The sequence below is a fragment of the Phocoena phocoena genome, chromosome 20, assembly GCF_963924675.1.
Source record: "Phocoena phocoena chromosome 20, mPhoPho1.1, whole genome shotgun sequence".
Classification (NCBI taxonomy): Eukaryota; Metazoa; Chordata; class Mammalia; order Artiodactyla; family Phocoenidae; genus Phocoena; species Phocoena phocoena.
In genome coordinates, this window is record NC_089238.1 from 16,264,305 (window position 1) to 16,333,211 (window position 68,907).

Consider the following 68,907-nt stretch of genomic DNA (forward strand, 5'->3'; position numbering starts at 1 on the left):
ATGGGAAACAGGCACCTGGTGGGTGTTTTCCTGCAGAGCATCTGGTGTCCAGCAACACCTGGACAAGACTACCAAAGAAACCCCTTAACTTCCCGTAGTTTAGGGGGCAGTAGTGCCCCCTGGTGGCCATTGGTGTGCCAGCAAGGTCTGCAGACGTTCTAGGGAACAGAGTGGGTCCCAGGGGAAACTGAGAACAACCTCCAGCCCAGATGACAAGATAAGGGTCTCAGGTTGTGCTCACAGGGCCTGGTGCTTCTGCCTCCTCCCTACAGGGCCTTGATTCCCATGTTGATCCACAGTGGATGTCTTTTTTTCACTGGGCATCTACAACCATTTTTTCTGGAAAGAGCAACCCACTTTCCTTTGGAGAACCCCTCACACTCAAGTCATGTATTTCCTGAGGGTCAAACCTCCTCCCCACCCCATGCACAGGTGCACAGTGATTTGATAAGGGATGAGCATGTGACCCAAATCCGTCCAGGGAGAGCCAGGCCTGGGACTATTTTGCTGTAGCTGATGGGAAAGAAGGATTCTTTTTCCACTGTGGCTGTTAAGTCATCCATGGCATATAAGAGTTTCGGTGGGTTGGGGGGACATCTCTGTCTCTGACTGTAGGGGAGCCTGCTTGGAAATGAAGCTGACACAGAAAAGCAGATGTGAGAGAGGAAGTGAGAGACAATCCTGATGAAAAATATTCAGCAGCTGGATCCAGCAGTACCTGAAGCCAGACGCTGCAGAGCATTTCCAGTTAGGTGAACCAATTAAGGTATTTTCTCTTAAGCCAGCGGGAACTGGAGCGTCACACTCCCTGTCTGATGTTTGCCTGGCCCAACCGCTCTCTTCCAACCCCCCAAAATGTCCTCATTTGCTGCTTACATTTGCAAACTCAGAGACCACGTTAATCAAAACCATCTTTATTATTTAAAGAGCATCCTGTCATCAGGGGCACTAGATGGGACTCCCCAGACGGCAGAACAATATTTACATGGGGGTCAGAAGGGTGAGGCTCGGGTGGTCCCAGGGCTGAGTGGGCCCGCCACTGTGGAGGACCTTGGAGGGAGGGTATCCTTGGACCTGTGGGCTGGGCCCAAGAAGAAAAATGTTCCATCCCAGGGTGAACCCCATCATGTGGGGCTGGAGCCACCTAGATCAGCTTGGGCCCTGCAGGCGTGCACAGCGAGGAGAAGCCACAGGTCAGAGCTGGGTCACCATGCCGCTGGCTTCGGAGTGAGTCTGGGGAAAGACAACTAGGGGCTTCCAAGGTCTGAGAGGCTTCCCCCAAAGTCCCACAGCTGAACTCCCCTCCCCAGGAGCCCTTTGAAGGCTATCCGTTCCCTAGGGCACCCTCTTCTAAGCCTGAGCGCTGGTTTCTGGAAAACCCTGGCTCCCTCCCTTTCCCCCTCAGAGTCCCAAACCCTCCCACCCTCTGGCTCCCATCTGGGCCCAAATTTCACCTTTATGGCCTGGAAGATCCACTCCCGGAAGTCACTGACTTTGGTGTAGACGCCTGGCTTCTGGGCCAGGGCACAGCCGGTGCCCCAGCTCACAATGCCACACAGCCGCCAACGTGGCGTCCGAGAGATGCTGTCCTCACACACGAAGGGGCCACCGCTGTCGCCCTGGTAGGGGACGGAAGGCCTGGCTGGAAGCCAAGATGGCTAGCCGAGAGGCCCTCCTCGGATGATTGTGGGCTGTGGTCACAGAGCCCTCTGGCCCTGAGGTAGCGAGCCTGACCACCCACTGCCATGTGTCTCCACCCCCGGAGAGGAGGGGGCCCGGGCTGCCCCTCATCGTCCCTCACCTGGCAGGCATCAATGCCACCCTCAGGATAGCCGGCACAGAACATCTTGGGTTTGATCTGGTTCCCGTAAAAGTCGGGGCCGTTGCAGACATCACTGCTGATTATGGGGACTCGGGCCTCCTGGAGTACCCCCGCCTGTTGGCCTGGGGGTGTGCAAGCAGGGCTGGACGAAGCTGGGGGGCATGCACACCCCCCTTCCTTCCTGGTGCCCACCCAGGCTCCTTAGTGTCCCTACACCCCTGGGCCACGAGGCCTTCAAGCAGGCCAACGGCCCTTCCCCAGCCCGGATCGGAGTCTCCCTTAACAGTGACTTCACGGGCAGAGGACGGAACTCACCGTAGTACTGTGTGTTGCCCCAGCCAGTCACGGTGCAGATCTTGCCGTCCACTAGGGCCTGCCCGGCAGCCGGGAGGCACACGGGCTGGATGTACTCTGTGAGACAGACCACGCTGGTCCCACCCCTGCCGGCCTGCCCCGCCTGGTACAGACCTCAGCCCAGCTGCCCCTGGTGCCCCCGGCCCACCCTTCCCTCTGTTCTTTTACAACGACAACAGCAGAAGTTGCCTTCTACTGAGAGCTCACTAGGTACTAGGCACCTTCCTGGGTGAGTTCCTTTAATATCCCATCAGCCCAGGGAGGTAGGAGCTATTAGTACCCCATTTAAAGAGGGGAAAATAAGGCCATGTCATTTGTCCAAAGCCTCAGAATGAGTCCATGAGTCGATGGCAGAGCCAGAATTTGAACCCAGCTTGGCCCAATTTCCAAGCCTGTATTCTTAACCATGGCCCATGGGGCTGCCCCTGCCTAGAGGGTGCCTCTGTGAGAAATTTTACAAGGTACTATCTTGAGATGCTGGACTTCCACCTGTCGAAAAAATCATCATAATAAACACACCAGTCCACCCTGTCCACAGTAAGAATGGCATCCCTGACACATGACTTCCTTGTGCAGTGCACAACCCACACCAGTGGTCCTGGCAGCCCTACCTGCTGCCTGCTGGTGACTTCACCTCCCTGAGCTCAGAGCTCTCAGGTGCTAAGTGGAAAGAATAATCATTTCCCCCCAGAGGTGTATAGTGAGACATCGGTGACGCGCTGAATAGCATGCCTGGCTAATAGGAAATGCTCACGTAACTAGCAATAGTAAAAAACAGCAACCGTGGCAATGATTGTTAATATTAACTGAGTGCTGGCATTGCTGTAGGCTCTTGACTCAGATTAACCCTCTTCATCATTTCAATAACCCTCAGAAGTCATTTAACAGATGAGGGAAACTGAGGCATGGAGAGGTGAAGCCACGCGCTCAAGATCGCAGAGCTGGCAAGTACCTGACCCCAAAGCCCGTGCCGTTACCCCTCAGCCACGTGTCTCAAACCCAGGCCCCTCCCACCCCATCCACCTGTGCCCCATGGATACCTCCCCACTTCAGTCTTTTTAACCCTCTCACTCCATTCACTAAAGAGAAGGGTTTATTTTGTTTTAAAGAGAAACATGCACACCACTGTAAAGCAATTATACTCCAGTAAAGATGTAAAAAATTTTTAAAAAGAGAAACATGTATTATTCAATACTCTGTAATGACCTATACGGGAATAGAATCTAAAACAGAGCGGCTATATGTGTAGGTATAACTGACGCACTTTGCTAACACAACATTGTAAAGCAACTATACTCCAATAAAAAAATTAATTTAGAAACAAGAAAAGAAAAACATGTATCGCTCCCTTAAATGGAAAACCAGCATCACGGACCATTCAGAAGAAAAATAACCGTAAAGATAAGAAAAATGCAAACCAAATAGTACTGACTTCCCTGGCAACACAGCCAGGGGCTCACAGGCACTGATTCCAGCGCCAGGCAGCCTGTCTAGCACGTTTGGTTTATCCATGTGTCAGATGGTAGACGTCTGGGTTGTTTCCATCTTTTGGAATAAGGCTGGTCTGAACACTCGTGCACCAGTTTTGGTGTAGCTATGTGTTTTCATTTCTTTTGGGTACGTATCTAGGAGTGGAATTGCCGGGCCAAATCGTAACTCTGTGTTGAACTGCTTGAGGAATCGCCACATGGCTTTCCAAAGTGGCTGTACCAATTGTCCCCATCTAATGAATGCCCAGTGCGTGCCCCTCAAGATCATTTCCCTCATCACCATGGATTCCTATGCCCTAGCCCCCTCCTCTGTCCTCCTGGCCCCTGGTGTCCCCAGGCCAAGGAACAGCCCCAGACTTACCTGTGAGGGGCAGGGAGCTGGACAGGTGGACCAGGGCAATGTCATTGCTGTTCTCCTCGCTGTTGGGGTCTCGAAAGGGGAGATAGCCCCCGTGGTAGATTACTGCCTGCACCCCCAGCTGCACGCCATGGGGTGAGGTCTGGGCCACGGCACCGGCAAACACTCGCCATCGGGACAGGACCCGGTTCCGCCTACCAGGGATAGGAGGGGAGGGTGGCAGCCTGCTTGGGCACAGCCTCCCCGACCCTGCCGCTCCCCAGCCTCTCCCCTCAGCGCCATGGGAGACACTCACTCAGGGAAGCAGTGGGCGGCTGTCAGCACCCAGTCTCTGGAGAGCAGGGATCCCCCACAGAGGTGTGCTCCATCGTAGCGAAGACTGACTTGCCATGGCCACCTGCCCAAGCTGGTGTCTTGGCCACCCACGATGCGATCGACGGGCAGCTTCCTATGGCCACAGTCTGTGGGAGAGGGGGCAGTCAGGGGCAGTGGGAGGCCTGGAACCCCTGCCTTAGGGGGTCTGAGAGGTCATACGCCACTCTGCGAAGAGTGAGTGGACACGATCCTAACCTGAGGGGTCTGAGGGACATGGCTCCACCCTGGGGGAGGGTGTCTGAGGAGACACAGCCCCATCCTTGGGGACCCAGGGGGACATGGCTCCACCCGGGGGGGAGGGAGATATGAGGAGACACAGACCCCTCCTTGGGGACCTAGAGGGACATGGCTCTACCAGGAGGGGAGGGAGATCTGAGAAGACACAGCCCCATCCTTGCAGGATCTAAGAGGATAAGGCCTGCCTGGGGGTGTCTAATGGGACGTGGTCCTGCCCTCAGGGGGGGGTCTCAGAAGAAGACTCTGAGTTTCAGGGTCTCACCTTGGCAGATGGTAGCTAGGAAACGACCCCTGGGACAGTCGCTGTGGGAGAGACAGGGATGGGGACACAAGGGGAGACAAAAAGAGAGGCCAATTAAGAGGCAAGAAAGGCACATTGGGGGAGCAGGGGTGTGCGTGCCGGGGGCGGTGCGCGCCCTGCCTGCCCGCCGCCCTCCTCACCACACGGAAAGGACCTCGAGCAGCCTCCGGGCATGCGGCAGCCTCCCCTCGTCCACGCAGAAGAAGCCCGACGTGCCGTTGGCGCCCGCCGTCCGCACGTCCAGCTCCGAGTGGGCCAGCGCCCTGGGCGGGGCAGGGGTCAGGCCTGCGGCCCCGCCCCCCCGCCCCCCACCCCCAGGGGCACCCCGGTACCTGAGGAAGCCCATCTCCTCGCAGCTGAGCCCCGCCACCCTGGCGTTGGAGCGCGAGGAGCACAGCAGACGCCACGTGCCCTCCGTCTGGTCAAACACCGTGAGCCGGGCGTCGGCCGGGCCGACCTGCACTGCAGGGCGACAGGACCGCCGCCTGGGTCGCCTTCCTGCCCGAGCCCTCCCGGCCTCTTCTCCGACCCCGTGGATCTAGTCCTGAGTCCTGGCAGGCCCGACGGCAGCACCCCGGGCCCCCCCACATTTGTGACTGCGTCTGGAAGGGCCCATGACTCAAGTTGAACCAAAGATCGGGGTCTCTGGGACTCTGGCTGCCCCGCCAGGGGGAACCAGGGGGCTTTCTCCTACCACTGGGGTTCCTAAGCTGGTTGCCCATGAGCTGGAAATCTGGAATTCTGCCAGGAGATTTGGGACGAGGGAAACTGTTTTAACCAAGCTCCCAGGAGAATGGCATGTGAGGCTGGGTCTGCCTGGGCCCATCTTTGCTCCAAGGAGGGGGAAAATGAGCCAATGTGGAGGAAAGTCAACAGATTTCTGATAACATTTTTAAAGCCCCTGATGGAGTCAGGCTTGAAGAACCCCCAGAACTGTTGCTTAAGTGAGTCAATAATTTCCCTTTTTGTTTAGCCAGTTTCTTAGATTTTCCTTTTGTCTTTTACAGCCTGAAGACCCTTGACTAATACATCACAGTGCCAAAATATTTAAATAGATTTCCTATAATCTTAAAAAAAAAGAGAGAGAATAGCTATCTTTTTCTGCAGGACTTGTCAGAGCCTTGAATACACACTAAATTGCATGATAATTCTCCAAGCAGAGGATGCAGTATTCATTCATTCATTCAACAAGTGTTAACTAGACACATACTCCATGCCCAGTCCTGTGTGGGGTGATGCCGGGGGACATAAAGATGACCAAGACAGCCCTGGGCTGTGCCCTCACCAACCAAAGTCCACCAATGGGGGAGACAGACAGCAGTAAAAAAAAATCACCCAACCAAACACAGCATCACAAACTTTGAGAAGAGGTAGGGCAGAGATACACAGGAAGACTGGAGAGAGCTTATGGGGGATTCCTCCTGCCTGGGGCTTTACTGTGTTGAGAAGTGATGCTCCCCTCAGCCCCTCATAGGCTGCTCCTCACATGGTCAGAGGACCCTTGTGCACACCTAAGCCAGGTCACAGCCCTTAGCCGTATTTATTTACATTTAACAAACACTCAGTATGTGCCAGGCTCTATTCTGGGCAATGAACAGATCAGACAAAACCCCCAGCTCTGAGGAGCTCAAAGGCCAATAGGTGAGATGCATAACAAACAGGACAGAGAGGTTAAATAGATGGTGTGTCACAAAAGAAGGCGCCAGGGAGATAAATCAAGCTTGACAGAGGCAGGGGAGTGCTGGCATTGAGGGGAGGGGAGGTTGCACTTTCCAACAGGTGGGCAGGGAAAGCTGCACAAAGATCTGAAGGAGGTAAGAAGACAGGTGAGGGAACAGAGAACCAGGCCAAAGGAACCGCCAAGTGCAAAGATCCCAAGGTGGTGGGGTGGGGGGCGGGGAGACACGGGGGATGTTTAAGGAACAGCAAGGAGGCTGGAGCAGAGTGAGCTAGGGGAGGGGAGATGTGAGACAAGACTGGATTGACACGAGGACTTTGGCTTTTACCAGGAGTGAGATGCGGCCAGAGGAGGGCTCTGAGCCAGGAGGGCCCTGACCTGACACCAGTTCACAGGCTCCCTCTGGCAGTGTGTGGGGAGCAGACTGTAGGGGCGGGATGGGAGCAGGGAGACCAGGAAGGAGGCTGTGTGATGGTCCAGGAGGGAGAGGATGGAGGCTGGGCCAGGGTCGGGGCAGCAGGGGGGGAACAGAGTTTAGATTTAGGGTAGATTCTGTGGGTGGAGCCCACAGGGTCTGCTGAGATTGGAGGTCGGTGTGAGAGAAAGAGGGTCTGAGGGCAATTCCAGGGTGTTTGGCCTGAGCCACCAGAAGGATGGAGCTGCCACTGACCGAGATGGGGAAGGTGGGAAGGAGTAAGCCTGGGGAAAGATCGGCTGTGAACCCCTTTTCTCCTGAGCTTCCTGCATGGCTGGTGTTCTGAGAGCACATTCTGGGAACGTGAATCTGGTGCAAACTCAATTTTGCATCCTCGTAGGAGGAACTTGGTGAGGCCACACCCAAGCTGAGCAGTCTTCCCACAGCCCCACAGATCCGGACGAGGGGAGGCAGGACTTCCAGGGAAAACCCTATCCTACTGAGGACAGAGAAAGGCAAACAGAGGATGTGCATTCAGGCCTGAGGGACTCCAAACCCCAAGCTTTTAACGTTGCCCTAGACAGCCTCTCAAGTGGCTTCCGTCCTGAGGGTTAAACAATAATGGCACAGTAATAATAACACTTGGCTATGTTTCCTGGGGATGTCAGTGGGCTGACCCCATGCTATGTGTCATATCTGGGGGGTTCTTTGAATCCCACCACCATCCTGGAAGGTAGAGACCATTTCTATGCCCATCTTGCAGATGGGGAAACTGAACCTTGGAGAGGCTATACTTGCCCAGGGGAATATAGCTAAGAACCTGCAAAGCCAGGATTTGAACCCAGGCCTGCCTACCTGCATACTCCCTGCTCCTTCTGTGGCTCTCACCTGGACCCTTACCTGTCCCCACCCTAAATATACTCACCCACAGCCTGGACTAGGAGCTTCCTGGCTGGCTCGCCTTAGTCATGGCCTCCAGGTGGGGGCCCAGGGATGCCTGGTACCTCTGCTGGGTGGTGCCCGCCACCCGCTGAGTCCCCAGACCAAGACTTGGGGTCTGAAACACCAACTGTGGGTGGGAGTGAATTCTTATTTTTAAATGACTTCTCAGTGCTCTAGGAATGTGATTTCCAGAAAGTGTGAGGTTTTAGGAAAAAATTATCACTTTATGGATGGATTTGGAGGGAGGGAGGGGGAGGGAGGGAGGAGGGAATGTCAAATACCCCCTCCAAGTATTTTTAAAACTATATTCTGTGCCACTGTTTCTCACTTCTGAACTCTTTATTCTTGTTTGTATTATTTTAAGCAATGCAAAAAATATGTTCTGGGTCACCTGGCTTGCTCAACAAATTGTCTGATATATTTAGAGGTGTGAAAATCCCAGAAAAGTGAGGTGGGGATATCATTTCTGGGTTGTTTTTGTTTGTTCATTTTGTAATTTCCCAGCGTTTTTGAAAAACCCGAGTATAATGGAAGGGCACGGTGCTGGCGTTGGCCAGAGCCAAGTCTGAATCGTGGCCTAATTACTTTCCAGCTGGAGGCCCAGGACAAGTTGGTTCATGTCGGTGATCTGTCCTCATGCTTATTCATTAAGCAAAGGTTTCCTGAGCACCTACTATGTGCTGGACACTGTCTGGGGCAGTAAACAAAATGCCCCTGCCCTCCTGAAATTCACCAGGAGTAAATCATGAACTTCAAGTGTGAGGAGGGTTTTACCAGGGGCAGCAGGATGGCTGTGGGGAGCGGGGTGGGGGGTGGGGGGGCAGTGTGGAGCCTGGGGGCAGAAAGGCCCTGCTCAGGAATGTTATAGCCTGAAGCATGAGACACAAAAGCCCATGTTAACCAAGTTGGCTGAGAGTCAAGTGTTGCACGGATCATTACCTCCTCTAATTCTCACTCCCAGTTTCCAAATGAGGACTCTGAGAACCAGAGAGGGCAGGACAGGTGTGAGCCTCAGCTCAGCAGTGATGGCGCAAGACCCTGAAACCTGCCTCGGGATGCGAGCGGGAAAGAAGGTGGTGCAGGGAGGGTCCTTCGAGGGCGTGAGAGCTGCCAGTGCGTTGGAGCCTGAAGGGCACCGGAAGAAAGCATGAGGTGAGGATGGAGAGGGGCCCACACCCTAGGAGCCTTGGAGCCTGGCTCCTTTTAGCCCAGTGGCAGTAGCGAGCTTCCGGCAAGTGCATGACCCTTCTGCCCTGCCATTTATTCAATGTGCGGACTTGGACAAGTCAGTTCACTTCACTGGGCCTCAGTTTCCCCATCTGCAAAATGGGGATGATGATAATGGCCCCGACTTCACAGGGCTCTTGTGCAAAGGCTGCAGCCAAGGCCTGGCATGTGTTAGCCGTCACTATGGCAACTTGGCTGTTTCTTGAGAAACAATAGAGTATAGTAGTTCTACACAAGAGCTGGATCCAGGCTGCCTGGTTCCGATCCCAGTGACCTGAGGCAAGTCACTTGGTCTTTCCAAGCCTCATTTCCCCATATTAAAATGGGCTGTGGGGAGGATTTAATGAATCAATACCCGCAAAGCCCTGAGGCCTGTGCCTGGCACGTGTAAATGCTCTCTTAAGTGTCAACTGTGGTGGTTGACCTGGACGGTGGCTTTCCTTGTCTAGATGCTCATTTCTGCTCTTAATGTGAGCTGAGTCCTTTATGGAACTACATGAGGCTTGTGGGAGTGAAAAATGCATCCCATCACCCAACTTCCCCATTCTTCCTGCTGCCCTGAGCTATAGAACGGCAGCTTGGAGTTGGCATTTGGGAAGATTCATTCATTCCACAGTGAGTTTCTGCATCTATTTGTGTGGCCGCTCCTTCCCACCTGCATGCAGATACATCTCTACCAGTCCAGTCAAAGAGCTATTCGTGGCCCCATCATTTACCAGCTGCATGTCCTCTCTGGTCTTCACTTTCCACATCTGTAAATGGGGATACTAACAGCAGCTACCTCCAAGGAGAGCTAGAAAAAGGTTGGCTGAATTCATATAGTACCTCTCAAACATGTTTGACCACGTTCCGCAATAAGAAACACATTTTTACATTATGATGTAGCCTTGAACGTCTGTTTTCTGGGGTGAACTATGGCATTGCTCTAAGCCTCAGTTTCCCCATCTGTAATATGGAGAGAATAACGGTCCCACCCTCATAAAACCAAAAGAAAAGCTTAACAGAACTTCTTCTTACTGAGAGAGATGCACTCATTTTTTTTATCTATTTCATGATTTTAAAGTGTGGTTTTCAGCTCACTAATTTCATGATGCACTAACGGGTAACACATTTAGAGTCTGAAAAACACTGGGTTGGACAAGTGAAGTGTTTAGAGCAACAATACGAGTTCATTCAAAAAAATCCTTTCATTGAGTTCCCACCAGGTACGGGCTTCCTCCAGGGCTCCCCAGAGGGTCTCAGCACGCTCTACTCACCTGGATACAGCGGCTCTTGATCACTCCTGAGTAGAACGGTCACTGCGGAGAAGGCAGAGGTGAGGGCAGGTAGGCTGGGAACTGCAGGGGGCAGGGGAGGGTAGAGGCGCAGGGGTCCGTCCACTCTCACCAATGGCCCAGGATGCTGCCCCGATGCCTGTCAGGAGCAGCACGGTCCCCACAGTGAGAGCTGCCACCTTGGGTCCAGAGCAGCATGGCACAATCCGGCCACCTGCAATAGACACCATGCTGGGGCCACAGCCAGGTCTGTCCTCATTGTGGCAGGATCTGAGCACGGGGCCAGCTCTGCCCTGCCCCCAGGCCAACTTAGCACGCCTGAGCCTGCCCTGCCCTGGGCCCAGTTTCCTGGGGTGAACAGTTGGCAGGGCCGTCCCTCCCCTGCGGCGAGGACAACCAGGTGTCCAGCCCCCCAAGGGCTCCAGCCGGGAAGAGCCGTGGCTGGGACAGCTTCCGCCCTCCCTGCCTATATTCCTGGCACTTAAGGGATTTCTCCTCCCCTATGACGCTGTGCTTCTGTATTTCCTCCATCACGTCGTGCCGTCTTTTCTTGAATGTCTCACTTCTGCTAACTTTCCCAGAGGTTCTTGGAGCCTCTTGGGGGCTGTGACCCCTGACCTTTGCCCTCTTGGCAACTCTCTTCCCTGCTGTTTGGCATTTCCTCACTGCCTCACTTCTCTCTGCTATACCAGACCCTCTGCCCCTGGGAACCCCCCAAAACCAGAACTCTCCCAGAGGACCCAGCTCCAAGGTCAAATTTGCCCCTGGAGGTTGAGAACCTACATTTGGAAATTTACCAGCCTCACTTAAAAATATTGGCCTTGGACTTCCCTGGCGGTCCAGTGGTTAAGACTCCGCACTTCCACTGCAGGGGGCAACAGGTTCGATCCCTGGTCTGGGAACTAAGATCCTGCATGCCGCGTGGCGTGGCCAAAAAAATACATATATATATTGACCTTACCCATTCCTATATGGGACCTTGGGCAGGTGGTGTCACCTCTTTGAGCCTCAGCTTCCTCATCTATTTAATGGGCATCCACCTAGCACACACCTCTAAGTATAATGTTTTAAAGTTCTTTTAAATAATAATAAAAAACCATACTCTTATCACATGTTTTATGTGCCAAGCACTGCTCTGAACACATTAACTTATTCAGTCCTTATCTAAGTCATGATTCCCATTGTTCAGACAGGGAAAACTGAGGCTCAGAGAAGTGGAGTCACCTGCCCAAGGTGACTCAGCCAGGAAGAGGCAGTGCTGAGTCCTGAACCCTGGGCAGATTTGGCACTGGGGTCCAAGTGTATAACCACTAAGCCATGCTACCCCTCCCTGTGCTATAGTGGCTGGCATATAGCAAGTTCTCAATAAATGCTTTTATTTATTTATTTATTTTTCATTTTTTTATTGGTCAATAAATGCCTTTAAATCATTAGAGCTGTGTGGTCCTGGGCAACTCCCTTCACCTCTCTGGGCCTCAGTTTTCTCATCAGTAAAATGAGACTTTATTCATTCATTGTCCTATTGAACATCCACTATGTACCTGGCACCATTCTAGGCTCTGGAGACACATCCCAAAACAAGACAGATGAGATGTTGGTTCTCATGGAGCTCACATTCCCATGTGTGTAAAGTGAGGGGAAAACCCAAACAAGTAAACAAGTAAATGAACTTGATTATCTCCAGATCGTGGCAAAGTCTATGAAGAAAATGATGTGGGTTGGGGGTGGCAGTGTTCTGTGGGGTGTTCAGGAAGGGCCTCCCCAAGAAGTGACTTTTGAGCGGAGACCTGAGGGGTGAGACCAGCCAAGCAAAGACCTCTCGTGGAAGGGGACAGTGGGCAGAGGGAACAGCACAGGCAAAGTCCTTGAGGCAAGAATAAGCATGGTGGGTTAGAGGGCAAGAGAGGCCACTGATGTGGCCAGAATGGCATGAGCTTGGGGAAGACAGTGGGACCAAGGCTGGGGCCAGCTGGGGAGGGCTGGCAGCCCCCGGACAAGAGGAATTTTATTCCCAGTACAACAGGGGCCCTGGAGCTGAAAAGCCAACCCTTTTGCTAGAGATCAGGAGAACCAAAGGGAAAAGGCAGCTGAAAGCTTTTGCTGGGCCTGGCACGCACCCGACTGCCCTTGGCATCTGCAAGGCCCTCCCAGGGCTGCAGGACCTCCCAGCTTTGCCATCTGTGTCGTGGCAGTACGGCTGATGGGCACAGGGCCAGGCCAGCACCGGGAATGGAGCAGCGAGCAGTCCAGCACCTTCCTGGGATGCCTATTGTCTGAGTGTCTTAAGAATTTGAGAGCCCAGCCATTCCCGTCAACGTGCTCCTCCCTCCAAAGAGGCCCCAGTGGACCAGGCCAGCCCAGCCCTGGCTGGCTGACCCCTTCCTGTCTCCCTGAGGAGAGAGGTCCCCACCTCTACCCCCAACCAACTTCCTGGTTCCAGTGGGAGGTCTTGGCTCCGCTAGCCGTCAGGCTCGTCCTGGTTCCTTTCTGTTCAGATGTGCCTGCAGAGCTTCGGGCCACTCAGAGCCCAGCCCAGGGGCTTTGGCACGTCTGCTGGGACAGGAAGCATTGCCACCCTGTGTCTCTTAAGGTGAGAGGCAAAACTTGCTTTCATGACTTCTGGTTCAGGGGACTTCGGGCAACCCCCAAACAGGTGCCTCTGGTGGGACAGGAAGCATCCTCACTCTGGTTCCCTGGTGCGAGAGGCATTCTCACTGCGTATCTTTGCTGAGGCAGGAAAGCATCCTCACTGTGTGAGAGGCAGCGGCATCCTTGCGTGATTCCTCAGGGGCGAAAGGGCTGGGTAAGCCAGGACCCCCGAGCTTCCCCCTGAGGCTCTGCTCTCTGTTCCTCCAAGGGCGCTAGGCTGCCCTTGTCCTCTCACAGGACAATGCTTCTGTCCCCACCATTTGGCTGCAAAACCCTCCCAAGTGACATCTTTGGCTCCTGGTCTCTGAAACTCCATTCAATCTACAGCTCCGTGTCTGTTTTCATTGTACACAACTCCAACTTCCTGAACAGAAGTCTCTCCCCGTCTGATTTCTGGGACACCGCCCGTGCCCGATTCTGATTCTCCCCCTACTTCTCCATCTCCTCCACACACTCCCTGAAATCTGGGGTCCCCAGGGCGGCCATGGCCTCCTCCCCCTCATGCCTCCCCACTCCCATCTGTCTTACACACCTCCACAGCCTGTGTCCCTTTTCTGTCCCCAGCCCTGGACTCTCCTTTGTCCTAGATCGGGGGTCCTGCAGTCTCTTAGATGCCTCCCACTTGAATCCCCAAGGTCCTTCACACCTCCCAGGTCCCATACTGGCCTCAATGTCTCCCCAAATCCCCAGGTCCCGTCTCAGAGGCCCTCATCCTCAGGAATGTCCCTCATCTGCAGGATGCCTCCCTCCCACCTCAGCTACAGGCCTCCTAAGTGTCTCCCGCCCTTCCCTGCTCCCACCTCATCCAACCCCTGGGCTCAGTCTCTCCTTCTGGCCCAGCCTCCACATAGAACCCCAGAGAATCTTCCTAAACACCAAATCCAACCTGTCCCTACCCTCCATGACTCCCCAGTGCTCCCCAGGACAGAGTCTAAAGCCCTCAGCCCGTGGTGCCAGCCCCTCTAGGATGTAAGCATGGCTATTAGAGATTTGGGGGTTGAACATGCTTTCCTAAATTCCCACACAGCCATATGGGTCCTTATCAGACAACTGATAAGCCGTTCCAAAAAGCAACCAAAACGACAGGGCTTATAAAACAAAGAATACCCACCAGCGCCACCTTGTGGAGAGACCCGGCACTGCCCAGTCATGGGCCAGCTTCTCACCAAAAAGAGTCCTAATGGATCTCAATCACCCTCCCAGCTACATTTCCAACTTTACCGACAGAAATACGAAATTAGCTACGTGCCACTGCACACCGGGCAGATTGTCACCCCGGCTGTTAGCCTTGCTCTTCCCTCTGCCTGGCACACCTACCTACTCCCTCCTCATCCTGAGTGTCAACTCAGATATCACCTCCTCTGATTCTAAGTCTCCAGGAAGCACCAAACCTCGCCTTAGGTGTACTTCAACAGCAGAATGGGGCTTCCCTGGTGGTGCAGTGGTTAAGAATCCGCCTGCCAATGCAGGGGACACAGGTTCCATCCCTGGTCCGGGAAGATCCCATGTGCCGCGGAGTAACTAAGCCCGTGCGCCACAACTACTGAGCCTGAGCTCAAGAACCCACGAGCCAAAACTACTGAGCCCGTGTGCCACAACTACTGAAGCCCGCACGCTTACAGACCACGCTCCGCAACAAGAGAAGCCACCGCAATGAGAAGCCCGAGCACCGCAACAAAGAGTAGCCCCCGCTCGCTGCAACTAGAGAAAGCCCGCGCGTAGCAACAAAGACCCAACGCAGCCCAAAATAAATAAATAAATAGATTTGTTAAAAACCCAGCAGAATGGTAACACTGGTAAACATCAGCACAACTGCAGCCACAATGGTTCTCAGAAGCTACACCGACCTTAGCCCTGTCCTAACCCCATCCTGCAGTTTCCTAAAATCCTTGCAACTGTTAATGAGGAAGGTGTCATTATCACCATCCCCAATTTACAGATGAGGAAAGGAGGCCCAGAGAGGTGCAGCCACCCACCTGGGGTCACCGAGCAAGTAACCACAATGCCAGAACTTTTCAGCATTCGTGTCTAGGTTTGAAACGACAGCAGGACTCCCATCCAGGGCCAGGCCCGAGCTGCCTGGAGATGCACTGAAGCCCACTGTGCCTCGGTTCTCTCTGTCCCCAGGCCAGTCTCTGGCCATCCTTCAGCACATGCTCTGCTTTTCATACCTGGTTCATTCACCCATAGGCCCCAGGCCCGGTGAGATCCCTTCAGTGGGCTCCAGGAAGGAATGGTTCCAAAGGTGCAGGGCTCTGCTGCCCACCTGCTCACAAGGGCACAAGCACCTTCCCCCGAGCCACTGGGAGCCTGGATTTACTCTGGGCCACAGCTGAATGATTTGGGCTCTGATTTGCTAGCTGTGCTGAGACCCAAAGAGGCCAGTAATCTACACGCATCATTTCAGCCAACACGTTCAGGGCTTCCTGCCTATCACAGCATGTAAATCCTCACACCATCCTCTGAGGTGGGCACTAGTACTGTCTCCATTTTACAGAGGAAGAAACGAGGCCCAGAGAGGGTAAGTCTCCTGCCCAGGGCCTCACAGCTAGAAAGTGATACTGCCTGGGACCAAACCCAGCTAGCCTGGTTCCAGGAAGAAGAGAGGGAGTCGGCCCCAGCTGGGGAGCGTGGAAAGGAAAGACCACCCCTAACTGGGCCCTTCCAGCTGGCTCCCAAGTGTGGACCAGGGTAAGAAGGAGCCACGGTGTCTAGAGACCCTGCCAGGGGCTTCCACGAGCCCTCGAGTGCCCGCCTCTCTGAGGATATGGTTTCTCCCCACCATCCCTGGAGCAGTTTCTCTGTTGTCTCTCCCCTTTCCATCCATCCGGACCGAGTCCAAAGTCCTCCCTCTGCTGTTTTGCCCACAGTGTGAGGAGGTGGGAGGAATGTCTGGAATCGGTGGGGGTCTTGGGTCCCAGGACTCCAAGTCGGCCGACCTCTTCCACGACAGCTCTGGTGCACTGCATCTGTCTTACACGGCGAGCCCCATGCCGGTGCCTTGTGTGTGTTACGTGCTCCCAACAACCTCACGTAGGTAGGTAGGTAGGTGGGTAGGTAGGTAGGGAGGTAGGGAGGCAGGTAGCATTAGAATCCATGCTTGACCCAGGGGGGAAATGAAGCCCAGAGAAACGATGACACTTTCACAAGATGGCACAGCAAAAAAGTGGCAGAAGCCAATTCGAATGCAAACCTGTGTATTTGACTCCGGAGTCTGCGTCCTTAACTGTGATAGCTAGTCTCCCCGCCTTGGCCCCAAGTAGAGGACAGGTCCAGGGATAGCTGAGAGATCACTGGGAGATGAGGGGAAACTGAGGCAAGGAGCCAGGAAGGTCATATGGGGTGGCAGGGAGGCAGGTGGTGGCACAGTCCCACAGAAAATTTGGTTAATAGTTAATCAGGTAGAGGAGGCTTCAGAAGCGGGTGGGGATGGGCCCCAGGAGGGGTGCCAGAGACAGGGGGCTCCAAGGGGGTGGAGGGCTGGGAAGAAAGCACAGAAGGAAGGGCGCTAGGCAGAGCCAAAGTTGGGGCTCAGGGAAAGAGGGACTCACCCTCCTTCTCCGCCATGTCACGGCCTCTAGTTAATGATTCCCCGGCTGACCTCCTGGGCCGGGGCGGGACCTGTGGGGAGATGAACGGGGGGAGGCAGGGCCTGGGGGAGCCCAGGCCAGCCCCTGTGCCCCCAGTCCCAGGCGCCCATCCAGGGAGGCTGAGGGACTGGGCCCCGGCCAGAGCACGCCATGATCACGGACACAGACTGGGCTGGGTTCAAGGATGGGGTCAGTGTGCGACCAGCAGCCAGGGGGATGTCTGGATTTGTAGGCCTGGGGGACCCCATACGCCTGGGCCTGGGTGAGGAGGAGACTAGGGCTCTGAACTCCTGGGTCTGAAGGAGGAGAGCTGGAGCCTCAACTCCTGGGTCCTGGGGAAAGAGAGGTTTGGGGGCCAGCCCTCCTTCGGAGGAGGGGCACAGGGGCCTGGACTCCGGGGTCTGAGGGAGGAGGAGACCGGGGCCGATCTTGGAGTCTGAAGAACAGGGGGCTGGGACTCTGAGGTCCTTGGGGAGAAGCCTGACAGCCCACCCTCCGGGTCCCTGGGAGCCCTTCTACTGGGAGCTGAGCATTAGGGCGGGTTTGGGTGAGCGGGCCCACGTCCTGGGGACTGGAACTGAGGACCCTGGTCCTTACCCTGGGGTCCGGCAGGTGGGGGCGGAGCTGAGAGATGGTGCCGGTTTAGGGTCAGTCTCCAGGCCTGGGCAGGAGCATGGTGGCCCCTCAGCAGCGGCGGCCCCAGAGGCAGCGGCGGTGGCGCGGGGCCTGCTAGGCCTGGCTGCCTCACCTGAGGAGGAGGGGGCTGGGCAAGAGGCGGGGGAAGGGGCGGGGAGGGGCCGGGCAATGGGATTGGCAGCGCGGGAGGCCACCTGGCTGGTGGGACAGGGTTTGCAGGGGCTGGACCAGGCCGGCCCAGCAACCTGCCTCCGGCCTGGAGGGGGCTCAGGTGTGCCGGTCTGAGGGGACGAGGAGCTGGGACTGGCTTGGCCTGAGGGCCGGGGGTCTGGGGAGACAGGGCAGGCTAGGGGTGCTTACAAGGACCAACGGAAGGAGCTACGAACTGGAGGGACACAGAGGGAGGGCACCAGCTGCCCCAAGCCCACCCTGCCCCGGCCTCTTCGCCTGCCTCCTGCCCAGCCCCCGCCCTACCCCAGCTCAGGCTGAACCCCGTCCCTGTCCACCGCTGCCCCTTCCAGCACCCTCTGCCCATCCCCAGGCCCACCACTGCCCCTGCCATTTCCTGCACCTGTTGTCCAACTCCTGAACAAGGCGGTCCCAGCTCCAGGCCGGCCTCAGCCCAGCCCGTGCCCCAGACCCCTCCCGCACCCCAACTCCTGTCCCCAGCCCAGCCCCAGTCCCGACGCCTGCCCCCGCCCTTGCTCTCCCTCCCCCCCACCCCCTCCCCCCAGCTGCTTTCCTACAAGTCACGGGGGCTGGTTTGCTTTGGCAGCCTCTCTGCCGCCAGCAGCAATGACCTCTGGAGCTGGGAAGTCCTAGACGGGGGCGGGGGGTGGGGACCTGGCCCGGAAAAAGCAGCACTGAGTGCTGAGGCCCAGGCCAAGTGGCCGGAAGTGTCCAGAGGCAGATACACACTGTTCCGCATCAGACGCTCTTGGCCAGCAGCCAAGAGTCATCCACGTCACACCCCAGGGCCAGATAAACACCCAGACACACAAGGATCACCAGCAGACACCTGCCTGTGGACAGCCATGCCCTCAAACACAGTCAGACCACAGCTGCTCACGCCAGATGGGCCGTCCCTGTACAATCGGACCCACCCGCTCACCCCTCGCACCCCCTGTACTCACAGCCACAGCCTCCCACAGGGGGCCACAATGGGGCAGCCTTGGCACTGCCCAGCCCCTAGCCTCTCCTCCTCTCTCTCCATTCATGGCCCTCTCTCTCCTTCCCTCATCACCCGCGCTGACACCGGCTACCAGTCTGCTTCCCTGGCTCCTGCTGGCTCCCTCGAAACTCTTGGTCCCCGCTGAGCTAATGACTCCCCAGACCCCAACACATTCATCAAGTACCAAGTGGCCGCACCCGCTGAGCCTTCAGGCAGGCGCTGAGCCTGAGACACTGCCACCATCGTATCCCCGAATGTGTGTGGAAAGGCCCTGCTGCCTGCCCTGGAGGGCCGGGCCCCAGGAAAACTGAGGCTCCTGGATCTGGAGGGGGTGTAGAAGGTGACTGGGCTCACGAGAGAGACTATGAAGCAAGTCCAAGAATCTTTATTTCATGAACAAAACTACTTGTGTAAAGAGAGACGAGGCTGAATGGGCCCCTTTCGATGTGGCCACAATCCAAGGCTGGTGAGAGACGGCGGGTTGGGCTGGGGCGAGAGTGCATCACAGGGAGAGGAGACCCCAGGTCCAGCCAGAGGAAGCAGGAGGGGAAATGTCGCTGGGGGTCGGAGTGGGTCCCAGAACCCCCCGTCCCAAGCTGTTCCAGCCCATCATAACCCTCACCGGGCGGGGAGGGGGCAGAGAGGGGCTGGGCCCCAGGAGTGCGTGTCCAAAGCGGCCAATGTGTGCAAATCAGCAAGAAAGAGGGGTGCAGAGCCGCTGCCCCCACCTCACCGCCCCCTCCCAAACAGGCAGCAGAAGCAGGCATGGGGGCAGCGGCAGTATTGCTTTACCCATCATGCACGGCGCGGGCGGGTGATGGGGCAGGAGGAAGAGGCTGGATTCCGGGTGTGAGCCAAGCCCCCTGCCCTCTCCCACCCTGGAGGCTCCGTTGGCAGAACTTTGAGGCTTGTGGAGGCCCAGGAATGGCCAACCCCCATTGGGGGTAGGCTGTGCCCGGATGTTCCCCGTTAGGGCTGGCTCTTCCTTGAGGCGGAGCCCAGGGCCTAAAGGTGAGGGAGACACAAGGCATCAGGCACCTAATGGCTGACACCTCCCAGGCCCTCCAGCCCCTGCCTGCCCAGCCCACCTTACCGGGGCTATTCGGCCACCTGGACGCCCGTACAGTTCTCTTTGCTTTCTGAGGTGATGGCCAGGTATTCCGAGCTGTGGGGGCAAAGGTCAGAGGTACAGCAACCCCACCGTCAGTCTGGCCCACCCCCCGGAGGCCAAGGAGGGCTGAGGTCTCTGTCCCAGGTGCACAGGGCTCCAGTCAGAGAGAAGAGGGGGCTGGCTGCCTGGATCCCAGGGATCCTAAAGAAGCCCAGGCTGGGGCTTGGAGTCCTGAATGTGAGGGAGGAGGTATCTGGGGGGTTAGACTCCTGGGTTCTAGCTGGGAAAGGGGTTGAGGGCCTGGAGTCTGAGTCTGAGGGAGCAGGGACTGGGAGGTTCAAGGGCTAGGGCCTGGAGTCCTGTATCTTTGGGGCAGAGGATGCTGGCCCCAAACCCTGGGTCCTGACAGAAGTGGGGGCTGAGAGTCTGAGGGGGGAGGGGCTGGGACCTCATCCCATCTCTGACACCAAATGGTCCCCTCTGGGGAGGACCGGCAGATGGCGCCCTGGGCTGCTCCCCTGCCCACCTCCCCACTCAGCTCATGCTCCCCTCTGGGAAGCGCTGGCTGTCCTGGGCCGCCTCTCCCCCTCCTCAGCGACCCCACTCACGCGTTCTCCTGTGCAGCAGCCTCCGTGGCAGCGGCAATCTTCTTGTAGCAGTAAACCATCTCTGCCACGAACCATATGGTCAACACCACGATGAGCAAGTACATCATGATCTCAGACACGATGGACGCCATGTCTCTGTTGGCTGCAGGGGCCAGGCAGGGTCAGGTGGCAGCCTGAGTGTGCCTTGAGCCTGCTGTGCAAGCTTGGGCAAGTGGCTTGACCTCCCTGGTCCTGGTCTGCAAATGAGGCCAGGCTGCTTCCCTAGAGCCATCGTTGTCACTGTGATTCTCAATAACCAGCCTTGGACGGGCTTCGGGATCACCCTCAATCTGCCTCCCTGTATAACTCGAGGGTCCTCTGTGTCATTCAGGTGGTTGTAGGTGCCCGAGAGCTGTAGCTCTACAAGGAGAACACTCAGGTTCAAATCCTGGCTCTACCACTTGCCAGCTGTGTGACCTTGGGCAAGTGACTCAACCTCTCTGAGTCTCAGTTTCCCCATCTATAAAAAGCGGAGGGCTTCCCTGGTGGAGCAGTCGTTAAGAATCCACCTACCAATACAGGGGACACGGGTTCGATCCCTGGTGCAGGAAGATCCCACATGACGTGGAGCAACTAAGCCCACGTGCCACAACTACTGAGTCTGCAATCTAGAGCCCGAGAGCCACAACTACTGAAGCCCGCGCGCCTAGAGCCTGTGCTCCACAATGAGAGAAGCCACTGCAATGAGAAGCCCACGCACCGCAACGAAGAGTAGCCCCCACTTGCCGCAACTAGAGAGAGCCTGAGCGCAGCAACGAAGACCCCACGCGGCCAAAAATAAATAAATAAAATAAAATCCCCAAATAAAAATAACAACAACAAAAAATGATTTTAAAAAGTTGATAATCACAATATCTCTTTCATGGGAGTGTTGTGAGAATTAAACAAGCTCTAAAAATCCTTAGAATAGTACTTGACATATACATAGCACTTGATACATGTTTACTATTATTAATATTATTACTGTTATTATTGGGGCAGTACAGCACAGTAGTTAAGAGCAGGGGCTCTGAGACCAGACTGTCAGGGTTCAAATCTTATCTCTGCCTCTTACTAGCTGTGTGACCTCAGGCAAATGACTCCACCTCTCTGGGCCTCTATTCTCCTTCTGTAAAATAAGGATGATAATACTCATGCCTTCTCACAGGGTTGCTGGGAAGAGAAAACGAGTTAACATCTGTAACATGCACGGATGTGCCCACAGTCAGCATCGCGTAAGTGTTGGCTATTCGCTGACGTTTTCTGGAAACCCTCTATCCTTTCCGCAGCCCTGGCTCTTGGCAACACCAGCTTCCTTTCATTGAGCCTAAATCTAAACTGTAAAGGGAGCGCGTTCAGCCAGGGGACCGGAGCGGAAGGCCACTGTGGCGTCCTCGGCCGGATTTCGCAGGTGTCCACTCCTCATCCCTGGTCCCCTCCTTCTGGATGGTCAGGATCTCATTTTCCCCGCTGTTCCCATGTGGTCTCCCTCCCCTGGGAGTGTTGTCTTTCTGCTGCTACACCCGGTGCAGATGGCACCAATGTTTTCTGGACCACAGGGAAGGGGGGGTGCAGGGCTGGATGCTTCTCCCCTGCTTCCCTGCAAGAGGAGCTGGGGACAGGGTTCCACACCTCAACTGTTTGTTCGTTCTTTCACTCCAAAGATACCATGAGTGTGTCCCATGCGGTGAATGCATGCTCTCAGCCAGGCTCTGTGCTAAATTCTTTACCTGAGCATCTCTCTGACTCTTTGAAACAACCCCAAGGATAGAGACAGTCCAGGCTTCCCACGTCAGCTGACCTCCGGAAGCACACTGAGTTGAATACATGCTGGATAAAGCTCAATCATTGGAATTCTCGCCCCTGCTCCTGGAACTCAATGCCCAGACGGATTTAGGCAATCTGGTATCTCCTGCCCTCCCAATCGGGTTAGGACAGTGACAGGTATGGCTCTGTAGCCCATTTGCAGGACAAGCTCACTGAGGCCCAGAGAGGGCAAAGTGCTGGGCAAGGATGCACAGCCAGGACTGCACTCAGAGTTAGGATTCAACCCTAAGTGTAACCGACTGTAGGGTCCAAGCTCTTATCTGCTCTGGAAAGCTTCCCCAGCCAAAGAGAAACTTGGAAATGGCTGGGATATGTCCAGTGCAGTCTCCATGGACCCACACAGACATCTCAGGAGGTGGGACTCCTCCACTTTACAGATGAGGAACCGAGGCAGAGGGGTCACAGTGAGGGGCAGAGGCACCTTCTCTAGGGAGACCTCTGATTTCTTCAGAAACCCCAAATCTTCTGAGAGCTTCACCTGCCTTCCCACACAGGCAGCCACCAGATCTGAAGCCCAGCCTGCACCTTTGCAGGCCGGATGTCTCGCCAGCCTCAGCGACTGCTTCACCTCAACACCTGCTCCCTTCATACTGGGTGTGTCCAAATAGAATTAGCCGGTTTGTCCCCAGCTGCCAGCCCCATCCCTGGTGGGGGGCCCCCAAGTGCTTCCTACCATCTTCTGCACCCCTGCCAGGTCAGTGAAGGTCTCACCACCAGCGCCCACTGCCCCTCATTTGGAAATGACTCAGTTCATTGCTGAGGGGTCATTACCAGGAGGCAATACAGACTGATGGGTAATGTTGAAACTGCAGTAAGACAGTGGATTACAATAAAAAAAGAATATAGCATGGCCAGTGATGCTAACAATACAATAATATCACGGGGAATAAAAAAAATACTGTAGAGTGATATGTAATGTTAAAAGTAGCAATGCTGGGACTTTCTTGGTGGCGCAGTGGTTGAGAGTCCGCCTGCAATGCAGGGGACACGGGTTCGTGCCCCGGTCCGGGAAGATCCAACACGCCGTGGAGCAGCTGGGCCCATGAGCCATGGCCGCTGAGCCTGTGCGTCCGGAGCCTGTGCTCCGCAACGGGAGAGGCCATAACAGTGAGAGGCCCGCGTATCGCCAAAAAAAAAAAAAAAAAAAAGCAATGCTGGGACTTTCCTGGTGGCGCAGTGGTTAAGAATCCACCTGCCAATGCAGGGGACACGGGTTCAAGCCCTGGTCCAAGAAGATCCCGCATGCTGCGAAGCAGCTAAGCCCATGCACCACAACTACCGAGCCTGCACTCTAGAGCCTGCCAGCCACAACTACTGAGCCCACGTGCCACAACTAGTGAGACCTGCGCGCCTAGAGCCCGTGCTCTGCAGCAGGAGAAGCCACCACGATGAGAAGTCCACACACCACAACAAGGAGTAGCCCCTGCCCACCACAACTAGAGGAAGCCCGTGCATGGCACTGAAGACCCAACGCAGCCAAAAATAAATAAATTTATAAAATAAAATAAACTTAAAAAAATATATCAATGCTACAGTATGTTGTCACTTTGGCAGCACATATACTAAAACTGGAATGACACAGAGAAGATTAGCATGGCCCCTGTGCAAGGATGACACGCAAATTCATGAAGTGTTCCATATTTTTTGGCAGCCGTAATAACTAATGACAAATTCATGGCTAGTGATATATAAAATAAAATTTTCTTTAAAAAAATACTACAGTATGATTGGTGATGATATATGCCAAGGAAAAATTTTCAATACTACAATATGATTGATAATATTTTAGAATACTATAGCATGGTGGCTAACGATAAAAATGTGATAATATGGTTGATAAAAATACTCTGGTATGATGGATTATGATAAAAAGTTATACGTCTGCTAGTGTGAAACAGTATAGCATATAGTAGAATATAAAATACTACACTACAGTGAGTAATGTTAAAAAAGCAGTACCGTAATGTGGTGGATAAAAAATACTGGGGTATGGTGGAGGATGCAGAAAATACAGGCTCTGGGAAGATAACAGAAGGAGTTCTACGTTACTTAAATATAAGAACACAGGCTCTGGGGGACTTCCCTGGTGGTCCAGTAGTTAAGACTCTGTGCTCCCAATGCAGGGGCCCCGGGTTCCATCCCTGGTCAGGGATCTAGATCCCTCATGCCAGAACAAAGAACCCGCATGCCACAACTAAAAAAAAAAAAGAACCCACATGCCGCAACAAAGATCCTGCACGCAGCAATGAAGATCCCACGTGCCACAACTAAGACCCAGCGCAGCCAAATAAATAAATAAATATTTTTCAAAAGAACACAGGCTCTGGGAGGCAGTGTAATGTGGTAGATAACGTTAAAAAACTGAGACTCTACTAGGTCACGGGTGTGCGTGAGCCCAGCCTCCACCATGCAGGTGAGGACGGCATTGTGAGCAAGGGCTGAGCCACAGGGTGGAAAGAACCTGGATGCCTGAAGGGCATCGTGGAGCCTCCCCACCGCCTGACCCTTCACCTCAACACAGATTTGAGAGACAGGACTGACAGAGATTTTGTTAAGCCACAGTATTTGGGGTGTCTTTGTTACAGCTGTCTCCCCAACTCATGAGGGCAGGGCTCCATCATCTACATCCACGGGTGACTGCCCACCAGCATACTGACCTATGCCAAAGAGTTGCTCAGACGTGTCTCCTGAATTGAATTCTGCTGGATCACTTTGACAATACACTTAAAAACGCTAATTATCGGGGCTTCCCTGGTGGCGCAGTGGTTGAGGGTCCGCCTGCCGATGCAGGGGACGCGGGTTCGTGACCCGGTCTGGGAGGATCCCGCGTGCCGCGGAGCGGCTGGGCCCGTGAGCCATGGCCGCTGAGCCTGCGCGTCCGGAGCCTGTGCTCCGCAATGGGAGAGGCCACAACAGTGAGAGGCCCGCGTGCCGCAAAAAAAAAAAAAAAAAAAATGCTAACTAACAAAAGAAACCCACAGGCTCTGGCTGACAGAGTATAGTGAATCATGCCAAGAACAGAAACAACAGTCACGCGGGCTTGGCTGGGTTCAAATCCAGGTCCCAGCTCTGTGACCTTGGCCATGTAATCTTGTCTCCCTGAGCCTCTATTTCCCCATCTGTAAAATGGGGATAGGAAGAGCCTCTACCCCACAGGGTGGGTGGGAGGATTCAATGATGGACTCCATGTAAGGCGCTAAAGCCAGCACCCCTCTCAAGGAAGGGTGGGCCAATGCACATTGCCCGTGATAATGTGTATGCACTGCAGGCCCCTCGGGACTCACGTGCCCTGCTCTTTGGTGGCCCAAAGTCTGGGATACCTCCCTGACTCTCTAAGCCAATGGGCCATAGGGCCCTGGAAAATTCCAATTTACACCCAATCAGAAGATAGTTCAGGAAAGGGGTTCAAGGCAGCTGAAGCCAAAATGATGAAATGGTTCAACAACACCTTTTATCTCTGCTGCTCGGTGTGGGCCCAGACCTGCAGCCTTGGCCTCGCCTGAGAGCTTACTGGAGATGAAATCCTGGGCCCAACCAGATCTGCTAAGTCAGGATTGGCACATCAGCAAGACTGCCAAGTGGTTCGTGCACACAGTCAAAGACGACGAGCACTGCTCTAGGAGACGCTCTCCTATCTCCTGCGCCACGTGACAGAGGGAGGCAGGACTGAGGCTACTTGACATCAGACTCACCACCACCATTGCCCCCGTGCGCTGAGGCCCTGCTGTGACAGACACGCCAGCAACCGACACCCAGCAACTCGCTCAGTCCTCACCAGCTCCCTGGGACGTAAGAATGGCTCCAACAACACCAGGAGAGGCAGATACTGTTATCATCCTGTTCGCTACAGGACGATCCTTCGGCTCAGAGACAGGGAGGCACCCGCCTGGAGGTCACACAGCGCAGGTGGCAGAGCTGAGTTATGCGCCCAGCACTTCCACGGGACAGGCCCGCTGTGACCTCCCCGTGGCTGAAGGGAAATCGAGGCCAGAGCTGGACTCCAGGAAGGACGTGTTACTCCCCGCCCCCGCTGCCCAGGCGTGGAGCCAACCCGTCCCCTACTCGCCATCTGTCCCTCCATCTGGCTGCCCATGGGCCTGACTCACCTTTGTTCACCACCTCAAGGTGGATCTTCTTGACGACGCTGGTGTTGTGCTCGTAGTTGTCGAAGAAGAGCAGACGGTACACGTGGCACTCGTAGTCGCCCGAGTGGTTGTAGGTGACGTTGGTGATGAAGATGGACAGGTCCTGCAGGTCCTTGGTACCCCGGCTGCCATTCCACACCACACGGCCCTCAAAGCGCTCATCCTCCTCCAGCTGCAGCACCTCGTTCTCATAGCGCAGGATCTGGGGGCAGTGGGGGCGGGGTCACCGCTGGGCCACATCCCCCACCAAGACCTCTATTCTGTCCCGAGCCCTGACACACACGCATGCTGACACATGCGTTCCTCAGTTATCCGCCCAAGCCCCCACACGGCATTCCTGGCCTTCATTCTCTACCATTCTTCCCCGGCCCCCCCAGACACGCTCCCCAGGCGGGGAGAGAGGCAGCCTGACGCCGGCTGCTGTAGACCCCAATTCTCCAGCAGGCCCTCAAAGTTTATGGCGCCCCCTCATATGTAATTCAAACTACACGGAGCGAAAAGGAGGTCAAAAAAGTTCTGTTTCCTTCTATGACGACCATCTGAGACATTTTTGCTCGTACTAAATAATGGCAATGACACTGATTCGGTGCCAGGTGCAGGAACTCAATCAATTCTCATGCAAACCTCAGAGCTAGAGACCACCTGCCCCCCATCTTTACAGAGGCAGAAACGGAGGTTCAGAGAGGCTCAATGACTTGCCCAAGGTCACCAGCCGGTCACGGTGGAGCTGGAATTTGGATCCAGGTCATCAGTAATAGCACATTATTGCAAACAACCAACCAACCCCTACCGGAACCCTGCCCCCGCCAACTCCCACACAGACGCCCACCCTCCACCACCCTGCCAGGCTCCCACACACCTTGACAAACTCCTCTGTGCCCTTCTGGCGGAAGGTCCACTCCGTGAAGGTCTCGGCAGTGGTCTCGCTGCGGCGCTTGCAGGAGATGCACAGAATTTTGAAGGTCATCCCATACACGGCCTCGGTCTCTGAGTCCACCTCCACACAGCCTCCCCAGGCTGAGGACACTGCGGGGACAGCAGGCTCAGGTCGAGCCAGGGCACCCATCACCCTTGGCAATGCCAGGCTCGCTGGCTGTTAGCTCTCGGGCCCCTCGGAAACCATCTGTTTCCCCTCAATAATGATCAGGAATGGCCAGAAGCAGGTGCTGAGCCTGGCCCTGCCACCTGCTACGTGCCCTTGGCAAGTCCCTCATCCTCTCTGAGCTTCAGTTTCCCTCTGTGAATGGTGAGGGAATCGATCGTCTTTGCTTCTGGAGGTTGCTGGGCAGGTTCTTTAGGGTAGGTAAGGTCGCAAGGGGTCTGGCACACAGGACACCCCCAATTAACAGGGCTGTTACTGTGGTCAGTAGCTCAGAGTCTTTGCTACCCAAGTACCCCCTCTTCAGAAGGCCACTTGCCCAAAATACTGCAGCGTGTAGGCGGTGGGAACAGATTTCCAGCTGTGCTAGAAGTTCAAGGTGGCGGTGTCAGTTCTACCATTATTGCTCTGTAAGACCAGCCAGCCCCAGAGAAATGGGTTGGGAGAAGGCAAGGCCTGAGAAGGAGGTGGGCACGGGAACCAGGGTAAACCCACACTCCAGCCCTGCTCCCCAGTCCCATAAGTTCCTGTCGTCCACCCCCACCCCAAGCTTCTGCCTCAGCCCCCTCTGCTCCCAGGCTCCTCACTTCCTGAAGCCAATCCCACCTCCTATTAGCTTCTCAAAACTCTCAGAGCGCTTTCCTGCGCCAGGGCCTTTGCACCCTCACCGGATTCCAGTCCGTTTGAGTCCCTCCACATTCTTACCTGCCACCTCCTTCCTGCTCACTAGCTAATGCTCTGTCTCTCCAGCTCTGAGGCTTTTCCTTTGTCCCTGATTCTTTCTGCTGTTAATCTTGGGGTTTTCTGCCCTCCTGCTCTGCTGTCTCTTTCCATCTCCCTGAACGCCTCTGTCTTTGTCTCCCCCTCTTTCTCTCTCTTAGGGGTCTCTCTAAAGGTCCCACCACTTTGTGTCCTTTTCCCAGGCTCAGACACGCTCTCCTGGCCTCTCGCTCTCTGACTCCACCTCTCTCTGTCCTTTTTAAACTCCATCTCTTCCTGTGTCTACCTGTGTCTCCATCTCCTTCTGCCTCGCTCAAGTTTTTCCTCTCTCGACCTCTCCGATTCTTAACTCTCTCTCCTCAGTCTCTCTCAGGCACCCTCTGCACCCCTCTCTCTTGGCTCCCCCCTTACTTCCATCTCTCCAGTCTCCCAGCGGAGCGCTCAGGAGTTCTTCTGTGTCTCTCGCCCCTTCCTTCCGTCTCCATCTCTCCCAGTCTCTCCTCTCCGTCCCAATCTCCGGGCGCCGCCTCCACCCCCGTCCCAACCCCCACCTCCCGCGGCTGTGGGTGTCACATTGCAGCCTGCGGGGCTCCGGGAGCAGCTGACTCCGCGTTTCCTCGCCCCCGGCTGGGCGCCCGCAGCCACCAACCTGTGCCAGCCCGGCCCCCGCCAGCTCGCGCCCACCCGCACCTCCGCGCCCTCCGGAACCCCGCTGCCCGCGCGCACAACTTCTGAAGAGGACTTAGCCGGGCCGGGGGATGGGGTGAGGGCGGCCCCCGCCAGCGGCCGGGAGCCCAACGCGCGAATCCCGCCGCCCGGCCAGTGCTCCAGCTGTGCCCCCCGCCGCGCGCGCCCCCAGCGCACTCACCCAGTGCCGCGCCGACCACGAAGGCCAGCAGTGTCCCCATGGCTGCGCTGCGCACGCTGCGCCGCCCTCCCGGGCCGCCGGTATTAACAGCGGGGCGAGAGGCGGCGGGACCCGGCGGCGGTCAGAATGTCCCCGAGAGCGCGCGGGCGCAGCAGCTGCGGCTCTGGGACCGGCGAGGGGGGGAGGAGGGGGGGCGCGGCCCCCCCGCTCCGGTTACCGCCGGGGGCCCAGCCCCGGAGCCCGGTGTCCGGGCATCCCCGCCGCCGCGCGGGCGGCGGCCGCTGCTCGGGCTGTTACGCTGGCGCGCGCAGCCGAACACATTCGCCAGGTGCGCGGACCCCGGCCCCGCTCCTGCTCCGGCGCGCCTGGGCGCGGGCAGCGGTCTCCTGCGCACTGCAGCGGCGGCGGCGGCGGCGGCGGCCACGGGAGGGAGGAGGGAGAGGGAGAGGGAGGAGGGAAAGGGAGGAGGGAGAGGGAGAGGGAGAGGGAGGGGGCGGGATGAATCACCGCTGGGGGAGGGCGCGGCTGCCCAGCCTTTGCCGCAGCGGCCCGGGAGTCGCCCGCTGCACCGGCCTCTCCCGGTGGCGCAGGGACCGCGGCTTCGGGCGTGGGGCGCGTGGTCTGGTTGTCCGACCCCTCCAGACTCCGGGGAGCCCCAGTGTTGGAGTCTGGGAGAGGTCACCCTCAGAGTTAGAAGAGGGTTTGGAGAGCGGTTTGAGGGCAGAGCTTCGGACTTCAAATTATGGAGGTCATCCCCATGGGATCTCGAGGGGAACTTGGCTGGGACCTCCAAGTGACCTTCCCCTCAGACCCCTGGCACTCCGGCCTGGAGGTCACTGTGTGGGAACCCAAGTGGGCATGGGGTGGGGGTGTCAGGCTAGGGCTACCCATAATACTCCAGACCCCTCTCAAGCAGGATGGGCACCCTGGATCCAAACCAGAAAGTCGGCTCTGGGGATTTGAGGTGCCATGTTTCAAGAGGAAGGCCCTTCAAGATCCCGCTACCCTCTTTTGTCTCTGACGTCATCTTCTACTCCCCTCTCCAGGCCACTCCCCGCTGCTGTCCAGGTCCCTGCTGTCCCCAATACACCAAGCTCATTCCCACCTCAGAGCCTTCACCCTTGCTCACCTCTGCTTGGGCCACTCTCCCCTTAGGTGACCAAGGGGCTCACTTCCTCTCCTCCGGCAGCTCTCGGCTCTAATGTCACCTTCATCAGGCCCTCTGTCCACTCAGGACAAACTACCTCCGCAGTCCCTTACTTGACCTCATTTACTAGTTTTGTTTTGTTTCTTTTCTACAGCAGTTGTCACTACCTGACATTATACTCTTCTTTATATAGTTTTTCTCCATTCACTGCTTGTCCCTCCAACCCTGGAAAACAAGCTCCCGCAGGGTGAGGACACTGTCCTGTGCACCACTGCGTCTCCAGCACCTTCCACTGTGCCTGTCACACTGTAAGTACTCAATAAATATTCGTCAAATGAATAAATAACCGCCAAGCACAGAGCCCTTCTGGTACGCTGGATTCACTTCTACCTCCTCAAACATTTACTGCACTTCTATTATTAATCTGCATTTTACAGACAGGGAAACTGAGGCTGAGAGAGGGCCACTCCCTTGCCTAGGGTCATGCAGCTGGTTTCAGGTGGATCTGGAATCCTGCCAGGCGATGGCAGGGGGCTTGTCTGCTAAATGGAGAGGATGAGGGGGGAGGCTCCGTCAAGACCAGGGTGGGAGACTTTTGGCTGAGGGTTGCTCCTCAGGTCCTAACCTCCAGTTCTGGGTGGGGTGAAGTTCCAGAATCTCCCCCCTGCAGCCTTGCCAGGTGAGAGGAACCAAGGGTGGGGCTGGCCTGGGGCAGAGGGACACCAAGCCAGGGACACCAGATACCTTTGTGATCTGGGCCTTTGTGCCAGCACCTCCTAGGCTGTGAAATTCCCCTGCAAAAAATAACTCTCTTGCTGTTCTGATCCCTCCCCTCTGATCGGGGGGTGGCAGGCAGAAGCACAGTGAGGACAGGTCATAGGCACCAGGCAGGGGCACCTAGCGACAGCCCTACAAACTAATGTTGGCTGAGCACCTACTACGGGCTTGGGGCTGTTCTAAGATGTACAAGATGGGTGTTACCATTATGCCCATTTTACAGGTGTGGGAAACTGAGGCTCAGGATGGGTAACTTGCCATGATCACATAGCTAGAGGTTAGAGGAGACTGGCTCTGCCCTTTGTCACCTGTGGTCCATCCTGCCCCATGCAGCCCCTCCTCCAGTCCTCTGCCCCAAGCCATCAATTAAGATTCTTACAGCCTGACTGTGACTTGTCAAAGGTCTCTCTTTACACCCCTCCTCACTCACTCTGGAACCAGAACAGGGTTTGAGTGAGACAAACCTAGGTTCTACCTGGACCGAGACCTTGCCTCTAGGCCCATTTCCACATCGGTAAGATGGGGTCCAGATGGCCACAACCTGGACAGGCTGGTGTGGGGTCCTGAAGGGGGGCCCTTGTATCTAAATGTGGAGACACCAGGGGCTAGGCCTTGCCTCCCTGCTGAGTGGCCCCAGGCGTGTAACCGTTTGTTTGTCTCCGTCTCATGGAGTAACTGTGAGAATTAAATGAACATCAGACCGTGGCACAGAGCCTGGTACACACTTGGTCCCCACTCCATGACTCACTTTTTTCTCCCCTCAATCTTTCTGCCATAATAGTAACGTTTATTGAATACTTACTCTGTGCAGATCCTGTTATAAGTAGCCACCTTTATTAACTCCTTGAAACCTTAATAAAGCGGTTCTCAAAGTGGGGTCCCTGGAGCATCAGCGTCACCTGGGAACTTGTTGGAAGTGCAGGAGCTCAGCAGACTCGCCCCGGACTTGCTGAGTCGGAAACTGAGGGTGGGGTCCGGCCTTCTGCTTTTTAAAGAGCCCTCCGGGAGAACGACTCACTTCTGACAACCCTGGGAGACGGGTGCTATTCTTTTTTTTTTTGCAGCACGGCATGCAGGATCTCAGTTCCCTGACCGGGGATCAAACCCACACCCCCTGCAGTGGAAGCGCAGAGTCCTAACCACTGGGCCGCCAGGGAAGTCCCCAACAGGGACTATTCTTATGCTCACTGTAAAGAAGAAGAAGCCGAAGCTCAGAGAGGTTGACCTGCTCCAGGTGACATGCCCACTAAGTATCAGAGGTAGGACTGAACCAAGCCACCAGCCACCAATCTGTCCTCACAGACTCCACACTGGACCCTGATGGTGCAAAGCTTGTGAAAGATGCTCAGGGATTCCAGGTCGCGTCAGTGACTGTGGCCCCAGAAAAGGGGTGGTACGCCCCTCCTACCACAGCGGGATCTGAGTGTGACAGGAGGCTCCCACCCACTCCCAGGGCCCCGCAGGCACAACCACAGCCATTTCCAACCCTTTATTGGGGCTCTGTCAGCCCCAAATAAATATAATACATTAAACCCAGAGCTGAGGGAATCGTGCACCCCGGGAGGTGCCCCCCATAACCCCAGCCGAGCACAATAAGTTAGTGGGGGGCCTGCCGAAGGCCGGGCCAGTGCCCTGGCGGGGCAGGCGATGGCAGCTGGACTCACACGCTGGTCTAAAGTGCATCTCGGTTCTGTGGTCCCCATGTCTGCGTGGCCCCTGGCCGGGCCACTGGGAGGGGTGGGCGGGAGGTTCCCGGCGCTCACACCGAGCCAGCAGTGGCCACCGAGCCTCTGTGTCCATCTGTCCATTTGGGGAGACGGCCGAGTGGCCAGATATCCTCAGGAGAAGCTGTCGTCGGACCGTGGCTGGGAGTCGAAGGGAGGGTCTGAGATGGTGATGCCTTGATGCAGCTTCTCCAGCGAGAACTTCATCTGGGGGAAGAGGTGGGCAGGGTGGGGGATGAGTGCTGGGAAGGGTGACGCACCCCCCAACATGCCGCAGCTGAGGAACCGGGGAAGGTCCAGAGAGGCCAAGGTCAGCCTGTGCCTCTGCACCCCAGCCATTCTGCACCCAGTTTCACTTCTCATAGGCAGCAGGTGGAAGGGGCCCAGGTGGCCTGGGTTCAAGTCCTGGCTCTGCTACTTACTGGGTAACCTTGGGCAAGTCCCTTAACTGTCCCAGGTCCCTCAGCTGAAACGTGGGTCAGTAACATACGTGCTTCACAGGATTAATTCAGGGATCTGACGGGTGGACACCTAGGACCTGGCACACAGGAGGTGCTGGGTACACATTAGCTATTCTTACTGCCTGCCGTGCGACCCTGGGAATGCCTCTACCTCGACGTTCCTGTCTATTAGATGGGGGGTGACAAGAGCACCCCCCCTTGGAGCCTGGCCATGAGAAACAAAATCAGTTGGTCATCTTAGCTCTTAGAACAGCACGGCTCAATTGGTGTCTGCCGTTAGTAGTCATTTGTGCAGTCAATCCCATGCCCTTGGCAGTTTGAGAGGAAAATCATCAGAATTGAACTGAGGATGGGAAGGCCCTGACCTCCCTCTCTCTGAGCGACGGGAGCCCAGCCTCAATGATCCCTCTCCCCTGTCCTGCACAGCCCTTTCCTGCATGAGCATCTCCCTCTGAGCGTGATTTCAGGGTGCAGCGAGGCCCCTAAAGGTGAGCCTCAGCATTCCAGCCCATAGTGACCAGGAACGATTTTCACCATCACCCAGCAACGTGGGCTCTGATGCCCTCCGGCACCCAGCCGATGCCAGATGCTCCCCAGCGCCCGGCGTCTGTGCTGACGCCTCCCCCCACCACATTTACTGAGCACCTGCTTTGCGGGATCTCACTAACAACAGTGAATGCAGGTGAGGTGTTTGCATGAGCTGGGCACTACTCAGATGCTAACTCCTTTAATCCTCACAGCAGCCCTTGAGGTAACATCGATTATCATCCCGTTTACAGAGGAGGAAGCCAAGGCCCCAGTGGTGAAGTCACCTGCACGAGGTCACAGGTCAGAATTTGAACCTGGCCATCTGAGTCGATGCCGCCAGCGAATTGCAGTGGTTGTCTGGGGCAACCCCTTCTGGAGATGAGATCCCAATAACCTCTGGAGAACCTCTTTCCCACCCTCACGTGACCCCTTAGTCACCTCATAGGCGGGGAGGGGTTCAGTGACCAAGCCTTATCCCTGGCCACTATGACTGGTTCAGGGATGGGAATGTGACCTTTGGATGTTACCCTGGAACTGTAGGTACCGTACTGGTCATCCTAGGATGCCCCAAACAAAGGCAACCCTGGGGGTGGGCAGAGTCAAGACCAGGTGAGAGAGACTGATTCTTACTACTGAGTGGCTGGATCGAGCCGTGCCTGAAGTCAGACATCCCTGGACTTTTTTCCCATCCCACTGATTTTTCCAGCAACCCTGGGAGGCAGGGACTATGAACGGCTTTTCTCATTTAACAAAGAAGGGAAGTGAGGCCCGGGTGCCCATGCCGCATCTTGGGGTTTGCATGCAGGATCCCGCAGCCCAGAGCCGCACCTCGTCCAGGAGCTCCACAGAAGCCCGCAGGATCTGCCTCCACTTGTGCACCTCGACGCTGTGGAACTGCTTCTGCAGGGCCAGGATCTCCGCCCACTCCGTGGCCGTCTGGGGGAACTTGCTGTGGAGGATACGGGGCCTGAGTGGGATCTGGGCCTCCCCTGACCTCCCCAAGCTCCCAGCTCCCTGGGGCTACCCACTCACCCCTTGGCCAGGGCCAGACTGTGCCAGGACTCGAAAGTGTGGGCTGTCCTCTCCAGGGACCAGAGGCGGTAAAAGAGGAGGACGTTGAGGGCAATGAGGACGATGAGGCTGGGGGGAGGGGTCAGAGGTCAGAGGTCAGGATACCAACGCTCCCACAAGTGGGGGGTCACCCACGTGACCACACCTTGAAGGGGTGCCACGATTAGCTCTCTTTTCAGAGGAGGAAACTAAGACTCAGACAGGGTGAATGACATGCCTAGGGTCACACAGTCCATACTCGGCAAAGTCAGGGTTCAAACCCAGGCCTGTGTGATGCCCGAGCCCTCAACTGCTACTCCAGGCCACCTCGCTGGGGGAGCTGGGGGCACGGAGCGAAGACAAGGGGCTGAAGCTGAGGGTGAGACACAGATGAGGGGAGGGCAGGACGCAGGACCCTACCTCACACAGATCCTGAGGAGGCACAGAGGGGGAGACAAAGAGATGAGAGCTGCCCAGCCGGTCCCGGCCACCCCCCAACCCCGGCAGCCCTGAGCTGGGTGCACCGCACAGCACCTCACTGGACTGCTGTTATTGGCAAACTGAGGCCCAGAGAGGCTGAACGTGTGGCCGATCCCTCACTGCCCAGGGTCTGCGGGGAGCATGGATCTCATCTCCATTTCCTCAGAGCACCGTGCCCCTAGCCCTGGCCTCTGTGCATGTCGGTCTCCCCGCCTAATCCCCGTGGGGTCTCAGCTCAGAGTCCTCTGCTTTCCTGGGAAGCCTTCCCTGACGGCCTACCTGTCCAGCCTGGAGGAAGCCTTCACTGGCCTCCGAAGGCTTCCCTGTCCCCTCCGCCCATGTTTCCTCCATCACCACCCCATCCCTCTGGTCTGGTGCCAGGTCTGTCTCCCCCCAGGGCTGCTGGTCGCTACTGTGTCCCTCGCATCACACAGCTCAGGGCTGGGCACATAAAACCTGAATGAAGTGTAAGTGCCATTGCTCCTTTTGCACACCTCTCCTGGTTCACCCAATTCCGGCTCCCTCGGGGGCCTGCTCCTCCAGCCCTGGGGGCGCGGTCTGGCCCCTCTGACCCCTGCCAGAGCCCCGAGGCTTCCCTCTCCCTGCAGGGATGACCTCGCCATGGCAGACTGAGCAGTACACCATGTGAGGAGCCCTGCTGGGCGCATCTCAAACGTCACCTCCTTTAATCCTTGCTATGGGGTGGGGAGCCCGTGCTCTCACGTAAGCAGAGACCCAGAGAGGCCAAGCACTTGCCCAAGCTCACACAGCCAGGGTGCAGATCCAGGCCTGTCTGACCCCCAAGCCCGGCCCCCTTACTCACACAATGCTGATGAGAAACAGGGCGCTGGGGATGCCTGCCCCGGGGCCCTGGTCCACGGATGGTTCTGAGAAGCGGGAGCTGAGGGAGCCTGCGGGGGAGCAACTCGGAGTCAGACAGACTCATCCCCACCCAGATGGACGGGCTCACCCCACCCAGATCCCCAGCTCCTCCCCCGCCCCCCCCACCCCAGCCCTGACGGAACTCACCTGAGGGGTGCATGCCAACCCGGGTGCAGGGGTCAGGGTCCGGGTGCTGCGGCCCGTCACCGTGGCCCCTCCAGCTCAGGGGCCGCTTCCGCCTGCGCAGGCCGGACAGCAGCCCGCGTGCATCCTTCCCGCCTTCCTCCAGAGACAGCTTCTCGGCCTTGGCGAGCTCTCGCTCTGCAGACACGAGAGAGGACCCTGTATGTCTGCACCCGGCCAGGCCCCGACCCTGTCTGTGGCCCTGGCCGGACCCCTGTCCCCTACCCAGGTGGTGGAAGTAATCTTCGATGCCGCTCCACGAGTTCTTCTCAATGAGAGACTTCACAAGGCTCCAGGGCTGCTTCCGATAGCGGATCTCGGAGGACACTCTGGGGTCGGGAAAGGGGTGAGGGGGTCAGGGTCTGACTCCAGCCTTGCTGTCCCATTCCCGGGGGCAGCCTTTCCTCCCCTGATTCAGAGAGGGCCCCTTGTCACCCACAGACAAAACAGACACCCCCCAAGGGTTCCCTGTGATCCCCACTCACCACCCCACTCAGCCCGCAGCCCCTTCTCTGTCCACACCCGCTACCTTGGCAGGTCTCCCGCCTTCGGCGCTGCCCCAGCACTGCCCACCCAGACTGCCATCCTAGCCTACACCTCACCCTCAAACCCCTTCCATCTTGCTGCCGCGTCCAACTCCACACGGGCTTCTGAGAGACATCTCAGCAAGTCCCAAGCTGGGCTCCAATCTTCCCCCAAACCTGCCCCTCCCCACCCTCCCCTCCCAGTCAATGGCGGCTCCATCCTTCTGGTGGCTCAGGCCAAACACCTCGGGGTGTTCCTGACTTCTGCTCGCCTGCCACGATGGCAACGAGCATTCTGCAGCTGACTCGGGGTGGGGAGACTGGGGCAGGGGCCCTGGGACCACCAGGGGTCAGGTGGAGGGGCTGGGCCACTGCTCACCGGAGGCGGGCCTTGTTCCGGGCAAGGCCCAGGATGCAGTAGCGGTGGGCAGTGTAGAAGTAGTCTTGGTAAGGGATGCCCTGCGTCAGCACCTCTGAGTCCACCACACACCCGCCTGCCTGCGGGCCGTGCCGGAACAGCGTCTGCGGGGCCAGGGGAGGAACAGGGAGTCAGCGCCATGCCCCCCACCCTGGCCCCCGGCCGCCCCACCCGCTGGCCACCCTGCCTGGCACACCTGTGTCTCCACCACAGAGGCGCTCTTGGGCCCCAGCGGGTTGCTGATGGGAATGGTGTAGGTCAGCACTCGGCGCTGATGGCACTTGCTGTCCCCGCTCCAGGGGCTCAAGGTCACGTCTGGAGGATGGAGGGGCAGAGTGAAGACACCACTCTCCGGTCCTTTGCCCACAGGCTGTAGGAGACTCAGCCTTTCTGGAAGGTTCCAGTTCTCTGGAGACTTGCCTCCAAACCTGCGCCTCCTCCCTGCCCCCACCCCGGTGTCTGCCCCATCTTCCCTCTGGACGCCCAAAACTTCACACGTTGATGATCCTCAGAGCTGGGACCTCTCTCCTGCCTACACTTCTCAGCCCTCCTGGGCCACCTCCTCTACTCCTGCAGCCCCAGTCTCCTCTCCTTACCAGTCCTGGCTTCTCCCCTGAGCCTCAGACCTAGGGTCCTGCCACCTCTTGAACACCTTCCCCTGGAAGTCCCCAGGGCCCCTCACACCCACTGGCCTCCGCATCTCCTCAAACACATCCCTCCTCGCCCCACTGTCCTCCAGGCTTCCTGCAGAGCCCTGAGCCTCGTCCTGGACACTCCCTCCCCGTCTATTCACTGACCGCCTGAGCACTGTCCTAGTGCAGCCCATCCTTGTCTGTCCAGGGCCGCTCTTCAGCCTCCCCCTGAGCTCCTGGCCTCCGTCTCTACCCCTGGTCCAGCGGTAGCTTCTTAAAGCCAAGCCTGACCCTGCCCCTTACCTGTCTACAACACTCCATGGCTCCCCAGTACTGCCAGACAGAGTCTGAGCTCCTCAGTCTCATGTACCAGTCTCTCCAGGACATAAGCATAGTTTTGCGGGACTCGAGTGCCCCCAACACAAAGCATAGTCTTACTCATTCTGCAGGGGATTCTACGTGGTTCGTTTGTATCAGTACAGAAGAAAAAAACAGAGAAAACTACCATCTGAGTAGGCCCTCCCCAACTTGAATCTCTTTTGCAGCCTCCCGAGCTCCCTGCTAGTCCCCTGCTCAGCCCTTCTGCCTCTGCTGGTGCTGCGGCTTCCCCTCTCCACACCTGGCCACAGGGGCCCAGCCGCAGGCGGCTTCTCCCAGTGCCAGCCTCCAGCCTCAGGATCTTTGCAGGTACCCTGCTGGGCTCCTGGACTCCTCTCTCCCACCTCCTCCACTTTCCCTACGAAAGTTCCTCCTTCAGGCCTTAGTTTCAACGTCACATCCTTCCAGCAGCCTTTCCTAACACCCCCCAGACCACAGCCACCTCTCTGACATACACCCTTATCTGCCTGAGTATCTGTTTACTGCTGTTCTCACTAGATTCCAGAATTCATCTGTCCCGGTCTCTGCACGGGCCTGACAGAGTGCTCATTAACTTGTATTTATTAAATGCTTACTGTCTGCTACTGTTCTAGGCACTTTTCTAGTATTAACTCATTTAGTTCTCATGATACCCTGACAAGGCAGGTAACTAGTATCACACCCGCATCACACAGAAGAAACCGAGGCACAGAGAGGGTCCGCACCTGGCCCAAGTCCACTCAGCTGGTAAGAGGCGGAGCCCCTCTGGCCTCACAGACGCTGCTTTTAACTCCCCAGCCTGCCACACCTGATCTGCACAGCAGTGCCTGCCCGGCTCCTGGCCTGCCCCTCCTCACCCCCTCCCGTGTACCTTGGTCACCTCGGCCCCTGACCTGTGAACTTGCACTGCTGCAGGAAGCCCTGCAGGAAGGGCGAGTCTGAGAAGAGCATCTGCTGGAGCCGCTCGGCACCCACGTGGAAGACGGAGTTGATGAGGAGGCGACCGGAGAGGTCGGGAAGGAGGGCCGCCAGGTCGGCTGGGCGACAGAGAAGGACAGGGGATGAGGCTGCCTGCGTTCCTCAGTTTCCCTCTGAGTGACCGCTCCTCCCCACTCCCAGGCCTTGTGGGGTGCCTGGGCAGCCCCGTCCTCCTGGACCAGAGCGGACACAGACACGGAGCTACTCAGCCCCCCTCCACCACAGGGTGGGCGTGTGCCCCAAGCCCAGACAATCAGAGCTACCACCATGGGTTCAAGGCGGAGCACACGCCTAGGCTCACGCACCTGCGGTCCCAGTGATGACAGGGGTGGGCCTGCCCATTAGCTTGAGCTTTCGGCCCCAGTGATTGGCTCAGGGGTGGGCGGATAGGGGTGTGTGTGTGTCCCAAGCCAGGCCATCAGCCACAGTGAGGGGCTCAGGGGTGGGCTTGCTCTCCAGTCAGAGCCAACCCTAGAGCTTTTGGTGCAGCCAGTGGGAGAACCATGCTTTCTCTCTGCTAGGCTTGTCTGGGGCAGGGCTGGGGCTCTTTCTGCCACAAGAGTAGAAGCTATCTGAGAATAAAGTTGGCACAGAGAAAATGGAAATGATGATGATGATATAATAACAGCCAACACTTACTAACTGGCCCAAACACTTTACCTGTGTTAAGACATTTAATTCTCTCAATGACAACACTATGAAGTGGGTAGTATTATTGCTAACCCCAGGTGAGGAAAATTTTTAGATGAGGAAAATGAGGCTCAGAGAGGTTGAATAATTTGCCCAAGTCACACAGCTAGGAAGCAGCGTGGCCAGGATTTGAGCCAATCCTGGCTTCAGAGCCTATACTCCTATCCACCCTGCTAAGCTGTCTGCAAAGCAGAGCTAAATACGGACAGATTTCTAACAACACCATTTAAACGCCTTACCTTAGCTGCCTACTCCGTGGACTTTTCAGTCCCACGAGCCAGCGAATCCCTCGGTGCAGCCCGTGTGAGTGAGTGAGGTTTGTCACGTGTACCCAAAGCAAACGAATCGGCCACCTGCCTCACCTTCCTCCCCCGTGGATGAGGAGGAGTTACTCGTGTCTGTCAACAGCTCCTCACTGGGCAGCAGATCCAAGGGGCCCAGGGAGGCGGGCCCGTCAGGTGGGGCGGGCTCTGAGCTCGCGGGTTCGGCCACCGGGGTCACTGTCTGGCTGGAGGAGGCGTCTGGCTGGCTGTCTGTCTGCTCCTCCTTGTCTTCCTCTGCCTGCAGAGAAAAGCTTAATCCAGCCTTGTCCCAGCCTAAGGGCCCCTTGTAGACCCACATCCACCAGAAGGCTTCGAGACTGTAGGAGAACCAGTGCCGGGGAGGTCACGTGTAGCTCTTCGCTGAGCTACAGGGGGCCCTGGGGCCACCCAGACGAGGACTCCTCTCAGCCTCTCAGCCAGGCCTGTCCTGGATGCCTGGGCCATGAGCTTTCTTACGCCTGTCCTGTCCATGCCTTATCTGTTTGTATCCGACCTCATCCAGCCAGCCAGCCCTCTATCGGCTCTTCTGTCTCTCCCGCTTCCCATCTATCTACCTGCCCCATCTTTGCCTGTCTCCCTCTTTCCCTACCTGTGCCTAGTCTCCTTGCCCATCTTCCCAGCTCCATCCCATCCCTCCATCCATCCCCTCACCTACCCCTCCACCTACCTCTTCTCTATCCATTCCCCCCGTCCCCCCTCAATCTGTCAGTCTGTCCCTCTCTCTCCCCGGCACCACCCAGCACCGTCCTCGCTTCTCCACGTGCCCGCTCACCCCATGGTCTGCGTCACTGCTGGCCCGGGAAAGGCTGGGGGTGATGCGGCCACGGCGCGAACCTGCTGGGCTTGGCTCCTGGCTGTGGTCAGCTGCCCCTGAGGAGGTGATGTCGCTCAGGGCGATTACATCTCCCACTTCCTTGGGGCTCCTACAGAGAAAGAGAGGGAGTAAGACCGCTGCATCTTTGAGACACCCACACACCCTCCTGGTCTCCCGGACTTTGTACCCCCGCCTCAGTCCACCCAGGACTCCAGGAGCTCTGCACGCAGCCCCTGCTGTCTCCTCCCGACCCCCGGAACCAGCCTCCAGCTACCGACTCACCCTAGACCATTCAGCTGCAAGGGGCAGACATAGTCTTCATCCTCGCTGGTGAGGCCCAGCTCTGAGCCGTAGCACTGATGCACCAGGTGCCAGAGCTCTCGGGGACTCAGCGTCTGGGCAGGCAGGACGTTAGGTTGGCCTCCACCTTATCAGGGCCAGAGCCCTTCCACCCGCGCCCACCAGCCCTCAGCCTCAGCAGTTCCCCTGGTGTCCACAAGGGGGAGCATGACCTCCCATCCCAGACCTCTGCCAATCGCACTCGGCACCCCATCGCATAGGAACCAGCGTGCTCAGGAATTCTCCCTTAGGTCCTCACAATACTTCCACAGCTACAGGTTAAAGTTCCCAGTTTTACAGAGAATATGAGGCCCAGGGTGGAGAACTCGTGCTTGAGGTCAGCTCTGGGGTTCAGACCCAGCCAGACTCCAGAGCCAATGCTCCCACCTGCCATGCTGTCCTGCCCCCAACTACTTTCCCAGGTGTCCTCAGAAGCTACCCATGGCTGGAGTGGCTGGATGATGCTGATGAGATCTAATAGTAATAACAGTAGCAGTACCAGCAGCTGACATCCACTGAGTTGTTACCATGTGCCAGGCATTCTTCTAACCCTTTATGCATGCTAACTCAACAAGTCTTCAAAGCCATTCTGTAAAGTAGGTGCTAATATTGTCATCATTTTAAGATAATGACACTGAGGCACAGAGGTGGGTAATGTCATCCAATTAGGAAGTGGCTGTGTTGAGATGTGATCCCAGGGGGCTGGTCTAGCCCTGGAGCTAACCACTGGACTGCACTGCCTCCCACGAGCTGACATTTCCAAGCTCTATTCTAGGCCCAGCTCCGGTGCTGTGAAGGAGGGACGGTCCCCATCTGACCAACGGGGTTCAGTGACTCGCACTCGGTGACGGGGCTGAACTCCATCCCCAGCAGTCTGGCTGCCCTTGTCCTCCTTGGAGACTTTGACACTGCACTGTCCCTCCCTCGGGCTCCTGCTCCAGTGCTCTCGCCCCTGAGGATGGCCACAGCTGGAGCTGCCCCTGAAGACAGGAAGTGAGTTCAGCCCTGCTGGAGGAGTGGGTTGGGGCCTTCTGAGGTGCTACAAGCCAGCGGTAGCAGCCACTGTGTGATGCCTACCTGACATCTATCCACCATCCCTTCCTGCCAGCAGAACCCTGATTTGTTTGGGGTGAAAATCTTCCCCAGCCCCAGGGAATTATAACTCGCTTACATCAACTCATTTTTCCTTTGCCACATACCCAGCTTCCTGTGCAACCAAGGGTGATCACGTGACCAAGTCTTAGCCAAAGAAATACAAGGAGAAGTCTGCTAAAGGAGGCTTTCCCTTCCTGATAAAGGAATGCCCACTTTCCATCCATCCCTTTCTTCTTTCATGTTTGGGACACTTAACTGAGGGCATGACATCTGGAGCTGTAGCAGCCACCTGCAACCATGAGGCAACAAGCATGTGGACAAAACATCAATATGCAGAAGGACGATGGTGTGGAAAGATGGACAAGAGCTTGGGTCCTGGATGACATAGGGAGCCCTCAAATCTACCCTGGATTGCCTGCCTCCAGACCTCTTGTTACATGGGCATCAGTGTGATTAAGTGGACTCCGGAGCCTGACTGTAATGGGTCAGAATCCCAGCTCTGCCACAGAAAGGCATATGTGCCCATGGGCAAGGCTTTCCCTCTGTGCTTCACTGGTGAAATAAAGATACTAACCACACTGCCTTGAAGGGTGGCTGTGATGATTAAATAAGTTAATTCATGGAGAGCTCAGAACAGTCCCTTGCACCCAATAGCTCTGTTAAGTGTTAGCTATTATGATTATTATCATCTGAAGTAATTCAGTGTCTGTTTGTTTAAACCATTGTCTGGCTGGGTTTTCAGCTACTTGCAGCTGAATGCATGCCACATAAACTCATGCAACCACAGTGGGCATTCCAGGAGAGCCCACTCAGGGCTGGCCCATAGTAGACTATCAGAATGTGAAAAGTAAATGTCTGAAATCCCTTACTCAGAATCTTCGGGGTAAGACTCGATTCAAAATTAAGCAATTTGGGGATTTAAGAAAGATAATACACTGCCTACACTATAATACAGCACTAAAAATATCTATATTATATTTAGGATCCAGTAAGTACAGTGTATACCCGAGGTTCTCAAAGCGTGGTCCAAGGATTTCTGGGCATCCCCTGGACGCTTTTAGGGAATCCATGAGGGCAAAATTATTTTCATAAGTATGGTAAGTGTTACTAGTAGTATATCACTTGCCTTTTTCACTTTTATTCTCTCATGAGTGTACAGTGGAGTTTTCCAGAGACTATGTGACCTTATCATTGTTCTGGTGGCTAATGTAATGCGTGTTTGTGTATCTTGTGTTTAAAAATTTCCCAGTTTCAGGACTTCCCTGGTGGTCCAGTGGTTAAGCCTCTGTGCTTCCACTGCAGGGGGGCGCGGGTTCGATCCCTGGTTGGGGAACTAGGATGCCACATGCCACGCAGCGAGGCCAAGAAATTAAAGAAATAAAAAAGACACACTGAACAACTTACTCTCCGTGGGAGGCCTTCCCACTGACCCACTGCACCACTACCTCTCCCAAACCTGCCCTTCTTCTGTTCCTTTCTCAAACTCTGAACACTTTAAAAACTTTTTTCCCAGTTTCAATTTCTAATACAGTATATATTGATAGATATACTCTACTTAAACAGAAGCCCTTTGGAGTCTACAATTATTTTAAAGAGTGCAAAGGATTCCTGAAACTACGGCGTTTGAGGATCACTGGTATACTCTGTACTGGGTACTGTAATATTATACATAGTCACAACTATATTTAAGGTTTACCCCAGTCATTCACATTATTATTTTTTGGTCCTCAAACATATGAAAAGTCCCATTAGTTGAGATAAATACAGACCTTTGTTATACAAGAAGCACACGTGGTGTTTTAAGTTTAAATTAATTAAAACTGAAATTAAATTAAAAATGCAGATCCGCAGTCACACTAGCCACGTTTCCAGAGTTCAACAGGCAAGTGTGGCCGGTGGCTACCATACCGACAGCACAGCACAAAACTGTTAGACAGTACTGATAGGGACTGTAAACCATGTCAGCTCAAGTCAAGTTTTGCTTTACCAAAAACCTCCCCGTCTTCGGAGAATTTTTGATTTGCAGGTGGTGACTAAGCGGTTGTGAGTACGCATTTCTCATGGGCAGGGTGTGGCACCGGAGACCGTGGCGGCCCCCCGTGGGGGCCTATGGAAGAGCTGCAGGCACATTGGGTCTGGTGCCCATGGAGAAGAGCTGGAGGGGTCCTCCAGTTCCCCGAGTCCTGGTATCTCTGGCTCCATGGTCCCCCCACTGCAGCCCTCCCCCTAGCCCCCCTGCCCAGGATTCGCCCAGGCCCACCTTTTCAAGCAGTGCGTTCTGCCAGAGACGGAAGATGAGGAGGAAGCAGCGATCTCGGGCCCCAAAGGAGGTGAAGAAATGCTGCAGAAGAGAGAGGTGTGTGAGCCCTGGGGGAGAGACAAGGCTGGAGGGAGGAGGAAGCTCCACCCGCTGCACCCTGTTCCCGGCTCTCCATGCTGATGTATGTAATCATTCATCCCTTCACTCATTCCACAGAATATCTGTCCTGTGCCCAGCCCAGCACTGGATGACCCTGGAGTCACCACGATAAGGAGATGGCCCCCGGCCCTGGCCCCAGGGCTCACAGTCCAGAGCTCACAGCCCAAACTGGCTGGGCTGCTTGGGGGAAGCCCAAGGCACATTCCCAGTCTCCTGTGCCCACAGTGGGTGGCCAACGGATCCCCTTTTGGCCAAGAAAACACAAAGGGAAGTCTGCTTGAAGTCTTCCCGCCCCATTTCCTTCTCCAGTCCTGTCTGGGCCACTGGTGTGAGGCAGCCCTCTTGGATGGACCCTGAGGCAACAATCATGATACATGGAGCATCAGGGAAGGCTTCCCAGTGGAGGAGGCCTCTGGGCTGATAGAATTTTTCTGTTAATACTATCCCTGAACAGCTGTGTCAGGGGACAGACTGCAGGGCCTGAGACAGGAGCAGGTGCAGGAGTCCGGGTCAGAGACTGCAGGAGCCCATGCTGGGGCTGGGAGAATAAAGAGAAAGGGAAGATTAGAGAAGCTGGTTGCTGAGTCAACAGGGCTCTGGGTGGTGGGGAGGAGAGAGGAGCCGGTGAAGATCGGGGAGCCCGGGGCCCCTGTCTGCTGGTCCTCTCGTTAACCTTCTCATTCTCCGTGCAGATCTGGATGGCGTTGGGGATCAACTTGGCCGTCTTTTCCTTCTTCAGACACGTCACTTCCTTCAACTGGATGGAAATCTGAGGACAAAAGACAAGTCAGAAGGGGCCAGGGCCCTGCCCGCCCTGGGGCCCCTCCTCGTCCCAGGTCGGTCAGCTCACTGTCGTCTCCCAGCGGAAGATGTTGCTGTAGAAGCAGATCCAGTTCTCGGAGAGATAGAGGCGGCCCTGGAGGAGGATCTCGCGCTGCAAGGCACAGGAGTAATCTGAGGCGGCCGAGGGGAGAGACGGGCAGACACCCGAGTCACACGGCTGTCCTGGCCGCTGGGCCGGCACATGCGGGAGGGTCAGGAGGGCAGAGCTGGGAGCCCCGGGTCTGGCTGGCAGGGACTCACCCACAATGAGGCGTTCGGCTTCAGGGAGCTTGCTGAACAGTTTACGGAAGTCCTCATTCCGCTGCTTGTACGTGGGGCTCAGCATCTGGGGGAAGTTTGGGAGGTGAGAACCGGGACAGGGGGCCACACCCCTAATTCTGTCCCCCAAAGCTCCCAGCACCCCTCAGTCTCCTCAGCCTGGGAGGAGCCTCTCTGAGGCTTCAGTGTCTAGCTCACCTCTGGCTCCTACTGCCTGTTAACACAAGAGTAACCATAACGAGAGCCATTTACTGATTGCTGCCTAAGCCAGGTCCCGTACCACGTACCCACCAGTATCACTGACTCTCAGTGAATGTTCCCTTCAGTCTAGTAAGGTCAGAACTGTTTCTCAAGGAGAGAGAAACCCAGAGAGGTTACGCAACTCACTCAAGGTCACAGAGCACGTAAGTAGCAGCACAGGATGTGACCCCCAGGTCTGCTGACCCCAGCACCCACTCCATGACTACTGCAGCCAGGGGCCCCTGGCCCAGCACCTGTCCCCCTCCCTCTCATCCTTCCAGCAAGGCCCCCTGCCCCGATACTCACACTGTACCAGCTCTGCATCTTCTGTAAGAGAAAGGAATGGAGTCAGAATGAGCCTCGGGATGCCCCTGCCCTCCCACCCCTCCCCCCACTGCTCCCCCCACCCCACCTGGGCTTGCACCAACTGACCTTGCTGTTGCGGATGAAGTTCCGGCTGCCCAGGCTCTGGGTGCTGGGTGTCCCAGGCACCCCACCCTTCTCTGAGGAGCTATCTGACCCCTTCTCCACCATGGTACCCGGTTCCGGCTCAGGTGGGGGTCGGCTTGGCGGCAAGAGCTGAAGCCGCTTACGGAGAGATGGGGAGCTGCTTGGCGTGCTCCGGCCAGAGTGCGGGGTGGTGCTGGGGGAACAGGAAGAGGGGCATTGTGGGGAAAAACAGGCTGGGGTGGGGGGACAGGCCGGCGTGGGGGGACAGGCCGGCGTGGGGGGGGGCCCACCCATCAGCCCATCGATCCCCACCTACCCACCCTGCTCCACTTCCTAGCCATGTGACCCAGAGCAGGCCCCCTAGCTCCCCAGGCCTCGGTCAGTTCATCTGTAATCCAAGGGTGAGAAATGCATGTCCTCTTCTAGTTGTCTGGAGGGTTAAACAAATCAGTACACGTAAAGGGCTTCTAACAGAGCCTGGCACATAGTGAGCTCTCAGTAATGCCTGCTGGTCTTAAAATTAACTTATTAATTCATTCATACCATCAATATTTATTGAAGGACCACTTTCCACTCAGTGGCTGGAGCTAAAAACCTAAGCGTCTCCTTCTTTCCTACTCACCCCTCATTTTTACTCTATTAGCAAGTCCCACATGGTCCGGCTCTAAAATCTATCTCCATTATTTCTATTCGGCCCACCTCCCCCTGCTCCAGCGGCCTGGCCCAGCCTCCATGCTCCCCGCTCCTGGACATCGCAGTAGCCTCCTCGCTGCTCAGGTCAGGGACCTCCTGGCTTAGTCCTCTCCCCCTGCATTCCACTCCAGGTGAAGGCAAGGTCCTTACCGCCTCTGCTCAGGGGCCAGTTCTCCAAGATACCTCCCCTCGCCCCGCCATATAAACCACATCCCCTCTCCCGAGCCCCCGAGCCCCCTCCCTCTTCTCTCCCCTGCGCCTTTCAAATCCTCCCACACCAGGAGGTGCACTGCACGGGGGAAGGGGGTTTTGTTCCCAGCTGCACCCCATTGCCTAGAATGAGGCCTGGCGCACAGCAGGTGCTCCGCAAGCTTTTGCCCCTGTAGACTGAATGAGCGATTGACCCCACCCCGTGCCCCCCACCCTCCAAACTTGGATTCCACCAAGTGTACCACTGGCCCAACCCTCCGCAGGCTGAGGCTGCTGCAGATCTCAGCTGGACCACTTCCCTGTGACCTTGGACAAGTGCCTGAACCTTTCTGTGCCTCAGTTTCTTCTTGAGTATAATGGGGATAACAGCAGTATCCACCTCCCAGGGTTGTCTATAGGACATACATACACAGAGCCCACCACCTGGAAGGTGCTCTGGCTGAGTAGGGACTGTCGGGCTAAGATGGAACACGCAGCCCTGCTGCCACCCCAGAGCACTTGCTGCCGAGGTGCCACGCTGACCCCTGCACAAACACCTCAGCCTGGTATTTGGAGCCCAAACGGACGCCAACCCCAGTCAGTCAGCCCTAAGTGCACACGGAGCACCCGCCCTGCACCGGGCACTGGGGACACAGAAGTGGGCAAGACAGACCCAACAGCTGCCCGCAGGGACCTGACATTCTGATGGGGGAACAGAGACGATCAGTAAGAGATCACGTAAATAAGGATGATGATCTCAGACACTGGTCAGTGCTGTGAGGCAGCGCTGCGCACAGGGGCGGCGCCAGCAGTGCCTGGAAGCTGTCAGAAATGCAGAGTCTGGAATCTACCGCAGACCTCCCGAATCAGGAAGTGTGGGTGGGGCCCAGGAGACTCTAATGCATGTTCAAGTTTGAGGACCACGGAGATAAGGAGGGCTAAGTGGGTTGGTGTGCAGGGACCACTTGAGCTGAGCCCAAAGGACAAGGAGCAGATCTGGCAAGGGGCCAGGGAAGACTGTTTTAGGGGCAGGAACGGTGAGTTCCGGCACAGGACTGAGTTTGACAGGTCTGAGGAGGAGCGAGGTGGCCAGCGGGGCTGGGGAAGGAGGACAGGAGGCCACAGACCCACCTGCAGGCCCTCTGGGCCCTGAGCAGGTGTTCGGGCTTCACCCTGACGGCCCTGGTGAGCTCGGGAAGGGTTTAAAGGAGGGGTGACCACATTCCTCCCCTGCCTCATCTTCCAGCCTCTCTAGCCCGAAATGCAGACCCCTCCTCCACCTATCCTACTCTCCTGCAGCCTCAGGTCTAGGGAAGGCGCCTGCAGACAAGTCCAACACACACAGACAGGGCCCAGCCTGCGCCCCCAGATCTCGCTCCTTGGCAGGACAAAGAGGAAGTGCTCAAGCCTGACAGCCCGGAGGCTGCCCAACCAGGCAGGCTGCAGCAGGGGAAGGGAGGAGCCCGACACGGTGACATGGCTCAGGGACTTGGAAGAGAATGGGGTTTTGTCACTGCAGACACCTCACCTCCGGTTTCCCGGGCCTAAAGAGGCCAACAACTCCCTCCGGTCAGAGAGGGGCAGAGGCCTACACAGGTGTGCACAAAAGGGAACCTCGACGTGGCTCACACACAGCCACTGTCACAGGCAAACTGCAGTTCCCCACAGTTGTAAGAAGCCTCCCCTACCCCTCACCCCCCATACACCCTGCAGTAGTATCACAGGTATATTACAGTCACACACAAAGCCACAGTCTCAGCACAGTCACACACAAGGACGCCACGGCCACACACAAAGTCCCAGGAGTTACACACACATGCACGTGCACGCATGCACAACACACACGCAGCTGCAGAGGGTCACAGAAACAGAAAACCGTGCAACGTCCCAGGTACCTTCACACATACAGGCACAAGAAAGTCTCAGAGGAGACTTGAAAGCAAGTAACATTCCCACAGTTACAGAGAGAGCCACACAGTGAAAGAACAGTCACAGGGGACCCCAGCTAACACGTGCACAACCCAGGTAAATGAAGTCTAGGGTCAGCTCAGCTCTCATGGCATTCCCCATCTGGAGGGGAAGCCAGAGCAAAGACCTGCTCTTACGTGGCAAGGGATGGACATGTCAGCTGCTGTTGCTGACTGACAAGAGAGCCCTGACACTCACACAGCCATGAAGGACTTGGGGAAAAGGCAGCCCCGGGAGGTCGTGGACACATCTCGACAACACAGTGGCCAGGTACTGAAATCACGCATGGGACATGCTTTATAAACTGTAACAGCGGAACAGCATCAGTTACGATTATTGCTCCGGAGAGTCAAGGGTACAGCCAAGGTCTCAGGAGGGAGGGTCCCAGGCTCACTGTGAGCCACAAGGGGTCTCTCTCTCACACAAAGCCCCAGAGGGTCCCAGCTGCTCACATGGAAGCCCAGGCACGCACAATGTCATGAAGCGACACACACAGGAACTTTCACACAAAGATGGAACCAGAAATAAATAAAAGGTACAACCCCAGAGGGTTTCAGTCATACTCAACGACCCCAGACACACAATAATGTCACACATGGACACACACAGGTGACTTACATTTGCACACAGAGCTAACAGGTTCAGAGGCAAATTATAAGCACACAGAGGCAAAGGGTCATAGCAGCAAACAAAGAGCCCCTGACACATGCACACACACACTACAAAGTCACAACTGAACACACAGGCAGCTTACAGAAACACATGGAGCCACAGACGGTATCCCAGCTAAATTCACACACACGCACACAGCCAAGGAGGATCACAGCTGCCTGCACACCAGGAGACTTAGACACATGTACACACACTCCAAAGTCACAATCAGACATGCATAGGTCTGACGGGATGAGATACATTACACACACACACAACCACGGAAGGTCACAGCCACACACACAAAGCCCCAGACCCACACTACAGTCACAATCAGACACACGCAGGGAGCTTACAGAAACACATGGAGCCACAGATGGAATTCGAGGTAAATCACACACACACACGGAGCCAAAGAGGATCACAGCTGCCTGCCCGCTAGGAACACAAACACGCATACACACTTCCAAGACACCTACAATGCAAAATCTAAAATATACTCTGGGCCCAGACAGAGAGTAGGTCAATTCCGTGCCCACGACCCCAGAGGATCTCACGCACGCGGTCGGCCGGCCAGCCACGCAACAGCCCCCATCCGAGCAGCCCCGGGCCCAGCAACAGATCACAAAGGCGGGAGGGGGCCCAGACCGGGAGAGGCTGCTCCCGGGCTTGCCCCGGGCTCCGTGACCTGGGGGCCCGGCCGGAGGGGGCTCGTCTGCGTCCTGCCTCGACCGCAGGCCCGAAGACCTGGGTCAGCCTCGCGCACACCCCTCGCCTCCCAGGCAGAGGCGAAGGAGGCCCGGGCGCTCCAGGAAGGCCGGGTCCCCCAGCCAAAGCCCCGCCAAGCCAACGAACCGGCCCCGGGGGCCTCCCCGCCGTCAGGGCCCATCCCCGAGCGCACCCATGGGCCCCCAACGCCTCCCTCCCCTCCCCCTGGCTGGCCCCCGGTGCACAAGCTCCCGGATCTCGGCCGCTGCCGCGCCACCCCTAGCCGAGCCCGCGGAGCCCCCTCCCCCCCGACCTTCTCCCGAACCTCCCCCGCCCCCGCCGCGGTCCTCACTCGAACATGGATGCGGAGCGGTGGGCGCGCCCAGCCGCAGGGCAGGGCCGGGCCCGGCTGAGCGTCCCCGCTGGGCAGCCGCCTAGCCTTCTTCGGCCGCCGCCCGCACCCGACCCCGCCGCCCGCAGCCCGCCGCCCGCACAAAAGGCCGGGGCCGCGGGAGGCAGCCGCAGCGTCAGCTCCCCCTTCCTGCCCCCGCCCCGTCGCGTCACAGCACCGCCCCCCGCCCGCGGGAGGGAGGGGGGAGGGGAGGGACCGGCCGAGGCGGGGAGGGCGGCGGGGCCTAGATGGAGAGAGTCAGGTACCTGGAGGGAGAGAGGGGCCGCAGGGAGGCGGGAGAGCAGGAGGTTAGAAGAGCGAGAGGGAGACCCACGGGGGGCTGGCCAAGGCGAGGGAGGGACGGCGGGGACAGAGCGAGGCCACAGGGAGACGCGAGAGGGAGAATTAGAGAGGGAGGGACGGGGCGCTGGGGCAGGAAGAGCGAGACAGAGATGGAGAGGGGCGGCTGGGACGCCAGAGCACGGAGAGAGCAAGAGAGAGGAGGAGAAACAGACAGAGGCTCTAGGGAGAGAGACAGAGAAGTGGACCGGGGAGGGGGAAAGACAGGAGAAAAACACAGACTTGATTAAAACACGACACCGCCATGGCAGCTAGAGGCTTGGGCACAGGCCCGACCCGCTCCCCTGGTAGCGGGAAAGGGGTCCTCGGCTCCAGTGAGGCCCCGGGGTGGGGGCTCTCGGCACCCCCCCACACCCGGGGCGGAACCTGAGAGGTGGGGTGGAGCTGGGGGTGGGATGGAGATTCGGGGAAACGGAGGGGTTGCGGCTGTGGGTACGCAGCTGGCGGAAAGCGGGTGGGGCCCTAGGCCGCCTCCCTCTCCGCATCTCTGAACCCCCGCTGTCGGCCCCCGGAAGGCCCAGCGCCTTGGTTTCTGGGGACCCCTCTTGGTCCCAGCCCGCGTCAGCCAGCCCGAGTTAGAGTCAGCCTCCCTGGCGCTTATCTGACTTCAAGCAAGTCACCTAGTCCTGGGGATCCCACTAACTCTGTGGTCAGGACTTTCCCACAGGACAGTGGGGGGGTGGGGGGTGGAGGGACTACCCTTTTACAGAAGGGGAAGCCTGGCCTCAAAGATGGGAAGTGCCTCGCCGAGGTCACTGTTGTTGGACGCAACCCTCCCGTGACGCCATAACCTGCGCCTGTCTCTGCAGCGGCTGCCTGAGTTATCAGCTGCCTGAGTCTGTCGGTGTCCTGGACCCCTTGTCCGAGAACACAGACATGGGAGTCCCATCTCGCAGCTCCTGGCCACGGACGCCCCAGCACAGAGACTTGCTCCCCGCTCCTCTAGGACAGGCTGTTCCTAGCTGTTGAAAAAAAACTCCATTCCCATGGCTCTCCCACCCTACACCCCCTCCCTCCAAAAAAACCCACTGTCTTCTCCATTTTGGTGGATGGTAGGCCCCAAACTTCAGCTTTTCTTGACCCTGTCTTTCCCTCACACGCACATCCAGTCTCTCAGCCGACCCTGTGGGCTCCACCCACAAAGTCTATCCAGAATCTAAACTCGGCTCCTCCACTGCCCCCACCCAGGCCCAGCCTCCATCCTCCCTCCTGGACCATCACACAGCCTCCTGCCTGGTCTCCCTGCTCCCATCCCGCCCCTACAGTCTGCTCCCCACACACAGCCAGAGGGAGCCTGTGAACTGGTGTCAGGTCAGGGCCCTCGGGGCTTGGAGCCCTCCTGGAGCCCCACCTCTCAGTCCCGCTGAAAGCAAAGTCCTCCCCTTGTTGCCTAAGACTCCAGTCTTACTTCTCCTCTGGCTCCCCCTTGCTCACAGCCTCTAGCTACCCAGCCTCCCTGCTGTTCCTCTAACTCCCCAGACACATTCCTAACCCCAGGCCTTTGCACTTGCTTTGCCTCTGCAGGGAAGCTCTTCCCCCCTGCTTCCCATGACTGCCTCTCAAGGTCAGATCTCAGGGTCAGATCTCAGCCAGGCCTTCCCTCCACCACCTCCCTTTGTCTCACTGTTCTCTTTCTTTGTATTTCTCTTTGCCTGTTTCTTCTTTTGAAATACTTTAAAATTTTTAATTAGGGAATATTTATTTCCCAATCAAGGAAAAATGCAAGAGTCATCCTGGTCCCTACCAAGCGTATATGACATCAACAGATGTGGACATTTTGCCATTTTTGCTTCAGATCCTTTTTCTTTAAGAAATAAATGATTACAGTTACAGTTACCAAGTCCCCATCCCTCGTTTTTCTGTTCCTGCCCCCCAAGGTACCCCCTGCCCTGAAGTTGGTGTGTGTTCTTTCTGTACATTTTTTTATCCTTTTTCTGCATCAAGATACATCCAATAACAATATATCCTATTATTCAATGTCTTCTAAAAAGATACACAGTTAGGCTCCTACTGTATCATTTTGCAACCCTCATTGTTTCTGAGACTTCTCCACGTTGATACACAGAGCCCTACTTCATAAACTTTAACTCTTATCGAATGTTCATTGTTGGAAGAAACCACAATGGACATTTCTATTCAAGGCCAATGTAGTTCTTTCCTCTTTCCTCCTATAGCCTTGAACCTCCCTGTTCCTGTCTCCTTGTGCCAGAGGTAGTGTTTCTATGCAGAAGTTTTGTTTAAACTTTTTTTTTTCCCCAAGAGTTTCAGCAGGAAATACCTTTTACATTGGTTTCCAAGTACACACTTAAAAATACGGTCAGCCCTCTGTATCTGCAAATTCCACATCTGTGGATTCAACCAATCAAGGGTCGAAAAAAAAAATTTTTTTAATTCCAGGAGGGGTACACTTGAAACTAACACAACATTGTGAATTAACTACACTTCCATTTTTTTAAATTGGTACATAATATATTAGTTTCGGGTGTACAAAATAATAATTTGATATTTGTATAAAAAATTGGGGGGCTGGGGAGGGATAAATTAGGAGTTGGGATTAATACTATATATAAAATAGATAAACAGCAAAGACCTACTGTATACCACAGGGAACAATATTCAATATCTTGTAATAACCTGTAATGGAAAAGAATCTGAAAAAGAATAGCTATATGTGTGTATGTATAACTGAATCACATTGCTGTACACCTAAAACTAACGCAACATTGTAAATCAACTATACTTCAATAAAAAAAAAAATTCCAGGAAGCAAAACTTGAATTTGCTGCCTGGCAACCATTTACATAGTATTTACAACCATTTACAAAGCATTTACACTGCATTAGGTCTTATAAGTAATCAAGAGGTAATTTAAAGTATACAGGAGAATGTGAGTAGGTAATATGCAAATACTACACCATTTTATATAAGAGATTTTTTTGTTTGTTTTTTGCGGTACGTGGGCCTCTCACTGTTGTGGCCTCTCCCGTTGCGGAGCACAGGGTCCGGACGCGCAGGCTCAGCGGCCATGGCTCACGGGCCCAGCCGCTCCGCGGCATGTGGGATCTTCCCGGACCGGGGCACGAACCCGTGTCCCCTGCATCGGCAGGCGGACTCTCAACCACTGCGCCACCAGGGAAGCCCTATATAAGAGATTTAAGCATCTGCAAAGTTTGGTATCTGCAGGGGTCTTGGAATACCCCCATGGATACCGGGGACAGCTGTATATGTAATGTCACAACATTTGTAGGAAGCCACACTTGTTCACTGCCTCACACAGTGTGTGATTTTCTTCTTCTTTTTTTTTAACACTGTTATTTTCGATTCTCTCCTGATTCTGTTTGGGGGAAAGTGTTGATTGCCGTGTAGCAATTGCAGCGGTTGCAGCAGCCCTTAAATGGGTCATGACCCACAGTTTGAAAAACACCAGGCGGGTCAAAAGAGAATGTTCGCCTCTGGTCTTAGTAAGCAGTGCTCAGCTAAACTCAGTTGGTTATCCCAACACATATTCCCAGCTGCAATTTTTTTCTGCATCTATTTCACAGCTTCCAGTCAGGCCCCTGTGGGGCTAAGGCCACATTCTAACTGACCTTCAGCTCCCCACCTGGAGTGCCAGCCACAGGGAACCCACCCTGTGGGTCCCAAGAGAGAGAACCCCTTTCCCATCCCACCACCCAGGTCTGACCTGTCCTGGGGCAAACTCTCCAGGTCTGGGGTCCTCGGCAGCAGCAGGCGCTGGGGAGGTGGGGTGCAGGGGGGTGAGTCCCCATCGCTGGCTGGCGTTATCTGAATGGAGGCCACCTCTGGGAGCCTCCAGGGCTTAGAGGCCAGGCCCTGGGCCCTGCCACCCTGTGGCTGCTGGCTCTGCCACTTGGCTGGGGGGACAGGTGAGTCCTGGGCACCACCGTCCTGGGTCAGCAGGGGTGCGCAAGGCAGCAGGGGCAGGAACTCAGCCATGGGGAGAGATCTGCCTGCCCGGTTGGGGGTCTTGGCCTCTGGGGGAGAAAGAAGAGGTGAAGAGGTGAAGGGGAGAGTTCCCATGCAAACCCTGCCCCTCCCCCCTCCCCCTGCTGCTCCTCCGAGAGGAGGGGTGAGCTTGAGCTTCAGAGCACAGTGTGGGGGTCAGAGAGGTCTGGGTGGGATTCCCACCTCTGCCAACATCCTCCTTTTCGACCCTGAGTCTCAGGTTCCTCTCTGGAAACTGGAGATCCAGATAGCGACATCCTAGGGTGACCGGGCAGTGTCAGGGAGCTCTGACAAGTGCAGGGCCCAGCCCAGGGCCCGGACCACAATAAGTGGTCAGTGAACTCTGTTCATGCCCCTAGACTGGGGTTTATTTTTTCTGAGAATTCACCAAGGCCAAGCCCTGGGTGGATATATACCCACCACCCCAGCACCCTTCCCCACACACAGGGCCAGGAAGGAGCCAGGCCTGGGTGGGCCCTAGAGGCCCTTGGGCCTGAGTAACGGGCTGATGAAGCGGAAAAGAGAGGCAGAATCCAGGATTTCCCTTCCCTGTTTGCTCAGCAACTGCCCCTCCCAAGACACACAAAGGGAAGGAACCAGGCCAGCTCCTGCCGTTGTGATTATGATCCTGGAGGCCTCGTGGGTCTGGGGAGATGAGATTAGTGTCTGTCTGTCCTCACAGCAGTACGTGGCAAGGGCTTCTTGGCACCCAGCTGCTGGGGGTAGAGGGAAGGAGGACCCGTGGGGCCCAGAGAGGGTTTCCCCTGGTTTGGGAAGACCCTGACCTTCACAGGCCAGGCCTGTACCCCAGAGTCCCTCCCAGACACCCCAACGCCCCTACCTTATGGCTTCCTCCTCCTTCCGTCCTCACAGGGTCTGCTCCAACTTCCAGGGTGAGGGCAGGTGACCAGGCCCTTTTCTCTCCGCCAGGAGTCCTGGCTGGGCCAGAGAGTCACGACCCTGTCAGGCGGGATAGCGTGTCCAGCTGGAGTCATATTCCCCTCTGGCCAGCTGTTCCTGGGAGAAGGGCGGGGTGCCGGTGGGGGCATTCATATCTCAGAAGAGGCCCTTCCCTCTTGACGGCCCGTGGAGCCAGGGGCTGTCCTCGCCCTAGGCCTCTCTTGCTCCATGTCTCCTGTTGGTGGCAGCCAGCACAATGTCCCGCCTGTCCCCACTTCTCCCCCAGGACTGCTCCTCCAACCCCAGACATCACCCCCAGGAGACCAAATCCGAGACTCTCCCCAGTCCGCATCTTCCAGCTCTGCTCCTAGAGGCAGGAGCCTGGGAGACCCCTCTTCTTTCTGGTGGGTTCTCTTGGCCTCAAGGGCGTCCCGCTGACAGCTCCACCTCACTTTTGTACACAGCTCTGTCTCCTCCACCTGATCCGTAAAAGCTGGCATTCCCCGTGGCTTAGCTCTTTTCCAATTTTATTATGTAATAATTGACACATGGTAAAGGACGTCCGCATCCTACTTGTGAGTTACCAAGTTTAACAGTAAAATGAACCCCATGATCCCCCACACCCAATTTGAGAGCCAGCACATCACTGTGAGTCCCCCTGTGACTGCCTTATCCCACCCCTGCCTCCCTTCCAAAAGCCCCCATCACCCCTCATTTGTCAGTTATCATTCCTTCACGTCTTTTAATTGCTGTTTTGAAATCAGATTGGTATGCATTCCTAACCATTATAATTTTTAGCTTTACTTGCTCTTGAGCTTTATAAAATGGAGTCATTCCATGTGTCATCTTCTGTGACTAGCTCTTCTCACTCAACATTATTTCTAAGATTCATCCCTAGGGGAGCAGGTAGTTACACTTCACCTATTTTCGCTGCTGTACAATCTGCCTTTGTGAAATGAACACCACAATTTATTTATCCACTTTTCTTGCCCATAGAGCCTGGGTTGTTTCCGGCTTTCTGCTCTTATGAGCAGTGGAGCTGCCCTGAATGTTCCTGGATGTGCTTCCTGGGTGACTCCTGGGTTAGCCAGCGTCCGCCTGATTGACCGGCCGTCTGCGCCTCACCTGTGGGCTCCGTCTCTAAGTGCCCAGGCTGGTTCTGTGGATCTGCCTGACTCCGAGTCTATCAGATATCTCCTCAATTACTTTATCTTTAAAGTAAGTCTTAATACCTGGTGAAGGAAGTCTTTCTGTGTTGTTCCTGTTCTACCAGCTTTGGTTTGTCAAGTTCCAAGGAAAAATCAACAATGAGAGTTTCATTGTTATGCTCTAACAAACAATGGATATCTTTACAATACTGAGTTTTCCAAAACGTCCACATGGGGTCACACTCCACGTATTTAGGTATGTGTTAATGTCCTCCCTGAGAGTTTAGGTTTGTTTTTTTTTTAAGTCCTGGCAAAATGCACATAACATAAAAGTTACTGTCTCGACCTTTTTAAGTGTACACTTCGGGAGCATTAAGTTCATTCATTGTTCCTCAGCCGCCACCACCACGTGCTAAGTTACTTTTGAAAAATAATGTTTCTTACCAAGTTCTTTCATATCTTTTCTTAGATTCGTTTTCCCTTTGGTATTTTATGTTTTCAAAAAGCTTTTTGTGACAGATGATACACACCCAAAAAGGCATAAAATGTAAATAGCTTAATATATAATCATAAAAGGAACTCCCATAGACCCACCGCCCAAGTCAAGAAAAAGCATGTTGCTGCCCAACCCGCCCCCTACCCTCCGCCAGATGCCACCAAGTGACGCTTCCCAGCCAAACCCTCCTCCCCTCCAAAGTACATTCCGACTTCTATGTTAATCCCTTCCTTTGCGTTTCTTTAGTGTTTCACTACCTGAGCATATGTTTCCCAACAGCCCAGTTTAGTTTTTTTTTTTTGGGGGGGGGGGTACGCGGGCCTCTCACTGTTGTGGCCTCTCCCGTTGCGGAGCACAGGCTCCGGACGCGCAGGCTCAGCAGCCATGGCTCATGGGCCCAGCCGCTCCGCGACATGTGGGATCCTCCCGGACTGGGGCATGAACCCGTGTCCCCTGCATCGGCAGGTGGACTCTCAACCACTGCGCCACCAGGGAAGCCCCCAGTTTAGTTTTGCCTGCTTCTGAACTTCATAGAAATAGAGTAACACACTTTGAAGTCTTTTGTATTTGGCTTTTTCCCTTTAACATTCTGTTTGTGAATCATCCACTTTATTGTGTGTGGCTGAAACTTCTTCATTTTTAATGTTGTATAGTAGTCCACTGCTGAAATAAATTGTAGATAAATACCACTATGTACTTATTGACTATGTTGATGGATATTTGAGGGCTTCCCAGTTTGGACTGTTGAAAATAGTGCTAGCGTGAACATTCCTTTACATGTGTCTCTGCGTTCCTTCTGTCACACATCAAGTATCTATCTATCCATCCATCTACCCATCCATCCACCCACCTATCCATCCATCCATGGGTGTTTCAGAGCTTCATTTGTCTATCCCTGTGCAAAAACCACACTATGCTAGTTATACATACCTAATTACCATATGTATAAACACAGATATAAACAGGTATATATTTTATACATAGATACACATACGTATAATATACATATGTGTAGTTTCATAACTAGTCTTGATATCCGGGATGGAAAGTCTTCCCACTTTGCTCTTCTTTAGGAGTCTCTTGGCTTTTCACGTTAGAGGCTTTCCTCAAATATTCGTGATCCTTGGTCCATATTTAGAAGTGGGGCCCAGCCTGTGGTTTAACAACTGAGGGGGCAAAGGAAGACAGAAATAAGAAAATATTTTGCAGAAAAACCTCAAGAGTTCTATTTAGGACAACTTGTTGGTGATGCCCGTGCATGATCCAGGTGGAGAGGTCCAGTGGGCAGCTGGCAAACAGAGGTCAGGGCTGGCCCCGGGAGTCCCCAGCATGTTGACGTGATCAACCCCCCAAGAGGCCTGGAGTCAAGATGTCCCTCCCCTCCCCTGGCATATCTTTTCCCAGAACCCACCCTTCTCTTCCTGCACAAGATTACTGTCTTCAGGAGACATCGAGCTTGACTCAGATTCCCTCTTAGGGGCTGAGTGATGTGGGGGACCTGGGCTTACAGCCAGTGTCGTCTTTACCTTTCCTGATCTCGGCATTTGCAGACAGATCTCTGAGGGAAGGTCATGGCTGGCCTCAGGGCTGTGGAGAGAAGGAAACTCTTTAGCACTTAATGTCCTTGGAAACACAGGCAGGGCTGGTGTGCGGTAACGAAATCTCAAACGGAGCAGGGCTACCTAAGAACACCGCACGTGAGGCTCCCACGTGAAGGTCCCCATGTTCCCCCATCGGAAAAGCTCTGTGGATTAGAAAACCACCTGCCTCTTACTCCATTATTTCTGCCTTTCCCTCATCCAGGAGAGTAGCAGGGTCACGAAACTCCCACTGGAGTCTCCTCGCAGCTGGGGTAGGGGGGTGAGTTGAGGGGGTCCTGATTGTGTGCCATTTCTGAAGCATTTTTCCACATGAAGAGTTGACGCACAGAGACTCAGTGCTACTTCCATCCTCCACTCCTGTGTGGGTGCTCAAGAGAGCGTGGGCTTGTGTATCTCTGACAAATAATAAGCAATAATGAGATATTTGCGCTCCCCAGATACTTCAAGATTTCCCGACTGTTATCTATCTGTTTCCAATGAACTGTGCCTTCTGATTTCTTCTCTGAGTGTATTCACGTGGTCTGGTAAGTTTTGACTTCTTACCTAATCTCACCCACACTCTCTGTAGATGCAAGGTTTCTTCCCCCAAGTGTGTCTGATTTTAGCAAATCCCTTCCCACACCCTCCACCCTGGAAAGTCCCAAATTGCCTGGCGTCCTCCCCTTCAGTTCTTTGTTTGCATATTGAGAGTTCTGCCTTTGGGCTAGACTGAGCTCCATTTCTACAGAACAGGTGCTCGCTGGCTGTCTGTGGGGCAAGCTGGACGGTGCCTCCCAGCCACCCTCTGCCTCGACCTCCCGTACCGTATCACTGGCGCATCTGTTTCTCTTGAACTTCTGCTTTGTCTCTTCACCATCTCTGGTTGAATTGTCTGTGCTGCCGCTCTCAGAGCAAAGGCACCCAGTCCAAGACCATTTCCTGCCCTTAAACTTGGGACTCTCTGGGGAGGAGGCGTCGTGTACCTTGAGTTCCCAAGGGATCAGCACCTTGACAAGGACAAGGTAGGAGGAATGAAGATGGATTTTTTACATTTTGTCAACTAGAGCATTAAGGACTGGGCCTCCCAAGGGTTTCCTTCATCTCCCCAGCTTCCTTCCTAGCACCTATTTTTCTGTTCTGTCTTCTAATTTTATAAACTTTATTCTCACCCCAAAAACTGGAAGGAGGGACCCGAGACATAGTCTAAGAAAGGATGGCCTGTTCTAAAACCTAACCGCATTTTTTCTCCATTTGGGTTCATTTCTACAAGGATTTCTCAGGACCAAATACAAGATTTTCTGTAGAAAATAACTGTTGTGGACATAGAAAGCAAACTAATGGTTACCAAAGGGGAAAGAAGGGATATATTAGGAATTTGGGATTAACATATACACACTACTGTATATAAAATAGATAAATGACAAGGACCCACTGGGACTTCCCTGGTGGTCCAGTGGTTTAAAATCCGCCTTCCAATGCAGGGGACACAGGTTCGAGCCCTGGTCCGAGAAGATCCCACATACCACGGAGCAACTAAGCCCGTGTGCCACAACTACTGAAGCCCACACGCCTAGAGACTATGCTCTGCAATGAGAGAAGCCGCTGCAATGAGGAGCCCACGCACCGCAATGAAGAGCAGCCCCCACTCACCGTAGCTAGAGAAAGCCCGCGCGCAGCAGCGAAGCTGCCGTTTCTGAGTGTCCACCAGCGGTAGCCTCTCTCCCACCATCACCTGGCCCTCACGAGCCCCTAAGTACGGGACCAGGAGTGAACAGAAGGCCTACGACACCAACACTGATTCTTGGTGCCAAGGGCAGAGTGGGGCTGAGCAGGACCCATGTCTTGTCCACAGCACCACCCTGGACAGGCACTGCAGCCCTTGGATGGCCAAGTCTCCAGGAAGAAAGTGGGAGATGGTGGAAGGAGAGCAAGGGGAGAAAGTCAAGGGTAGCTTATCAGGGAGGCGTGGGCCTGGGCTGTGGGGCCTCAGAGCATCCTGAGGGGGCAGAAACACGGGATGAAGCCAGAGCACAACCTTTCACATCCTTCCTACACTTCAAATGTTTGCAGGAGAAGGGTTGTTTGGGGACCCAGGAAGGAGAAGTGTTTCTACCCCGGAGGAGAAAGGACACTTGACAGAAGGAAGGGGAGCAGGGAGGCCTTTATCGAAAGGGTCAGTATCTGTAGGCTTATTGAATTCTTCAAAGAAATTTACAGCATTTCATTTGAGCGGGAAATACGTCCAGACTTTAACATCTTTTTCCTGTACCATAGAGAGCACTGATAAGAGAGTTGGCCATTATTTGAGAAGATAAAACCAGCTCCCTCCCATGGTGCCGGCAGTATTTCTACATACATCATCCTTCACAGCTCTTGGTTCAGAGGTTAGAACCACACCCCACCACCCCACCTCAGACTCATGGCTGGATTAATTTTCTGCATCTTCTTCCGTTTCTCAGATTTAACTTCGCAAATCTTCTCACTTCATTTGTGATTCATTCATTCCACAAATATTTTGTTAAAGTGCTAGAGGCACAATGAGAAATAAGTTCTTTGCACTGAAGAATCATACAATGAAACCATTATCGTTATTGCTAGCACATCCTGAGAATTTACTCCACACCTGGTGAATCTTCTATCGAAAAAGAGAAGTCATAAAACTTCGTGGAGATTAGGTCGGAGATAAACCAACAATTCCAGAATGACAAAACAAACCCTCCACCTGGGGGAGGAGAATGAAAAAGGAAAAACAAAGTTTCCAGAAATGCTCCCAAACAGTGAGGAAAGAGAGGTCAGAAGTTGGATATTGCCACATCTTGGAAATAGCACTTAGAAAATCAGAAAATTTAGGAAAGCAATTTCTTCTTCTAATTCTTCCTGACTCATCCTGCAAATTTCATCATGTCTGGTCACCTCTCTGTCACTCAGTTTTCCACTACTGAAGGGTTAACCTACTGTAACTTAACACAGATGAGTATTGTGAAAACGAAAGAACGTACATAGAAATGCATCGGACTGTAAAGCGCTATATAAATAGGGAAGAACAAAGATTTTTTAAAGTCTGTCCTGACACTGCCAAGTTCCTCTATCCTCCAGGTACCTTATTCCTTGAAGTTCAGCTCACGGGTTCCACCACCAGCCGGGGAGTCTGCCCAGGTTACTGTAGTAATTGTGGAGGGTGCTTCATTGAGCAAACACACTGCAGGAACCGATCAACGCATTTCTTGCTCTCCAGGAGTCCCCGGTGGAGATCAGGAGGCACCGTCAGGGGTCAGGGAGCACCTATCGGGGAGTCTCATCGCCAAGCATGTTGGGGGGTGGGGTAGAATTTCTGTCTGAGGAGCCGGTGTTTGACCTAGGTCTTTGAAGCACTTTGAAAACAAGGTAACACTGCCTCAGTGTTTCACATTTTCATGTTGCCCTAACTTCACTAGAACTTGGAGGCCCCTGAGGTCTGGGGCTTTATGTCCAGGGGTGGGGCTTTATGTCCTTCTTGGTGTCTACATCCAGGTGGACGAACTGTAGCCTATGCACAGGGTACTTACAGTGTGGAATGAGCTACACTCGCGATTCTCAACCTTGGTTGCACATTAAAATCCTCAGGGGAGCTTTTAACAGTCCAGACCTTAGGGCCGTTATAATCAGAATTCCTGGGGAGTGGTCCCCTTGCACCAAGCGATTTTTAAAGCTCCTGGGTGACTATAACACACAGCCAAGGTTGAGAAGCACTGTGCTGGAGTGCCCCTCCAACGTCAGTGTGAACACAAATTGCCTGGGGGGTCTGACAGAATGAAGATTTTGATTCAGTGGGTCTGAGTTTGGGGCCTGAGAGTCTGCTTTTCTAAGTTCCCAGGTGATGTAGATGCTACTGGTAACTGTATCAAGGCGGCAAAAAGGAGCTGCAACTCGGGCGTCTCTCCCCTGCCACAGGGATTGTGGTTCTAGCGCCCTCTGGTGGTCAGAACCTCCCTAGCAGCACCCCGCAGAGAAGAACTGATGGTGGAAACCTGCCTACTAGATACAATTTCTGGAGTTTTTCAGATTCTTCCCCAGAGCCCGACCACTGACATCTTCATTTCAGCCTTTTAGTAACTTGAATACAAGCCTGCCTAGACTACTCACCCTGGACTCCTGACCTACAAAACTGTGAAGTAATAAATGGGTATCGTTTAAGCTGCTGAATTTGTGGTAATATGTTAGCAGCAATACAAAACTAATACAGAGAGTTTTATAGGCTTTACAATAACAGACCAAATGAAAATCCCAAACCCACAGTGTTGGCCCAGCAGTTCTGCACAATGTTTCTTTTCTAGTGTAGGCAGACGGGTCCGTTCCTAACCTCCAATTTCATTGCAGAAGAGGCAGAAAGGATTGTACTTCTCATCTATCAAGATTATACCTGCCGTCTTATTTCTTCCAGACTGCACACTTCATTTCACCTTATGATGTGTGTCGTCACTGACACTCATGAAAGCTCAGGGACGGGATAGGGGACTAGTTTGCTCTCTGTGGCAGATTGCATTTTTCCAAAGATGAATCCCATCCCATGTGCCCTTCTTATGATAAGATCTTGAGGTTCCTCCATCAAGATATGGGATCTAGGGCTCCCCTGGTGGCGCAGTGGTTGAGAGTCCGCCTGCCGATGCAGGGGACACGGGTTCGTGCCCCGGTCCGGGAAGATCCCACATGCTGCGGAGCGGCTGGGCCCATGAGCCATGGCCGCTGAGCCTGCGCGTCCGGAGCCTGTGCTCTGCAACGGGAGAGGCCACAGCAGTGAGAGGCCCGCGTACCTCAAAATAATAATAATAATAATAATAAAGATAGCATTTAGAAGATTCCAGCTCCCCGTCTTCAAGTTGCTCCAGACATGAGCTGCTCCCACTGAGCCCTGTCCAGATTGCAGGTCTGGGAGCAAAATAAATGTTTTTTTAAACCACTAAACTTTAGCTTATTGTTATTTGGCAATAGGTGACTGAAACACCCTCAGACTCTCCTGAGGACAATACATTGAATTTGACTGGGGGTCAGGTTGGGGATGAGGAACCTCTGGTTTTGATTAATTACAGGTGAGTTACCTATTTTCCATTAGTTACTATTTATAAATTTATTTATTTGGCTGCATTGTGTCTTCGCTGCTGTGCATGGGCTTTCTCTAGTTGTGGTGAGCGGGGGCTACCCTTCATTGCAGTGTGTGGGCTTCTCATTGCGGTGGCTTCTCTCATTGCAGAGCACAGGCTCTAGGCGTGCAGGCTTCAGTAGTTGTGGCATGAGGGCTCAGTAGTTGTGTCTCGCGGGCTCTAGAGCGAAGGCTCAGTAGTTGTGGTGCACAGGCTTAGTTGCTCCGCGGCATGTGGGATCTTCCCGGACCAGGGCTCGAACCTATGTCCCCTGCATTGGCAGGCGGATTTTTAACCACTGTGCTACCAGGGAAGTCTCCCTAGTTACTATATTTAAAAGGCAGTCTCATTAGAAATTAAGTTCAGTGCTTATAAACTATTAGGATATCAGCCCTTAAATTTTTTTAGAAATGTTGACATTTTTATGACTTTTCTTCTTTGCCATTTAATTCATTTAAACGGCTGTCTCCTTGAGTACTTCTCAAGAACAGCCTAGACCCAGAGGGAAGTATAGTTTTAGGTATTTTTTTGCAGGTACTTCCTCACCTGTGGGAAGCAGACTTCTACAAGGGCCTCCAATGACCCTCACCTCCTGTTATCTGTGACCTTGTGTAATCTCCTTCTTTGAGTTTGGGCCAGATTTCATGACTTGCTTACCAATAGAGTATGGCAAAGGTGATGGAATGGTTGGATTACAAAAGATTGTGACTTCTGTCTTGCTAGCAGACTTTCCCAATGGCCCCCTTGACTTGCACACATTGATGACGCAAGCTGCGGGGCGGGGGTGGGGGGGGGAGGGAGGCGGAGGAAAGGAAGAGGAGAACCCAAAGGCAGGCTCTGGCCAACAGCCAGTAAGGAACTGAGGCTGTCAGTCCAACAGCCTGTGAGGGAAGACATGAACTTGGAAGTGTCTCCTTCCCAGTTGAGCCATGAGAGGAGACACCAGTCCTGGCTGACACTTGATTGCAGCCTGGGGAGAGACCCTGAGCAGGGGACCCAGCTAAGCTGTGCCTGGATGCCTGATCCACAGAAACTGAGACGTAATAAATGTGTGTTGCTCTAAGCTGCTAAGTTTAAGGATAACTTGTTATGCAGCAACAGAAAACGAATAGCTGCTCGTGTTTCATTTCTTTATCAGGATCCCCAGTCACGCACAGGCTGAATGTGTGCCCATACTCCCCCCTCCCGCCCCCCTCCACACACCAGGGTTCTCACACCGGGGTGCCAGCCTGTGTCCACGTGAAGGCAATATTTTAGTTCCACACTGGCCCCTGGCTTCTTTCCTGCTGTCTGTACCTGTGTTTGCTGAGCCTAACTTGACTCCATGCACCATCCCTACAAATCTCCTCCCTGGAGCCTGGGTCAGATTCTGTCTGAATCAGGTAAAACCTCAGATTCACGCTGCGCCCCTGAATACTGCAAATTCGCATCTTCTCCCTCTGGGCCAGGCTGAGCTCAGGCTCTGCAAAACCTGTGGTTTCCTCAGGATATACTGGCTCTTCCTGTAGCAGGAAGAACCATTTCCTCCAAGTCATGAACTTTCTCTCATTTGAGTTCCTGCCTCTTGTTCTCTGGCCGTTCTGAACTGGGATCCCCAGGCCAGAAGCCGTTTTTTTGCTTCCCAATGTTGGAATCTGAGGAGAGGTCTTACCCGGTACAATGATTATTTTTATTATTTTTATTTTTAAATTTTTCGCTGCATTGGGTCTTCGTTGCTGCGTGCGGGCTTTCTCTATTTGCAGCGAGCAGGGGCTACTCTTTGTTGCGGTGTGTGGGTTTCTCATTGTGGTGGCTTCTCTTGTTGTGGAGCACGGGCTCTAGGCGCACGGACTTCAGTAGTTGTGGCACATGGGCTCTAGAGCGCAGGCTCAGTAGCTGTGGTGCGCAGGCTTAGTTGCTCTGTGGCATGTAGGATCTTCCCGGACCAGGGCTTGAACCAGTGTCCCCTGCATCGGCAGGCGGACTCTTAACCACTGCACCATCAGGGAAGCCCTTACCCAGTACAAATGATTGAGGAATTCTTTCTTTTTTTATTTAATTTTTATTTTATATTGGAGTATAGCTGATTTACAATGTTGTGTTAGTTTCAGGTGTACAGCAAAGTGATTCAGTTATACATATACGTATACATAACCATTCTTTTTCAGATTCTTTTCCCATATAGGTTATTACAGAATATTGAGTAGAGTTCTCTGTGCTATATAGTAGGTCCTTGTTGATTATCTATCTTATATATAGTAGTGGGTATATGCTAATCACAACCTCCTAATTTACCCCTCCCCCAGATTGAGGATTTTTTTGGGCCATGCGGCATGTGAGATCTTAGTTCCCTGACCAGGGATAGAACCCGTGCCCCCTGCAGTGGAAGAGTGCAGAGTCTTAACCACTGGACCGCCAGGGAAATCCCTGATTGAGGAATTCTTGACTGGAGCGGACCAGAGGGCCGGAGGAGCAGAGGTGGATTTCTGGGCTGAGCTTTATTGGAAGAAGAACAATTGAAGCAAAACAGGGAAAGCTGGGGCCACCTGGGTATTTTTCCGTGGTCTCTGGTCCCACATCTACCTACTTATATCATGTGACAACATAAATTATTTTCCCTACCTTTATACCCCCGATCTTTCCTTTTGTCTTCACACATTACATTTACATTCTGTAAATCAGAACCAAGCACTGCAGACCAAGAAAGAAAAGCCCATCTGCTTTGGATCTCAAATACTAGAGGAAAGAGCATTTTCCCAGGACTTTTGGGCTTACATCTACAATGGTTTTCAGGACCAGACACAGAAGAGGATGTTTTCTAAATTCTGGAGCTAGGAATACTCTAGTTACCACCTAGTTACCGTTCCACATTATGAAAAAGGATTCAGGAAGACTGGTTAGGTAAGCACCACACAGATACCCGCATTGCAGACAGCTACAATCAGAGCCAGGGTGGTCTCCTCTGCTAGAGGCTCCTGCCAGAAGAGAGAGAGTGCTGTCAGTTTCCTCATCCTCTGAGAAGTGTCAGTGCTTGTTGCTACAAGGAAATACTCTGAGTGAGTTTCCCCGTGAGAAATGAGGGAGGCTTGCAGTACTGAGGCCCCTGAGATGCAATAAAAAACCACAGGCAACAGAAAATAATGGTTTCAGGGGAGGATGTGTTGGTGCACCTGAGTGCTAATTTTTTGGTCCAAACAAAAATTTATTGGGTATCTACTGTGTTGTGGGCACTGTCTTAGGAAGTGATGCTACAGAAGAAGATAAGACATATAGAGCCATCATTGCAAATCAGGATCCATTCCAAACGACGCAAAGACCTAACCATAAGGCACCGAAGCCATGAAATACTATAAGTATGGAAGAGTATTTTTTAAAATTAATCTCAGATTTGGAGTGGTCTTTCTATGTATGATGTCATAAAAATTTTTAATGTTCACATTTTTTAAAAGGATGAAATAATGCCATTTGCAGCAACATGGATGGACCTAGAGATTATCATATTAAGTAAAGTAAATCAGACAGAGAAAGACAAATACCATGATATCACTTACATGTGAAATCTAAAATACAACACAAATAAACTTATTTATGAAACAGAAACAGACTCTCAGACACAGAGAACAGACTTGTGGTTGCCAAGGGGGAGGGGGGGGTGGGGCAGGGGAGGGTTGGAAGTTTGGGATTGGCAGATGCAAACTATTATATATAGACTGAATAAACAACAGAGTCCTACTGTATAGCACAGGGAACTATTCAATATCCTGTGATAAACCATGATGGAAAAGAATATGAAAAAGAATACATATATATGTATATATATCTGAACCACTTTCCAGTACAGTAGAAATTAACACAACAATGTAAATCAACGATACTTCAATAAAATATATTTTTAAAAAAAGAAGAAAAAGAAAGTCTCCCAGTTCAAAGCTCCTAAGAGTAAAAGGCTAATTGGAAACACCTGGATGTTTTATTCACCCAGATAAACTTTGGAGTCACCCAGATGGCCGTTTCGTCTCTCCTCAATTCCTTGCCTGAAATTTAGTCTATAGCTTTCACAAAATGAGAAGATAAACTAGATCAGCTCCTCAATTGGCATCAGTGAGCAATTTTTACTCCTTCCCTGGAACAAATGGTATTCTTTTGCTTCATCTGCCAAAAACAGATGGTAAAGGTGGGCAAGGAAGAGAGCCACCTCGGGCAGGACTCTTTCTCTATTGGCAATTAGATTTTATTA

General features: G+C 54.6%; 3 protein-coding genes and 1 non-coding gene across 7 annotated transcripts; 1 reads left to right on the forward strand and 3 right to left on the reverse strand.

Annotated features, from left to right (window-relative positions):
- Positions 1-893: 893 nt before the first annotated feature.
- On the reverse strand, positions 894-17,452 carry HPN (hepsin). Its single transcript, XM_065899419.1, has 13 exons — positions 17,310-17,452; positions 16,674-16,743; positions 10,586-10,687; positions 10,456-10,497; positions 5,270-5,399; positions 5,078-5,200; positions 4,899-4,939; positions 4,320-4,485; positions 4,028-4,218; positions 2,138-2,233; positions 1,802-1,944; positions 1,455-1,619; positions 894-1,233 (listed from the first exon to the last, which is right to left on the reverse strand). The coding sequence occupies exons 2-13, from the start codon at positions 16,687-16,689 to the stop codon at positions 1,195-1,197; spliced, it is 1,254 nt and encodes a 417-aa protein (XP_065755491.1). The 5' UTR covers positions 16,690-16,743; positions 17,310-17,452; the 3' UTR covers positions 894-1,194.
- A 1,437-nt stretch (positions 17,453-18,889) lies between these two features.
- On the reverse strand, positions 18,890-29,081 carry SCN1B (sodium voltage-gated channel beta subunit 1). Its single transcript, XM_065899451.1, has 6 exons — positions 28,916-29,081; positions 27,088-27,254; positions 26,190-26,430; positions 20,239-20,380; positions 19,613-19,684; positions 18,890-19,524 (listed from the first exon to the last, which is right to left on the reverse strand). Exons 1-5 carry the CDS (start codon positions 28,953-28,955, stop codon positions 19,618-19,620), a joined length of 657 nt encoding a protein of 218 aa, XP_065755523.1. The 5' UTR covers positions 28,956-29,081; the 3' UTR covers positions 18,890-19,524; positions 19,613-19,617.
- Positions 23,622-23,728, forward strand: LOC136141594 (U6 spliceosomal RNA). The gene has a single exon (XR_010657766.1). It is a non-coding gene; the product is annotated as a U6 spliceosomal RNA (small nuclear RNA).
- Positions 29,082-32,313: 3,232 nt separating the features above from the next.
- On the reverse strand, positions 32,314-55,441 carry GRAMD1A (GRAM domain containing 1A). 4 transcript variants are annotated; one of them, XM_065899382.1, is made up of 20 exons: positions 51,089-51,142; positions 46,510-46,720; positions 46,384-46,404; positions 45,820-45,904; positions 45,587-45,690; positions 45,410-45,505; positions 44,578-44,658; positions 41,166-41,278; positions 40,842-40,992; positions 40,109-40,307; positions 38,972-39,115; positions 37,286-37,404; positions 37,051-37,193; positions 36,373-36,476; positions 36,112-36,285; positions 35,906-35,993; positions 35,023-35,034; positions 34,585-34,692; positions 34,381-34,501; positions 32,314-32,770 (listed from the first exon to the last, which is right to left on the reverse strand). In XM_065899382.1, exons 1-20 carry the CDS (start codon positions 51,094-51,096, stop codon positions 32,678-32,680), a joined length of 2,175 nt encoding a protein of 724 aa, XP_065755454.1. In that variant the 5' UTR covers positions 51,097-51,142; the 3' UTR covers positions 32,314-32,677. The 4 variants fall into 4 exon arrangements, with proteins under 4 accessions (XP_065755454.1, XP_065755453.1, XP_065755455.1 ...); XM_065899381.1 differs by lacking the exons at positions 35,023-35,034; positions 51,089-51,142 and adding an exon at positions 55,170-55,441; XM_065899383.1 differs by lacking the exon at positions 35,023-35,034 and having other exon boundaries at positions 51,089-51,096.
- Between the last annotated feature and the right edge of the window lie 13,466 nt (positions 55,442-68,907).

Excerpts from the sequence above, each read along its gene's own strand:
- HPN (XM_065899419.1), bottom strand. Across the intron at positions 4,486-4,898 it reads CCTAGCTACCATCTGCCAAG|ACTGTGGCCATAGGAAGCTG; the intron begins GTGAGACCCTGA and ends CCTCTCCCACAG. Across the intron at positions 1,620-1,801 it reads GTGGCATTGATGCCTGCCAG|GGCGACAGCGGTGGCCCCTT; the intron begins GTGAGGGACGAT and ends GTCCCCTACCAG.
- SCN1B (XM_065899451.1), bottom strand. The coding sequence starts at position 28,955 with ATGGGGACACTGCTGGCCTTCGTGGTCGGCGCGGCACTGG. Across the intron at positions 20,381-26,189 it reads CCTTGAGGTGGTGAACAAAG|CCAACAGAGACATGGCGTCC; the intron begins GTGAGTCAGGCC and ends TGGCCCCTGCAG. Across the intron at positions 19,685-20,238 it reads GCTGCTGCACAGGAGAACGC|CTCGGAATACCTGGCCATCA; the intron begins GTGAGTGGGGTC and ends TTGCCCCCACAG.
- GRAMD1A (XM_065899381.1), bottom strand. The coding sequence starts at position 55,441 with ATGGCTGAGTTCCTGCCCCTGCTGCCTTGCGCACCCCTGCTGACCCAG. Across the intron at positions 36,477-37,050 it reads CGGAACAAGGCCCGCCTCCG|AGTGTCCTCCGAGATCCGCT; the intron begins GTGAGCAGTGGC and ends TCCCGACCCCAG. Across the intron at positions 36,286-36,372 it reads AGATTACTTCCACCACCTGG|AGCGAGAGCTCGCCAAGGCC; the intron begins GTAGGGGACAGG and ends TCGTGTCTGCAG.